General features: G+C 44.5%; 1 long non-coding RNA gene across 2 annotated transcripts; it reads left to right on the top strand.

The window, feature by feature from the left end:
• The first annotated feature begins 15516 nt into the window (after nt 1-15516).
• Nucleotides 15517-31518, top strand: LOC117086306. Of its 2 annotated transcripts, none has more exons than XR_004438271.1 (3): nt 15517-15720; nt 29044-29133; nt 31427-31518. It is a non-coding gene; the product is annotated as an uncharacterized LOC117086306 (long non-coding RNA). The 2 variants fall into 2 exon arrangements; XR_004438272.1 differs by lacking the exon at nt 15517-15720 and adding an exon at nt 24223-24843.
• The last annotated feature ends 40571 nt before the right edge of the window (nt 31519-72089 follow it).

Below are 72089 nucleotides of genomic sequence, written 5' to 3'. Positions count from 1 at the left end.
GCCCAGGTGGGCAGATCACCTGAGGTCAGGAGTTCAAGACCAGCTTGGCCAACATGGTGAAACCCCATCTCTACTAATAATACAAAAATGAGCTGGGCATGGTGGCAGGTGCCTGTAATCCCAGTCACTCAGGAGGCTGAGGCAGGAGAATTGCTTGAACCCGGGAGGCGGAGGTTGCAGTGAGCTAAGATCATACCACTGCACTCCAGCCTGGGCAACAGAGCGAGACTCTGTCTCAAAAAAAAAAAAAAAAAAGAAAAAAAAATGAAAAGAAAAAATAGAGAAGGAGCCCCACTATCTAAATGTAGCGAGCACCCAGGAGATTCTGGTCTTCCAAGGGTAGAGATCCCTGGGTTCATGCCCTGTGTGGGCTGTGTGAGGGATGGACTTGTTCATCTGACCTTCTCCCTGCCTCTAGGCTCAGGGTTGAGCCCCCTGCCTAGAACCCTGGCTCCAGAGTAGTGAGGCTTTTTCTGTCTGAGGCCCAAACCCACTTCACATCGCAAAACCCTGCCTGGCACGAGTGGATACTCAAGCCCCAGGAAGCTGTCCTGAACTGAGCTGCATTTGCCTATCCCGGGTGTGGCTCTTGCCTACTCACCTCCTGTGTGTAATTTTGCCTCTTTCTTCTATTCCCTTTTGCCATGACTTCTTCTCCAACCCTTTCTGTCCTTAGTTGCCCTTTTCCCACCTGAAAAATGCAGGTGCTGCTCTTGTACTTCTCCTAGATCCTTTCTTACAAAATATTTAAGGAGCTGAGTAACCAGTAACTGCTGTCCCCTTTTGGAGATGCAGCAACCTCTCCCTGCCACACGCACAGTTTCGAAGTGATTTATGGAGGGGGCTGCAGGTGGCTACTGGAAGGAGTTGTGTGCACCAAGGAGGGTTTCTATGTCTGAGCAAGAACAGCCAGAAATTGCCTTGCCATGGACTAGACTGTGGCTCTCTTTCCTACCAGAGGCTGCCAAAAAAGGAATGCTAAGGTGGGCCAGTTGAGAAGATAATTCCTAAGAAAGTGAGAGGAATATAAAATCTAAGAGGAGGGCCAAGTAGTGTGCTCCTGTAGTCCGAGTTACTCAGGATCTGAGGCAGGAGGATCACTTGAGCCCAGGAGTTCGAGTCCAGCCAGGGCAACATAGCAAGACCCCATCTTAAGAAAAAAAGATCTGAGAGGAATTTGTTGAGAGATGTTTTGTAAAAAGAAAACATGCAGAAGTGAGCTTCGTCTGTTAATTTGTTGTAAATGTTCTGATGTAAGATGAAGGTGGAATGGGATCTAATGATACAGGTCCGATTTAGTGCAGGTATAAGCCTGTTAGATCTCATTCCTCAAGAAGTGCCCCCTTAATACAGGCATAAAGGGTTATACCTCTCCCAGAACCCTGGCTCCAGAGTAGTGAGACCTTTTCTGGCTGAGGCCCAAACCTACTTCACGTTGCAAAACCCGGCCTGGCAAGAGTAGATTATACCTATATTAAGGGCGTGGGTTTTTTGTTTTTTGTTTTTTGGGTTTTTTTTGAGACTCGGTCAGCTCACTGCAACCCCCGCCTCCCAGGTTCAAGTGATTCTCCTGCCTCAGCCTCCCAAGTAGCTGGGATTACAGGGGTGTACCACCACACCCAGCTAATTTTTGTATGTTTAATAGAGATGGGGTTTTCCATGTTGTCCAGGCTGGTCTCGAACTCTTGACCTCAGGTGATAAGGGGTATTTTTTGAGGAATGAGCAGGAAGCAGTGGAATGGAGTGAGGGCCTGGGCTTTGCTGTTGGATTCACCTGGAGATCAGTATAGGCCCATCACAAGCTGCGTGGCCTTAGGAAAGTTACTTCATCTCTCTGTGCCTCCATGTCCCTATTAATAAAACGGTGACAATCACAAAACCACATGGGTTTGTGGTGAAGACCTAATGAAGTTATAATGTAGTATGCCCGGCATAGTTGAGTGTCCCACAGTCCATGATTCCTTGTCTTTCTGGACAGCTCAAAACTGGTGGTACAAGGAGGTACAGGACTTCTAGGCAAAGTCATTGATCAAAAGACAAATGCAGGTTCCAGTCTTCAGGTATGAAGAAGGAAAAGAAGACGGGTGATTATGCACAATGATGAGGCACTAAATACCTTATAAAAATACATAATAATAAACAGCTCCAGTCTGGGCCTAGACATTTTTCCAACCAGCAGCAGCTTTGAGTCTGTTCAAATGTTCAAATTCATCCTCAACAGCGGCCTATTTAGGAGGCTATCTTTCTCTCTACCTGCTAATTTTTTTTATTTTTATTTCTTCTTCTTTTTTGAGATGGAGTCTTGCTCTGTCGCCCAGGCTGGAGTGCAGTGGTGCAATCTTAGCTCACTGCAACCTCCGCCTCCTGGGTTCAAGTGATTCTCCTGCCTCAGCCTCCTGAGTAGCTGGGATTACAGGTGCTTGCCACCACGCCTGGCTAACTTTTGTATTTTTAGTAGAGTCGAGGTTTCACCATGTTGGTCGGGCTGGTCTGAAACTCCTGACCTTGTAATCCGCCTGCCTTGGCCTCCCAAAGTGCTGGGATAATTACAGGCGTTGAGCCACTGTACCTGGCTTTTTTTTTTTTTTTTAAATAGAGATGGGGGGTCTTGCTGTGTTGACAAGGCTGGTCTTGAACTCCTGGCCTCAAGTGATCCTCCCATCTTGGCCTCCCAAAGTGCTGTGATAACAGGCATGAGCGACTATGCCCAGTTCCTTTTTTTTTTTTTTTTTTGAGACAGGGTCTTGCTCTCTTGCCCAGGCTGGAGGGTAGTGACGAGATCACTGCAGCCTCAACCTCCCACACTCAAGTGCTCCTCCCACTGCAGACTCCTGAGGACTACAGGTGCATGCCACCATGCCCTGCTAATTTTTGTTTTTTGTAGAGATAGTCTCACTATGTTATTCAACCTGTTTCAAACTCCTGGGCTCAAATAATCCTCCTGCCCTGGCCTCCCAAAGTGCTGGGATTACAGGAGTGAGCCACTGCACCTAGCCTCTACTTGCTAATTTTCTGCAGGAAAGTTCAGTAATTTCAACAACAACAGTATCAACCACATGGACAGCAATGATGAAGGTGCCATGACCTGGGCTGTGTGATGGGTGACCATGGTCTCACTGAATCCTCTAGACCTTCTGAAGCGGTGGTGTGACTGCCAGTCACCATCTTCAGATGCCGGTGCTTGGAGGTCACCTCGCCCAAAGTCATGCAGCAGCAATGTGGCACCGCCAGGACTCGGATCCAGGCCTGACTGGGGGTGGGGAGGGCTGCAGAGCACTCTATCATGCAAATATATCAATTTCAGAGAAAACGCCTGCAGGATAAACCTGAAGGGAAAGGGGGAGCAAGAGAGGAAGAAAGAGTCTGAAAAACTCTAAAAAACATCCGCCTCTGAATCATCCACTCTGTCTCCAAAATTAAGAAAGGAACAACCAGCAGCAAGAAAGCAGATGAGGAAGCTCTGCATCAGAGGCTGGATGGTGGTTTAATCTCTCGCTGACATCCTACTTTTTCACATGATCCTTGTGATCTCTGTGACTCTCCAAAGAAGCCAAACACTTTACAATCGGATTAAAAGCAAAACCAAACCTTGCAGGCTGGGAGAATGTGGAGCTGGCAAGGTCAGAGGATTAAACCCAAATGCCCAGAGCAAAGTTTCACCGTGACAGCCTGTTTGTGCAGGGTGGCTGGGGTGTGCCCGCTTGGCGGCGGTGCCAGGGCTGAAAGGGCAACATGCCTTCGCAGGCAGCATCATCAGGTGTTAGACCCACTGCCACAGGCCCCCAGAGTGGGAAGACGTGAGGGACAGACAGGCTGACATCAAACCTGACCACCAGGGGTGACAGCATTGACCCTGCAGCAAGCACAAGACTCAAGTCGTCTGGAAGGAAGGGGAAGGAGTTTCCCGGATGAGAGTGTGGGGATTAAAGAAGCCCACTGAGCTTTCTGCACAGGCACTCACTGCAGGGATCAGCAGTGGAGACGGGAGGCCAGAACAGAGCCGCTCCTGATGGCTGTAGCCCAGCTGCTTGGTGCCTACACAAGCAGCCCCTCTCACCTCTCAGGTATCACAATGCCTCTTCCTCTCAGGCCACACTAAAGAGGATTTATCTGCAGGGTGTCGTGGCCAACGTCCTATAATCCCAATGCTTTGGGTGGCCTAGGTGAGAGGATCTCTTGAGCCCAGGAGTTTGAGACTAGCCTGGGCAACATGGTGACACCTCGTCTCTATGAAAAAAAATAAGTAGAATGTTAGCTGGGCGTGGTGGTGTACGTCTGAGGTGGGAGGCTCACTTGTGCCCAGGAGGCTGAGGCTGCAGTGAGCCATGTTTGTGCCACTATACTCTAGCCTGGGCAACAGAGCAAGAGCCTGTTTCAAAAATAAAATAAAAATAAGGTACAAATAAAGAGGCTTTTTCTTTTGTTCTTTTTCTTTGAGATGAAGTCTCACTCTGTTGCCAGGCTAGAGTGCAGTGGCGCCATCTCAGCTCACTACAACCTCCACCTCCCGGGTTCAAGCGATTCTCCTGCCTCAGCCTCCCGAGTAGCTGCCTCCCAAGTAGCTGGGACTACAGACGTGCACCACCACGCCCAGCTTTATTTTATTTTATTTATTTTATTTTATTTTTTGTATTTTTAGTAGAGACGGGGTTTCACCATGTTGACCAGGATGGTCTCCATCTCTTGACCTCATGATCCACCTGTCTTGGCTCCCAAAGTGCTGAGATTACAGCTGTGAGCCACTGCGCCTGAACTTTAAAGAGGCTTTTTCTACTATCATGTAGAAACTGGGGGAAAAAAAGCTACAAAACAAGATCTCCTGCAGTTCTGGAAGCCAGAGTAGGAAGGAAGAAAGAAAAGAAAGAAGGAAGGAGGAAGGCCTTAAATTTAGAAAGAAAATCAATTAGCAATTGTTTTCTACAAAGAAATGGTTCAGGCCAGGCACAGTGGCTCAAGCCTATAATCCCAGAAGTTTGGGAGGCCAAGGCGGGTCAATCATGAGGTCAGGAGTTCGAGACCAGCCTGGCCAGCATGGTGAAACCCCACCTCTACTAAAAATACAAAAAATTAACTGGGCATGGTGGCAGGCGCCTGTAATACCAGTTACTCAGGAAGCTAAGGCAGGAGAATTGCTTGAACCCGGAAGGCAGAGGTTGTAGTGAACTGGGATGGCGCCACTGCACTCCCAGGCCACAGTGCAAGACTCTGCCTTAAAAAAGAAAAAAAAAAGTTCAAATTTACCACAGCTTTTTTTAACTAGAAACTACAACCGCCCTCCATATCCGTAGGTTCATTCTCAGATTCAACCAACAATGTCTGGAAAATATTTGGGAGAAAAATATATATGACAATTTAAAATAATACAAATTAAAAATGCAGTATAACAACTATTTACATTAGGCCGAGTGAGGTGGCTCACGCCTGTAATCCCAGCACTCTGGGAGGCCGAGGCGGGTGGATCGCTTGAGGTCAGGAGTTGGAGATCAGCCTGGGTAACATGACGAAACCCTGTCTCGACTAAAATTACAAAAAGTTAGCCAGGCGTGGTGGCATGTGCCTATAGTCCAGCTACTCAGGAGGCTGATGGCTGAGGCATGAGAACTGCTTGAATGCTGGGGTGTGGAGGTTGCAGTGCCACTGCACTCCAGCCTGGGCGATAGAACGATGCTCGGTCTCAAAAAAAAAAAAAAAAAAAACTATTTACATAGTATTTACATTGTATTAGGTATTATAGGTAATCTAGTGATGATTTAAAGTATATCAGAGTAGCGGGGCATGGTGGCTCATGCCTGTAATCCCAGCATCTCAGGAAACAGGAGGATGGCTTGGACCTAGGAGTTGAAAGCTGCGGTGAGCTGTAATTGTGCCACTGTACTCACTCAGCCTGGGCGACAGAACAAGACCCTATCTCTAAAAGAAACAAAATATGCAGGAGAAAGTACATGGGTTACATGCAAATACTATGCCATTTTATACCAGAGAACAGAGCAGGATTTTGGTATCTTCAGGGAGTCCTGGAACCAATTCCGCTCCATTTAAGCATTTGTTTGGAGATCCTTAGCTAGCAGTGCAAAGGGGCACAGAAACTTAAAATTCAAGACATTTGGTCATCCACAAAAGACTGCTGAATTCCCAGACCAGCATAACAATAGTGTAGGTCACTGGGGAGGGAAAACAGTTCATGAGTATGTAAATCAATGGAAATTTTGTTTCAGGAAAAATCAAAGAGAGTTCTACTCAATATACGGGAAGACAAACTTAGAGAACGCACACATACACACGTATTCCAAACCCCCAGCGTGGATGGTGCAAGAATATAAAGGTGACAGAAAAACAGAGATCTACAATGAGTTGTCTATGCATCCTAAAAATCCTTTTCCCCCTAGGAACAACTGCCTTTCTGCAGAACAACCCTCAGAGCCACTGACAGAGGCTGAGAGCAACACAAAATTGCAGAATGAGCACTGAATTTGGAGGACAGCCCTCAGCTATATACTCCAAATTCCAAGTCAGCCTCACTCCCACCCTAATTTGACCTCATGCAAGTGCCCTAACCTAAGTTGTTGTTGTTTTTATTTTGGTTTTTTTGTGTTTTTGGAGACAGATTCTCCTCCATCTGTCACCTAAGCTAAGTGTGGTGGCGCCATCTCAGCTTACTGTAACCTCTGCCTCCTGGGTCCAAGCGATTCTCCTGCCTCAGTCTCCTGAGTAGCTGAGACTGCAGGTGTGCACCACCACCCTAGCTAATTTTTGTACTTTTTGTAGAGATAGGGTTTCGTCATGTTTGCCAGGCTGGTCTCGAACTCCTGGCCTCATGTGATCCACCCACCTCAGCCTCCTAAAGTGTTGTTATTACAGGAGTGAGCCACTATGCCTGGCCACAGATTCATGTTCTTAACTTAAAACAAGGTTCATAGAATTGTAAGGTGGGAAAGATATTTAAATATTTACTGAGAGCACAATGTTGCACACCTGTAGTCCCAACTACTTAGGATTTGAAGCTGGAGGATCACTTGAACCCAGCAGTTCGAGGCCAGCTTGGGCAGGCAACATAGTGAGACCCTGTCTCTAAAAAACAAAACAAAATATTTCCTGAGCATCAAGCCCTGTTTTAGGCAATGGGGACATACAGTAAACAAAACAAAGGTCTGCCTTCATGGAGCTTATAACTGAGATGGCAAAATGAACACTAAACACACACAGAAGTCAATGCAGAGTGTATCAGATGGCGTTAAGAAGGGAGTGGGGAGAGTCGGGGAGGCTGCTGTTTTATTTAGGGCGATCTGGGGAGGCTCATGTTAAGAAGACTTGAGGCAGGGCTGGGCGCAGTGGCTCACACCTGTAATTCCAGCAGTTTGGGAGGTGGATCACGAGGTCAAGAAATCAAAACCATCCTGGCCAACATGGTGAAACCCCATCTCTACTAAAAATACAAAAATTAGCTGGGCATGGAGGCGCGGGCCTGTAGTCCCAGCTACTCAGGAGATTGAGGCAGGAGAATCGCTTGAACCCAGGAGGTGGAGGTTGCCGTGAGCCAAGATCGCACCACTCCACTCCAGCCTGGCAACACGGTGAGACTCCGTCTCAAAAAAGAAAAAAAAAGGCCGAACGTGGTGGCTCATGCCTGTAGTCCCAGCACTTTGGGAGGCCAAGGCAGACAGAACTCCTGAGATCAGGAGTTCGAGCCCAGCCTGGCCTGCATGGTAAAACCCTGTCTGTAGTAAAAAATACAAAAAATAAAAAATATAAAAGACATGAGGCGGTCATGTAAATATCTGGGGAAAAAGGATTCCTGGCAGAAGGAACAGCAAAGGCAGAGACCCTGAGGCAGGGACTTTTTATGGAGTTCATGTAACGAGGAGACCAGTGTGGCAAGCAGGGGTGAAGAGGTGTTCAAATAGGAGGATGCAGGAAATATCTGGTTTTCACCCGGAGTGAGCTGGAAAGCCACGGAAAGTTGGCTACTATTTGAAAGGTTTGCTTAGTCTGCTGTGAGAAAGAGAGGTTGGAAGGATCAAGGACCTGAAAAGAGAGACCAATTAGAGGCTACTGAAATAGTCCAGGCAGGAGATGATGGCTGTTTCAAAGTGACAATGGGGGTAGGAGGACTGAGATGTGAGTGGGAGCGGGGTACGTTTTGAAGGTAGGTCTAGCAGGATTTGTTGGAGTCTTAGCTGTGGGTATGAGAGAAAAGAGTCATTGATAACTCTAGTGTATTTGGCCTGAGCACCTAGAAGAATGGAGCTGCCACTGACTGAAATGAGCAAAACCACAGGAAGACTAGGTTGGCAGAGAAGAAAACAAGAGTTCAGTTTGGGCTAAGTTTGAGAAGTCTATTGGATATATTGGTCTATTGGTTTGGATGTGCTCACCCAGGGACTAGGTACAGAGGGAGAAGAGAAGAGTTCAAGGACTCTGGGTTTAGACATCAAGGAGATGAGGAGAAGCAAAGAAGACCAGAAGGAGTGGTCAGTGGGGTAGGAGAAAACACCAGGTCCCCAATGAGTCTGTGCCACGGGTTGGCAAGTTGGCCCATAAAGGGCCACATAGTAAATATTTTTGGCTTTGTGGACCATGTGGTCTCTGTTGCCACCTCTCAACGCTGCCGTTATAGTGCAAAAGCAGTCATAGACAATATGGAAGTGAATGGATATGGTTGTTCCAGTAAAGCTTTACTGGATTTGGGCTGCAGGCTGTAGTTTGTCAAACCTTGGTGAACCCACGTAGCGCCCATGAGTTGTGCAAGGAGGAGAAAGAACGGTAGCCATGGTGCTCTGGAAGCCAGTAGGACAAAGTGTCGCAAAGGGGAGCGATCAGTGGTATCAAAAGTGGCTGACAGTTTGAGTCAGATGAAGAAAGAGAAGCAGCCATTGACTATGGGAACACAGAGATCACGATGGCCTCAGCAGGAGCTCTTTGCCTGGAGTGGTAAGAGCAAAAGCCTGGTGAGAGTGAGCTCTAAATTGCAAGCATGGGCATGAGCAGACACAACTCTTTCGAAGGGTTTTTTTAGGACTCATTCACTGGTGGAAACTGAGCATTTTTCCATTGTTTCAAGTAACTTGTGCTCTTTGGAATTGCAAGAAAAACAGCCTTAAGATCTAGAGTTAAGTCAGAAGCCATCAAAATATGGTTAAGAGGCTAGGCGCGGTGGTTCACGCCTGTAATCCCAGCACTTTGGGAGGCCAAGGCAGGCGGATCTCACTTGAGGTCAGCAGCTCAAGACCAGCCTGGTCAACATGGTGAAATCCCTGTCTCTACCAAAATTACAAAAATTAGCTGGGCATTGTGGCGGGTGCCTATAATCTCAGCTACTTGGGAGGCTGAGACAGGAGAATCTTTTGAACCTGGGAGGCGGAGGTTGCAGTGAGCCGAGATCGTACCACTGCACTCCAGCCTGGGTGACAGAGTGAGATTCCTTCTCTTTTTGTTTTTTAACTTTTTTTTTTTTTCCAGACAGAGTCTTGCTCTGTTGCGTAGGCTGGTGTGCAGTGGCACGATCTTGGCTTACTGCAGCCTCGAGATTCCTTCTCTAAAATAATAAAATAAAATAAATATAAGGTTAAGATTTGATGGTGTGGTCCCAGGCATTATTTATTTTATTGCACACTTTATTGCAAATCCCAAACACCCAGTGCCTATTTATCTGTATGTTGCCTTGTGATAAAAAGTCTTTGTTTTTTTTTTTTTTTGAGACAAGATCTCAGTCTGTCACCCAGGTTGGAGTACAGTGGCACGATCTTGACTTACTGCAACCTCTGCCTCCCAGGTTCAAATGATCCTGCTGCCTCAGCCTCCCAAATAGCTGGGATTTGCAGGCACGCACCACGCCTGGCTAATTTTTGTATTTTTAATAATTTTTTGTAATTTTGTAATTTTGTATTTTAAAGATGGGGTTTCACCATGTTGTCCAGGCTGGTCTCGAACTCCTGACCTCAAGGTGATCTGCCTGCCTTGGCCTCCCCAGTTGCTGGGATTACAGGCGTGAACCACTGCACCCGGCCCGAGAAAGTCTTGAGACAACTGTCCACATCTTGGTTAGAGGAAGTCCATGCCTGACCAAAATATTCCATTCTGAACTCAGACAGCAGCCTACACATTCCTGCTGTCTATACAGCCAAGCAAGTTTTTCATCAACTGGGGTGAGTTGTTGGCATGAGGATCCATCCAGTGAAAAAGCCAAAATTTATGCCATACTTTGTTTCCCAGAGAGCCCAAACTATTTCATATAAATTACCTCATTGATCTCCAAAGCCCTTGTGTGAGATTTAGAATTATTCCTTTTTTTTCATCTTGACACCCAGTCTGTAGGGGGGCAATAAATATTACATTCTGCTGTCCATGATGCAGGACTGAGGACCATGCCAGTGAACTTCGAATTGTGGCTTTCACCTCTGAGCAGAGCCCTGGTGCGGGGAGCTGAGTAGCAGAGGACTGGTCTCACAGACTGCCCTGGGCATGTGTCCTGGGCACACTCAACCTCAGATCTTGCCTGCTTGCGGGACCACATGTGGCATCCTATGATCTTGCTTTCCTCTGTACACCCCTTGCCAACCACAAATGGATTGGTAATGGAGCCCATCCCCAGTAGCCCGTGTCTACGTCTGGCATAGCATGATGAGCTGGGGCCAATCCTCTGCTTCTCTCGGGAAAGGGTTCCCCATCAGACACAAGGAGATGAGAGGAGCAGACACCCAGAGAGCCCCCATCATATTGATGGTGCAACTCTAAGGTGAAAATCCATGAATTTCTGGATACAAGAGGTCCCTGGTGCTAGCTTGGATGCAGACGGCCTACAGCTATACTTTCAGGAAGTCTGCGTCCTCTTGTACTTCCTGCTGCTAGCTTTCCATTAGATTCTGTCCTTATGATCGCCACACACACAGTTCTGGGACGAGCATTCTTTCTTTTTGAGGGAATTCCAGGAGAACTTTATTACTTGTAACCAAGCACTTAGCTCCAACTCTGATGAAGCTGACCCACATCCACCAAGGTTTGAGAGTACCAAATAGCAAACTATTCAAGCAGCCTCTTGCTCCTGAAGTTCTGTCTGCTTAAAAACTGACAGTAGTTGGAAGGGGTGAAAGAGTGCCACAGCAAGGTGGGTATTTTGGTGAGCAGGCACACAGGGGCCTTCCTCTCTGGTTTTCCCCTTCTTTCTTTCCTTCCTTCTTTCTTTCTTTCTTTCTTTCTTTCTTTCTTTCTTTCTTTCTTTCTTTCTTTCTTTCTTTCTTTCTTTGAGACAGGGCTGGCAGGTGCTGTGGCTCACACCAATAATCCCAATACTTTGGGAGGCCAACGTAGGAGGATTGCTTGAGCTCAGGAGTTCTAGGCCGAGCATGGGTGGCTTATGCCTGGATTCCCAGCACTTTGGGAGTTTGAGGTGGGAGGATCACTTGAGGTCAGGAGTTTGAGACCAGCCTGGCCAACAACGTGGTGAAACCCCATCTCTACTAAAAAAAATATATACACACACACACACACACAAATTAGCTGATTGTGGTATTGGGCACCTGTAATCCCAGCTATTTGTGAGGCTGAGGCAGGAGAATCACTTGAACGTGGGAGGCGGAAGTTGCAGTAAGCCAAGATCCCACCACCACACTCCAACCTGGGCAACAGAAGGAGATTCCATCTTAAAAACAAACAAACAAGGGCCGAATGTAGTGGCTCACGCCTGTGATCCCAGCACTTCGGGAGGATGAAGCAGGTGGATCACCTGAGGTCAGGAGTTTGAGACTAGCCTGGCCAACATGGCAAAAACCTGTCTCTACTAAAAACACACAAAAAATTAGCCAGGCATGGTGGAGGGCACCTGTAATCTCAGCTCCTTGGGAGTCTGAGGCAAGAAAATCTCTTGAACCTGGGAGGCAGAGGTTGCAGGGAGCCGAGATTGTGACATTGCACTCCAGCCTGGGCGACAAGAACAAAACTCCGTCTCAGAAAAACAAAAACAAACAAACCAAAAAAACCTGTGATTAAAGGAGTTTGAGGCCAGCCTGGGCAACATAGTGAGACCCCACCTCTACAAAAAAATAAAATTAGCTGGATGTAGTGGTGCATGCCTGTAGGCCCAGTTACTCCAGAGGCTGAGGTGGGAGGATCATTTGAGCCCAGGAGGTTGAGGCTGCAGTGAGAAATGGTGGTGCCACTATGCTCCAGCCTGCATGGCAAAGCGCAATGTTGTCGAGGCTGGAGTGCAGTGGTACCGTCATGGCTCACTGTAGCCTCAAACTCCTGGGCTTAAGCAATCCTCACACCTCTGCCTCTCAAGTAACTGGGACCACAGGCACATGCCACCACGCCTTGCTCCTGGCTTGTTTTCCTTCTTCCAAAAGTTCTGTATTATTCTAGATCATCTCTATTGTGTAGACTCAAAGACCCACCCTGCCCTAGATCTCAATTTGTTAATTTATTCGACATTCACTGGACACCTTCTATCAGCCCCAACACCCTAGGCACTGAGGCTACAGGAGTGAATAAGTCAGACCCAATCTCTGCCCTTCAGGGCTACAGTCTAAAGAGAAACAGACAATTAAACAAGCAAGTGCATTATGATGTCCTGTGGCCTAAGAGAGGAAACTGGGGGTAGAGGAAACCCCAGAGCAGGCAAAGCAACTTCTTGTCATAAGGAAGTCATGGGGGCTTCCCGGAGAAAGTGGCCCCTAAGTCGAGGCTTGACAGGGAGTTGGGATTACTCAAGGAGGAGGCAGAAAGGTGTTGGAGGCAATGGAAGCCACACAATTGAGCAAAGGCCAGACCAGGTCAAGGTCCCTGGAGCAATCGCATTAAAATGAGACACAATTCAGAGTCCAAAAATGCCCCAGTGGGAGACGGGACAGCACACGTTCCCAAGTCCCTGTCTTACTCATAAAATGTTTTATTCTAAATGAAGCTTAGAATCCAGTCAGTACACCTCAGAGCAGACCTACATTTCCATCCTGAGCCCAGAGGATCTTCTGGCTGGAAACCAAAGCAAATTGAGAGCGGCCCATTCATGGGACCCCAGTCGACCACATCCACAGCAGAGAAAAGGGGCTTGTGGCCCATAGACTCGGGGCTATGCCTGCTGGCAGCACAGGAGAAAACACACCAGGGGCTGGAGACCCCAGGGGTCCCCCAGAAGAGGGGTGACAGTATATTTCCCGAAGAGTTCTTTCTCCACCGAGTTTCCTGGATGTATCTCTGGGGTTGATTCCACACATCTCGCCAGTCCAAAATGGGGAGACGCAAGATCTAGCCTTTATGTGTCAAAGGATCTATGTAGCAATGGGGTTCAGCTTCTGCTATGCATGGCTTTAGGGATTGCCAGCACATGCTCCCCCTTTTCCTCCCATCACGGTCAGCTACGATTATGTTTGGTGCAAGCCAAAAAAATTGTATTGCAGCCTGGGCAACAGAGTGAGACCCTGTCTTCAAAACAAACAACCAACCAAAAAATAGAGGGAGAGAGGGTCTTACTATGTTGGCCAGGCTGGTCTGGAAGTCTTAAGCTCATGCCTTGGCCTCCCGAAGTGTTGGGATTACAGGCATGAGCCACTATGCCTGGCCCCGTCTCTGTTAAAACAACAAAAAAAGAAGAGTGAAGCAGGCTGGGTCTGCATCAGAAACGTCTGAAGTTCATACTATAGGTTAGTGAGGGGAAGACAGACCAGGTTCCATCCTAGGCTATAGGCCACAGAACTCAACTTATGTCCGATAAATGATCACTGTGTGCCAGGTAGTTACTATCATTATTATCCCCTTTTACAGATGAGGAAACAAAGGCCCAGAAAGGTCTAGTGACTTGCCCAAAGTCTCACAGCTAGGAAATATACAAGCTGAGATACGGATTCTGGTAATCTGCTACTAGAAGTCAAGGGTTAGAGGTCAGAACTGCAGCTGTTTAAGTCCAGCTGGGAAATCTGATACACACACCTGGTAAATGGGTTTTAAGGATGACATGCATCTTAAATAGCTCTTCATGGCTGAGCTGAGGCAGCTGAGGCTCTGAAGAAAACTTAACAGCTGGAATTGTAAATGTTTGTTGAATGAATTAATGACTGAACCAGGGTTATTTGGGGCCTCATCTTCCTTTCCACATTCTTCCCTTGGCTTCTCTCTTCAAGGATTTTGTCCTCCAATACACTTCTTACATCACTTGTCCACTTCGATAGCCAGGTCTTTCCCTCTCTGACTTCTCTTGTAATTCCCAGCCTCACTGGGAGTCTGGGTTAAAAAGTGTGGCTCTGCCACTCACTAGTTCTGTGACTTGGTGCAGTTTCTTTCTTTTTTTTTTTTTTTTTTTTTGAGATGGAGTTTTGGTTTTGTTGACCAGGCTAGAGTGCAATGGCGCGATCTCGGCTCACTGCAACCTCTGTCCCCCAGGTACAAGCAATTCTCCTGGCTCAGGCTCCCAAGTAGCTGGTATTACAGGTGTGTGCCACAATGCCTGGCTACTTTTTTTTTTTTTTGAGACGGAGTCTTGCTCTGTTGCCCTGTTGCCCAGGCTGGAGTACAATGGTGCGACCTCGGCTCACTGCAACCTCTGCCTCCTGGGTTCAAGTGATTCTCCTGCCACGGCCTCCTGAGCAGCTGGGATTACAGGTGCCCACCACCATGCCCAGCTACTTTTTGTATTTGTAGTAGAGACAGCGTTTCACCATGTTTATCAGGATGGTCTCGAACTCTTGACCTCAGGTGATCCAACTGCCTTGACCTCCCAAAATGCTGGGATTACAGGCATGAGCGACCATGCCCAGCCAGAGTTGGTGAAGTTTCTTAACTCCTCTGAGTCTCTACTTTCTGAACTGCTAAAAAGAAATCGATGACCCTACCCTCTTAGACCAGTGGATCAAATAGAATAACGCAGAGCATCACTTGACAGCATGCCTGTGCCCAGCTCATAGGAGGTATTTGCTCCCCTCCTCTTTAGCTTTCAAGCATAATAAACCTTTGGACTTTCCCTCTATCACTCCACCCATTCAAAGATAATTTCTTGTTTCAATATATCCTGAAGGCACATGTTTCTTTGGTCTCAGCTGAGAACCAATTTTTTTTCCTTTTTTTGAGACAGAGTCTCACTCTGTCGCCCAGGCTGGAGTGTAGTGGCATGATCTTGGCTCACTGCAACCTCTGCCTCCTGGGTTCAAGCAATTCTCCTGCCTCAGCCTCCTCAGTAGCTGGGATTACAGGCAAATGCCACCACATCCAGCTAATTTTTGTATTTTTAGTAGAGACGGGGTTTCATCATATTGGTCAGGCTGGTCTTGAACTCCTGACCTCATGATCCACCCGCCTCGGCCTCCCAAAGTGCTGGGATTACAGGCATGAGCCACCACTCCCGGCCTGGCTGAGAACCAATTGTAAGCCACCACACAAAGTTGCAAAACCATAAAACAATTAGCAATAACTCTGCTATCAAACAATTAATTACCAGGGTGTGTAAATATGTCCCCAAGGCTCCAACTTACAGATTAGTAAGAGTTTTGAAGCTTGCCATTTTTCAAAGGCTTATACAGAATAGTCTCCTGCAAACTCAAGTGGCTGGGAAGCCCAACGGAAGGTTACTTCTACCCGAAGGCCATGTCAGCAGAAAGTGGCCAACAGGTCTTAGGCCTGAAAAAGCTCAGACTGAATTTCAGGAATGACATCTGAAACTGCTGGTTTCTCACAAGGAATAAAAGCTATCTGGGAAGCTGGAGAAGCAGCTTACTGTCTGGGGCAGGGACTTGCAAATGGGTAAGTAGATATCTGGGGAGATTAAGAGCCCAGTGCCGGCCGGGCACGGTGGCTCACTCCTGTAATGCCAGCACTTTGGGAGGCAGAGGTAGCAGATCACTTGAGGTCAGGAGTTTGAGACCAGCCTGGCTAACCTGGTGAAACCCTGTCCCTAGTAAAAACACAAAAAGATTAGCTGGGCATGGTGGCATGTGACTATAATCCCAGCTTTACGAGAGGCTGAGGCAGGAGAATTGCTTGAACCCAGGAGGGGGATGCAATGAGCCGAGCCTGTGTCACTACACTCTAGCCTGGACAACAGAGTGATACTCTGTCTCAAAAAAAAAAAAAAAAAAAAAAAGAATGAGTATAATATTGATTGGGATGGTCTTCAGGCATGGAGCTCAGGTGTTCTGTTTTTCAGACTTTGGCCCAACACATGACCACAGTAGAAGTCAACAAGTCTGAGTTCTTGGAACTGTCTGAAGTTGCTTACTGGTTGGATTGCAGGGCCTTCAGTTCTTTCTTCATTTCTCTGCCAGCTAAGATTTTCCAGATCAGCAGTAGGAATATCAGAAGGTCCCTCTTTCCTGCTTTGACTGAGATAACTCACCAAGGAATCTTTGGATTTCCCCAACATGAAACATTTCAGTCAAACCTGAAGAGAAATTGAGATGTTTGAGAGATTAAAAGAGGACTTAAGATGTCTTGGTTCCGTTCAATTTCTCTTAAGGGTCAACTCTTAATCATAAAGCAAATATGTTAGTATTTTGTAATATATTAGTATTATGTCATTTCTCCACACTTACAACCTTTAAGAAGAAGGACTGAAGATAAGTTAAATGGTTTCTATTTACTCTAACTCAATAACACAGAGTCTGACTAGAAAGTAATCAAAGTGACTTTTAGAATAAACATTCCAGGCAGGTCGCAGTGGCTCACGCCTATAATCCCAGCACTTTGGGAGGCTGAGGCAGGCAGATCACCTGAGGTCAGGAGTTTGAGACCAGCCTGGCCAACATGGTGAAACCCTGTCTCTACTAAAAATACAAAAATTAGCCAAGTGTGGTGGCACACGCCTGTAATCCCAGCTACTCGGGAGGCTGAGGCAGGAGAATCACTTGAACCCAGGAGGCGGAGGTTGCAGTGAGCCGAGATGGTGCCGTTGCACTCCAACCTGGGTGACAGAGTGAGACTCCACCTCCAAAAAAAAAAAAAAGAGAATAAACACTCCCAAACTCTCATAATAGAGCAAGTAATGGCTTTGGAGTGGATGCCTTCAGAGCACATGTACCAATCTGGAAAGTTGTTTTAGCTCAAAACACATTCTGCAGCCCCCTCCGTCAAGATCGCCTTCAAGGCTAATTTACAACACACAAGTGAAAATCTACTTTTGACTCCACATAGAGTTATATGGCTTGTCTACTCCATACTAATCCCTAGATTTGGCCACAGATGGTTTGTGTCTGTTTCTGAAAATCAAATCTACTTCCAAAGGACGAAAATTTATCATTCCCCCAAAGACATATGGAAATTTAAAAATGCAATGCAGGCTCTGAAGGTAATTCTCAAGCACCGCTGCTAAAGTGTGAACAATAGAAGCATTGTTTGAAAGTCAGGGTTTCCCAGGTGGTGACTTTGAAGACCACACACTTCATGTGTATGCACTGGGTCACAAAATGCCAGACCTAGAAGAGGCCTTGAAGACAGGAGCAGGGACTAGGTGGACAGCATCCTTAGACTTTGTGTCCCAGGTCCCTCACCCTCCTCATCCTCATCCCAGCCTTGCATCAACATTTTCTAGCGCACATTTAAGCCGCCTCCCTCCACCCCATCCCATTCATGGCTTTGTTAAGAGCATCAATCATGTTATTTTATATCACATCTCATGAATGTGGTTCTAAACAATGATAATAGGAGTTGAAAGAGAAAACCAGCTTGCAGGTTTATGTTGGATTTAGTGCCTTCCACAGCCTAGTAAGATACTCAATAATGTTGACAAAATGAACTTGAGATGTGATACTAAGAAATATCTTTTAGCTATGGAATATATCATCACTGTTATCAGTGCCAGTGCTCACCACTGCATTGCAGACTGTGGTGGGAATTACAAATGCCATGCTATTAAACCACCTCAGATAGATGTCTGGTGAATTTTTGTAAAGCTTCAACTATTTCTGGTATTGATTTTCCCGAATAAGGGGCTATTACCAAGAACTGTAAAGTACTCTGCTCAGTAGATAACCATTAAAATCTAATCCCTGCCAAGTCACAGAGAGAAGAGATGGGAAAATGTGCTTTGTCAGAGGCTGGTGGAAGTCAGCTGCAGGAAGAATTTGGGGCCAAACCTTAGGAAGAGCTCAAGTTATCAAAAGCAAAATCATCAGCCGCATGCAACAGTGAATTGGCCATCCTAGAAGTATTCCAATAGAGGTCAGATGACCCCTTTTTGGGAGATAGTGTCTATAGAGGAGCTTCTACAATAAGCTACAGAGCTCCTTGGTCCCCCTCAGAGGCTGAGTTTTTAGGATTCTATAACATGGATTACAAGATAAGGATCTATATGATACAGACATCAACACATTCCTTGACTAAATCATTATCCTCTTTTATTCTGTTTTGATAGAACAATTTTTCTTTAGCTTCTTTCTTTCCTTCCTTCCTTCCTTTTTTTTTGAGACAGGGTCTTGCTCTGTTGTCCAGGCTAGCGTGCAGTGGTACAATCTTGGTTCACTGCAACCTCTGCCTCCCAGGTTCAAGCAATTCTCATGCCTCAGTCTCCCAAGTAGCTAAGACTGCAGACACGCACCACCATGCCTGGCTAATTTTTGAATATTTTGTAGAGATTGGGTTTCACTAATTGGCCAGGCTGGTCTTGAACTCCTGACCTCAGGTAATCTGCCTGCCTTGGCCTCCCAGAGTGTTGGAGTTACAGGTGTGAGCCACTGCACCCAGCAGCTTTTTTTTTTTTTCAATCAAAGCTCTAATCCCGTTCACTAAAAGAGTCCTTCTGATTAACCAAGTAAGGTATTGACTTCATACCCACTTCCCAACTCAATCAGAACAGTCTTTGCCTTTTCTTCAGGATTTCTAAACAGCAATAGACATTCACAGGGAAGGAAATGAGCATCTTGTTAAATCTTCACAAATACTCCGATAAGCAAAAATTCAAGTCCATGTTATGCAAACAAGGAAACTGTGGATGAAGGAGGTCTCAAGATCTCACAGCTAGCAAAAGCTAGAGTGGGCACTCCTATGCAGGCCAGCATGGTTTCCAAGTACATGCTCTTTCCATTATACCAGGATGTCCCCTGTGTCCACTGTGTGTATAAACACTGCACTGAGTCATCCAATCCACATATTGTTATTTCAGTTTTTGTCGATGCATAGACACTCTTCACAATATGATTCTTTTGTATTTTTTATTTTTCTGAGACAGAATTTCGCCCCTGTTGCCCAGGCTGGAGTGCAATGGTGTGATCTCAGCTCACTGCAACCTTCTCTTCTCAGGTTCAAGCGATTCTCCTGCCTCAGCCTCCTGAGTAGCTGGGATTACAGGCATGCGCCACCACGCCCAGTTAATTTTTGTACTTTTAGTAGAGACGGGGTTTCACCTTGTTGGTCAGGCTGGTCTGAAACTGCTGACCTCATGTGACCCACCCGTCTCAGTCTCCCAAAGTGGTGGGATTACAGGCATGAGCCACTGCGCCCGGCACACAATACAATTCTATGCTAGCCGTGAAAGGTCATCTAGTGGTAGCATTATGCCGAGCAAGGCCCTGGGAGCTTACTGTAACACACTCATGGTTCACTAGCAGGAAATACTGTTGTCATCTCCATTTCTAAAATACGAAAAATTAGCCAGGCGTGCCAGCATGCACCTGTAATCCCAGCTGCGTGGAGGCTGAGACAGGAGAATCGCTTAAACCTGGGAGGCAGACATTGCTGTGAGCCGAGATCGTGCCACTGCACTCCAGCCTGGGCGACAGAGCAAGATTCCATCTAAAAAAACAAAAACAACAACAACAAAAAACTGAGGCGTAGGGAGTTTAGGTGACTTGCACAAGTCACATGGCTAGTAAGTAGTAAAAAGAGGGTTTGAGCCAGGTGTAATGGCTCACACCTGTAATCCCAACACCTTGGGAGACCAAGGCGGGAGACTGCTTGAGCCCAGGCTGTGTTAGTGCCACTGCACTCCAGGCTGGGTGACAGAGCAAGAGCCTGTCTCAAACAAAACAAAACAAAACAAAACAAAAACAAAAAGAGGGTTTGAACCCAGACATTCTGTCATCCGTATCCTTCTCTGCCTTAACCACTAAACGATACTGCCTCTACCCTACTTGAGGAGGAAGAGTCACTTTGCATTTTAATAAAGCATCCACATTATTAACATAGTGTCATATTCATAACAGGAAATTAATAAATATGCTACGAATTGGTAACGGGGGGAGACGATCATGGAAAGGAGGAAATAACTAATTACTAGGTGGGCAGGTAGTCAGAATGGTCTGGTGGACTGTCAGAGATCAAAGATGTTTGGCTGGGCAAAGTGGCTCACACCTGTAATCCCAGCACTTTGGGAGGCTGAGGCAGGCGGATCACCTGAGGTCAGGAGTTCAAGACCAGCCTGGCCAACATAGTGAAACCCTGTACTACTAAAAACACAAAAATTAACCGGGTGTGGTGGCACACACCTGTAATCCAAGCTACTGGGGAGGCTGAAGCAAAAGAATTGCTTGAACCTGGGAAGCCAAGGTTGCAGTGAGCTGATATCACGCCCTTGTACTCCAGCCTGGGTGATAAGAGCCAAATGCCGTTTCAAAACAAACAAACAAACAGACAAACAAAAAACCAACCGCAGAGTCAAAAGCCTTTGAGAGAAAGCTGTGGTTATCCAAATGCAGTGTTGCCTTCTTGTTCCAGAAAACTGAACTGAGGGGCTGGAAAGAGGGAAGAACTCCTGGGCACCCTCTCAGATCTGAAAAACTGGCCCTGCCTGTTTGATCTAACGCCTTTGAAAGGTTAAATCAGCTCCTTTGGCTCTCCAAGCATTCATTCAACAACAATAAAAAAAAATTTTTTTTGAGACAAATTCCTGCTCTGACTCTCAGGCTGGAGTTTAGTGGCACCGTCATGGCTCACTGCAGCCTCAACCGACTGGGCTCAAATGATCCTCCCACCTCAGCCTCCCAAAGTGCTAGAATTACAGGCATGCGCCACCACGTCCGGACATTCAACAAATATTTGCTGAGAGATAACTCCATGCCAGGCACTGGGAACAAGCAAAGGCCCAAATACAGCCCCTGCCTCATGGAGCTTACATCAGAGGAGTCATGAGTAGACTATGATACCTCAGGTGAGGCTAATTGCTATGAAGGTAAACAAAGCCATACTGAGAGTAACAGGAGAGGAGTGCGTTTTAAATAGAGTACTCAGGCCAGGTGCAGTGGCTCATGCTTGTAATCCCAGCACCTTGGGAGGCCGAGGCGTGCAGATCACTTGAGGTCACAAGGTCGAGACCAGCCTGGACAACATGGCAAAATCACGGTGGCACGTGCCTGTAGTTCCAGCTACTAAAGAGGCTGAGGCAAGACAATCGCTTGAGGCCAGGCGCAGTGGCTAACGCCTGCAATCCCAGCACTTTCGGAGGCTGAGGCAGGCAAATCACGAGGTCAGGAGTTTGAGACCAGCCTGGCCAACATGGTGAAACCCCGTCTCTACTAAAAATACAAAAATTAGCCGGGTGTGATGGTGCGTGCCTGTAATCCCAGCTATTCAGGACACTGAGGCAGGAGAATCACTTGAACCCGGGAGGTGGAGGTTACAGTGAGCCAAGATCGCACCATTGCACTCCAGCCCAGCTGACAGAGTGAGACTCTGTCTCAAAAAAAAAAAAAAAAAAAGAGAGAGAGAGAGAGAGAAACACATCATTAGGCAATTTCGTCATTGTGTGATCATCCTAGAGTGTACTTTCACAAACCTAGATGGCGTAGCCTGCTACACACCTAGGATATATGGTACAGCTACAAACCCATACAGCATGTGACTGTACTGAATACTGTAGGCAACTGTAACACAATCAGAAGTATTTATGTATCTAAACAAAGGCAGTAGTAACACAATGGGAAGTATTTGTGTATCTAAACATAGAAAAGGTACTGTGAAAATACAGTATTATAATCTTATGGGACCACAATCATATATGCAGTCCATTGTTGACATGACTGTATATATTTCACTTACTTAGAAAATTGTAATATATATATATTTTCACTTAACTTAAAAAATATATATTTTATTAAAATACATATTTTATATATACTTTTATATGAAAAAATGTGTATATTTCACTTACTTGAAAAGACATCAAACGAAGCAATTAAGAATTTTTTTTAATTTTTATTTTTATTTTATTTATTTATTTAATTTTTTTTTTTTTTGAGACGGAGTCTCGCTCTGTCGCCCGGACTGGAGTGCAGTGGCGCGATCTCAGCTCACTGCAAGCTCCGCCTCCCAGGTTCCCACCATTCTCCTGCCTCAGCCTCCCGAGTAGCTGGGATTACAGGCGCCCGCCACCTCGCCCGGCTAGTTTTTTACATTTTTAGTAGAGACGGGGTTTCACTGTGTTAGCCAGGATGGTCTCGATCTCCTGACCTCGTGATCCACCCGTCTCGGCCTCCCAAAGTGCTGGGATTACAGGCTTGAGCCACCGCGCCCGGCCAGCAATTAATAATTTAAGGCCAGGTATGGTGGCTCATACCTGTAATCCCAGCACTTGGGAGGCCGAGGCAGGTGGATCACCTGAGGTCAGAAGTTCAAGACCAGTCTAGCCAACATAGTGAAATCCTGTTACTACTAAAAATACAAAATTAGCCTGGCATGGTGGCACACGCCTGTAGTCCCAGCTACTTAGGAGGCTGAGGCAAGAGAATCGCTTGAACCTGGAAGGTGGAGGTTGCAGTGAGCTGAGATCACACCACTGCACTCCAGCCTGGGCAACAGAGCAAGACTCTGTCTCAAAAAATAAATTAAAAAAGAAAAAGAATTTAAGAACTGGGTTCTTGAGTCAGGCAGCCAACCTTTCGCCTGAATCCTTCCTACTCTCTCTCTGTGTGGCTTAGGTAGAAATATATTCCTTTATTTTTATTTTATCTTTTTTTTTCCTGCCACCCATTCTTTGCAGAAACATATTCCTTTAACACTCCATTTTCGAGTTTGTAAAATAGAACTAACAAGAGTGCTAGCCAGGCACGGTGCCTCCACCTGTAATCCCAGCACTTTGGGAGGCCAAGGCAGGAGGATCACTTGAGGTCAGGAGTGTCAGACCAGCCCGGCCAACATGGTGAGACCCCGTCTCTACTAAAAATACAAAATTTAGCCAGGTGTGGTGGCAGGCACCTGTAATCCCAGCTACTCGGGAGGCTGAGGCAGGAGAATCACTTGAACCTGGGAGGCAGAGGCTACAGTGAGCTGAAATCATGCCACTGCACTCTAGCCTGGGTGATAGAGCCAGACTGTCTTAAAAAAAAAAAAAAGAAAGAAAAGAAAAGTGCCTATGGAATGAGGTTATCAGGTTGCTGTAAGTATGCACAGAACAGCTGCTCAATAAATGGTAGCTACTATATTATTATCACTATTATTAATATTAAATACCTACTCTCTGTCCAACATTTTGCATATATTACCTCTATTCATTACCAAGAACCATGAAAGATAAATATTATTATCCTGAAACACAGATGGAAAAAAATCCCTCAGCTGGAGAGGTTGAGGAATTTGCCCAAGGAGAAGGGACAGCTCTCAGGAAAATCCTTCAATGGCCCTAGGTTCCCATGACCACACCCACCGAGACTGCCTTCTCCAGGGAGCATATGTGAGTAACAGCCTGTGGCTTCCGTTGTCTTTTCTTGCCGGCACACGCTGCATTACGACTCTCTCTTTGTTTAGAAATCAGTCTCCTTAATTTGTACTTGGTGTCAGGGTTCTTTCTTTGTTTAGAAATCACTGTGCTTTGATTAGTTTGTTTCTATTAAAGAACAAGAAATCCTTTGTCCTCGAGGTCCAAATGACATAAGAGTTGTGACTGCATGGCCCCAGGCACGTTCTGCCCCATGATGGTAATAAAAGGAGTTGGGACCTCTGCCCTGTCAGAGCAGTAACCCATTGGGTCTTGGCAGGAGGGCCAGGCCGCACTCTGTCTTCATCCCAGACATTGAGAGTAGTGGCAGGTGGAAGGTGCCTCAATAGGAAGGATGAAAGCAGCAAAACTGCTATTTGCATATGAGAAGGAATAAAAGACAAGGGAAATCCCTTTTCTTTTCTTTTTGTTTTTTTTTTTTTTTTTTTGAGATAGCGTCTTGCTCTGTCGCCTAGGCTGGAGTGAAGTGGCATGATCTCGGCTTACTGCAGCCTCCACCTCCTGGGTTCAAGTGATTCTCCTGGCTCAGCCTCCCGAGTAGCTTGGATTACAGGTGCAGCCACCACTCCTGGCTAATTTTTGTATTTTTGTAGAGTTTCACCATGTTGGCCAGGCTGGTCTCGAACTCCTCACCTCAACTGATCCGCCCACCTCAGGTTCCCAAAGTGCTGGGATTACAGGGGCGAGCCACCACACCTGGTGGGAAACCCTTTCTCTATCCTTTGGGGCCATCTCCTTGAAATGAAACGAATTAAAGGAGGGTGTGGCCCCAAGGGGAGAGAACCCCAGTTTGACAGAGCCTGGAGTGTCAAGGTTCCACCATTATGACACATGGAGTCAGGACACCAGGCCAGGGTTCTTGGGCCTCTTAGTACCATACTTCACTGCCACCTAATCCTGAGATTCTGGAATAGTGTCCTGTAAAAGATGAGCCACATTCAAACAACAATTTGAACCCAGCCCAAGCTCTTGTATACTCTTAACTACTACGAGATCAATAACTTCCACAATTCTCTCATTCTAAACATGAAATAATTTGCTCACTGGACAAAGAGCCATTCACCTGTTCCTTTGTTCACTCAGTAAATATGCATAGGATCGTATGATGTGTCAGGCATGGTTCTCAGTGCGGGGACTATAGCAGTGGACACCACAGACAGAAATCCCTGCCCCATGGGGCCCATGTGCCGTCAGGAACAGACCAACGATAATAAATACACAAATAAGTAAGTTATATTGGATATTGGAGATAACAAGACATAAAAATTGAAAAGGAGAGAGAGAAAAAAAAGGTGGAATGAATCCAGGCTTGGTGGCGCATGCCTGTCGTCCCAGCAACTACTAGAAAGGCTGACGTGGGAGAATTGCTGGAGGCCAAGAGTTCAAGACAAGCCTGGGCAAGTAGCAAGATCCCATCTCTACTTTTTTTTTTTTTTTTTGAGAAAGAGTCTCACTCTATAGCCCAGGCTGGAGTAAAGTGTTGTGATCATGGCTCACTGCAACCTCCGCCCCCCGAGTTCAAGCGATTCTCCTGCCTCAGCCTCCTGAGTAGCTGGGATTACAGGCATGCACCACCACGCCCGGCTAATTTTTGTACTTTTAGTAGAGATAGGGTTTCAGCATGTTGGCAAGGCTGGTCTTGAACTCCTGACCTCAAGTGATCCACCCACCTCGGCCTCCCAAAGTGCTAGGATTATAGGTGTAAGCCACCATGCCCAGTCCCCTGTCTCTATTTTTTAGGATATGGGGGATGAAAGGGATTGAGGATACAGTGGTAGCTGATGTTTTCAGGAGGGAAGTTGGGATTGGCCACTTGGAGAGGGCACATTTAGATCTGGAGACTGTAAGGGAGTCAGCCATGTGCACACCAGGGAAAAGACTCAAGTAGACTTACAAAAACTGGGCGTGTGACTCACATTTTGTAAGTCTGATCCTACTTTTCCACTGTGTTACATAATAACTGAAGAGATATATTCCCAAAGAGGGAGAAATGATTCAAAGAGTAATAAAATAGAAATCATCATTGATGCAGGGAATATGGGAACATATGTTTTAAAGCTAAGTGACAGCATTTAACTAAAATCTAAACCATAATTCTTAATCAGTCCCTCCTGAAAATGCCTTGCTAAAGAGATGTGCACATAGTAGTAACTGAGGAGACATTCAAAGCTAAATGCTCTTCTTTCAGGAAGAACTTGGGGCTTGCTTTTCTTTTGCAAAAGGAACTTTTCAGAAATGTCTTGCAGGTGTCTCTCCCAAACACTGAAAAGGACACAACCTCTCACCCGTGGTTCCCTTGGCTGAGTCTAAACCATGGGCACACAGTTAGGCAAATCCAAACTAAGGAACACTGTGAAAAACAACTGGCCTGAACTCTTCAAAAATGTTAATGTCATAAAAGATATAGATAGCTAGATAGCTAGATAGATAGCTAGCTAGCTAGCTAGATAGATAGATAGGCTGGGAGAACTGTTCAAGAATAAAGGAAGCTAAAATGACATAAATCACACAACAAAATACAATGCCTGATCCTTCATTGGATATGCTGAATTAACGTTTTTCTTGAAAAACCTAAACAGCTATAAAAGACATCATTGAAACAACTGGAGAAAAGTGATTATGGACTATATGTTATTTTTATTTATTTATTTATTTATTTTTGAGACAGAGTCTCGCTCTGTCTCCAGGCTGGAGTGCAGAGGCATGATCTCAGCTCACTGCAGCCACCACCTCCCAGGTTTAAGTGATCTCAAGCCTCAGCCTCCCAAGTAGCTGGAATTACAGGTGTTCACCACCATGCCCAGCTAAATTTTGTATTTTTAATACAGACAGCATTTCACCATGTTGGCCAGGCCGGTCTTCAACTCCTGGCCTCAAGTGCTCTGCCCACCTCGGCTTCCCAAAGTGCCACTATATGTTAAATAATAGCATCTAACGATTACCAAATTTACTGAGTAACAATTTATCGTGTTTCTGAGGGAGAATGCCTCTGTTGTTAGGAGATGCATGCTGAAGTGTTTAGGGAGATAGTCTTATGATTTCTGCAGGCTATTCTCAAAAGGCTCAGCAAAACCAAACAAACATAAATAAACAAGAGTGTATACATGTACAAAGAGAGAGAGAGAAGAAACCTGGCAAAAATGTTAACAGTTGGTAAATTTAGGAGAAGAGTATAGAGGCATTCATCATCCTATTCTTGCAATTTATTTGAAGATGTAAACTTCTCATTAAAATTTTTTGAGACAGGATCTGTCTTTGTTGCCTGTGGCTGAAGTGCAGCGGCACTATTTGTAACTCACTGCAGCCTCAAACTCCTGAGCTCAAGCCATCCTCCTGCCTCAGCTTCCTGAGTAGCTGGGACCAAAGGCACGTGCCATTTTTCTTTTAAAGTTGGGGAGAAGGAATCCTTCAACCAGTCTTCGCTCTGTCTAGACTTCCTTGCAGTGTTTTTTCTCACTGTATGACTTTATTGTTGCCTTATATCCATTTTTTTTTTTTTTCCTTTTTGAGATGGAGTTTCACTCTGTCACCCAGGCTGGAGTGCAATGGCATAATCTCTGCTCACTACAACTTCTGCCTCCCAGGTTCTAGCGATTCTCTCACCTCAGCCTCCTGCGTAGCTGGGATCACAGGCACACACCACCATACCTGGCTAATTTTTGAATTTTTTTTGTTAGAGATGGGGTTTCACCATGTTGGCCAGGCTGGTCTTGAACTCCTGGCCACTCATCTCGGCCTTCCAAAGTGCTGGGATTATAGGTGTGAGTCATAGCACCTGGCCTGCCTTACATCCTTTTTGCAGTAAGGATTGTGGGACATAAATAATTTAAAAATAGCAGCTTCTTTCCAGACTTTTTTAATTTATTTTATTTTATTTGGTCTTTCCAGACATTTTTAGTAGCGAACATGTGATTTAAAAAAAAAAAAAATTAGCCGCCTTGCCATTTAAAGTAAAAATACCTACTATAAAAAAGACACAGCTATAGGATAGGCACAGTGGCTAACGCCTGTAATCCCAGCACTTTGAGAGGCTGTGGCGAGTGGATCCCTTGAAGTCAGGAGTTCAAGACCAGCCTGGCCAACATGGCGAAACCTCGTCTCTACTAAAAATACAAAATTAGCTGGGCGTGGTGGCGCATGCCTGTAATCCCAGCTACTTAGGAGGTTGAGGCAGGAGAATCACTTGAACCCGGGAGGTGGAGGCTGCAGTGAGCCAAGATCATGCCATTTCATCCAGCCTGGGTGACAGATTGAGACTCTGCCAAAAAAAAAAAAGGATACAGCTACAGAGGCAAACACCAGGAGAGTGGCTGCCAAGGATTGGGATGGGAGAGAGATTGACTACAAAGGGGCGTGAGGGAACTTTAGGGGGAATGATGAAATATTATCTATCTATTATCTATCACAATTGTGGTGATAGTGGTACAGCTTACATTTGTTAAAACTTTAGATGTGTAGACCTAAGAAATGCAAATTTTACTGTGGCAAATTATGCCTCAGTAAACCCGACTTAAACATACACACACACACACACAACAACAACAACAACAACAACTGTTTCTCAACAGATTGAGATGAGTCTGTATTAGAAACTTGTTCTAGGCCGGGTATAGTGGCTCACATCTGTAATCTCAGAACTTTGGGAGATCAAGTTGGGAGCACTACTTGAGGCTAGGAGTTGGAGACCAGACCGGGAAACATAGTGATACCCCGTCTCTAAAAAAATTAAGAAATTAGCCAGGCATGGTTCTAGCTACTCAAGAGGCTGGGATCACTTCAGCCCAAGAAGTCTAAGGCTTCAGTGAGCTGTGATTGTGCCACTACACTCCATCCTGGGTAACAGAGTGAGATTCCGTTGCTTAAGGAAAAAACAGAAACAAAAACAAACAAAAAAGTTGTTCTAAACGAAGCCTTACAATTGGTACTCTCCTTAAAAGGCAGAGGAAAGAAGATAGAAGTTTTTAACAGCAAAAGCATTTTCTGAATGTTTGAAAAATGCACACAGCATAAGCTCTTCATTGTCTGGGGCTGTTTGGAAGTCTAAATTAGTAGAGTAAATCTCAACTCTCTGAAGCAGACAGGAGGCACTTTCAGGTCCCTATCGTAAGCTCAACTGGACTCCATTGATCAGGTTAAGACCCTTTAGGGATCTGCTGTATGGAAGAAATGGAACAGTTTTATTTACCAAATCAATATGTTGGTATGCAAATGAGGGTCTCTGGGGTGGTGAAAAACAGATTACTCTCAGAAAGATCAAAAACTTCATCTGCAACATCTTTTGGACCATTAGGCATTGCACACTTATAGAACAGGCTGGATTCAAGTCCACCGCCTCTCCCCCAGGGCTAGGCATGTAGAATACTCAAGCCAGTAACTTATAGTCAATGCCTTTGTTCAAAGCCGGAACGCTTGGTTCTGCATTGCAGGAACGGTGAAGACAGCATCTCCTTCCTCTGAAGATTCTGTTCGGAATGGATAAAGTTTCAGCATTCTCCCTGGATGGGGCAGCTTAGCAGGTGAGTTCCTGACATTTCTGAGTAGACATGGGACTCCTCCTTCCTCCAGTCCTAAACTGCACACCAACTTCACTGGTCAGAGAAGCAGGCACCACACCCCACACCTTTGCATCCAGGTGACAAACAGCCAGCACTTCTTCTAGGTGAGTTGAAGTGTTTCCAAGAGTGTGGAAGGTGAACAGCACCAGGGATTAGTGTCTAGGCTCCGGACTCAGTGTCTGAATTTGATTCCACCATCTTGGGCCCTTAAGCAAGTCAATATCCCTACACTTGCCTGCATTTTGCCATCTGTAAAATGGCAATGATAATACTAACAGCAAATGCTTGCATGTATCTTCTTCCAATCAGACACGGTTCTGAGCACTTTACATATACCAGCCAGAGAATCCTCACATAGCAATAGTTGAAGTCAGTAGTATTATTCTCCTCCCGCTCCCCTCCTCTCAGTGAGGAATAAATAAATTCTTACCATGAAGGGCTTGGAAATAGTTCAGGGCCCAAAACACTGAATAAGTTTCAGCTATTATTACTTGAGATGGTTTCAAAGGTCACATGGATAAGCATTTTTAGGTCCAGAGATGTGCATTTATAAAAATAAATGCAGGCCAGGCATGGTGGCTCATGCCTGTAACCACAGCATTTTGGGAGGCCGAGGTGGGCGGATCATCTGAGGTTGGTCGGGAGTTCAAGACCAGCCTGGCCAACGTGGCAAAACCCCGTCTCTGCTAAAAATACAACAAATTAGCCAGGTGTGGTGGGCACACCTGTAATTCCAGCTACTTGGGAGGCCGAGGCATGAGAATCGCTTGAACCTGGGAGACCAAGGTTGCGGTGAGCCGAGTTCATGCAACTGTGCTCCAGCCTGGGTGACAGAGCAAGACTCTGTCTCAAAAAAGAAAAAATTAAAATAAAATAAAGAGATTCTGCAAAAATTACAAAGGTGGAATGCAAATGCCCAAACACTGGAAAATACTGCTCTAGATCCAAAACAGCCAAAATGGTGCCTGCTTTTATTTACGTATTTATTATTTATTTATTTATTTTAGAGATAGGGTCTCTCTCTGTTACCCAGGCTGGGGTGCAGTGGTGCCATGATAGTTCACTGCAGCCTCAATTCCTGGGCTCAAGTGATCCTCCCACCTTGGCCTCCCAAAATACTGGGATTACAGGTGTGAGTAGCCACCCTGCCCAGCCAGTGCCTGCTTTTAGTGGCTGTCTTCCCTTCTCTCCTCCCTTACAAATGTCCACCTCCCTGTGGTCCAGCAGGCAAGAAAGAAGTCAACTGAATTTCTTCTAGAGAAATTATAGAAAGAAAGAAAGAGAGAGAGAGAGAGGCTGGGCGTGGTGACTCACACCTATAATCCCAGCACTTTGGGAGGCCGAGATGGGTGAACAGGTGGATGACTTGAGGCCAGGAGTTCAAGAGACCAGCCTGGCCAATATGGTGAAACCCTGTCTCTAAAAAAAAATACAAAAATTAGCACAGCATGGTGGCACACGCCTATAGTCCCCACTACTCGGGAGGCTGAGACAGGAGAATCAATTCAACCTGGGAAGCAGAGGTTGCAGTGAGCTGAGATCACACCATGGCACTTCAACCTGAACAACGGAGCAAGATACTGTCTCAAATGAATAAATAAATGATAATAAGAGAAAGGAAGGAAGGAAGGAAGGAAGGAGGGGAGGGAAAGAAGAAAGAAAGAGAAAGAAAGAAAGAAAGAAAGAAAAAAGAAAGAAAGAAAGAAAGAAAGAAAGAAAGAAAGAAAGAAAAAGGACAGGACAGGAAAGGAAAGGAAAGGAAAGGAAAGGAAAGGAAAGGAAAGGAAAGAAAGGAAAGGAAGGAAAGGAAAGACAGAGAAAGAAAGAAAGAAGTTGACTGAGACATGGCCCATTCCCTCCCTGGAACCAGCCTCTTCTTTCCAGCTCAAGGGTCAAGACTGTGTCCCCAGGAAGAAGCAAGGCTGTGTTTTCCACACCCTTATCTAGAGGTGAGCCAGCAGAAGCTCCTCCCAGACCGCATCTATCAGACAGACTGCTTGGGTGAGGAACCAAGGGAGGAGACACCACCTGTCCCCACTAATGACAGAAGACCTGGCAGCCTGAAGCCCTAATATTGGCTCTGGCCCTTTAAGATCCCACCCCACTTAACTGTAACACCCCCCTTCTCCAGGAAATTGGCAAGGACCCTTGGGCTGTTGGCCTTAGCTCTTGGAGACAGCGGGACAGAGTTGGCAGGACTGCCTCCGCTGCTTTGAAAATATTTAACAATAGGTAACTTTGGCATTTCGAGCAGGTCTTGGATCACAGGAGTTGTGGAGGCCCTGGGAGATGTAGAAAAGGCATGGTGAAAGGTTTTGTTTTGCCCAGAAGGAAAGCATGTGGATGTCTGAGGAGGAAATCAGGAAGAGCTTCTGAGTGTTCACAGAACGCCGCCTCTACCTTGTAGCTGCCCACGCGGAATCGTTCAATCTCTCATCTGACATCACCTTCACAGAGTCAGTTTCATTCGCAAGGAAAACACTGACCAAAAAAAAAAAAAAAAAAAAAAACCACACACAACAACAACAACCGGAAGTAACTTTCTTTTAAAGGGCTCCAAACCTCCTGCTACCAAAAACTAGAATTCCCTGTCTCTCTGGTTTCCTGTCCTCCCGACCCAAGCTTTAGTTGTGGTTTTCACTTTTCCAACGACACTGAAGGCAGCCCCAGGAGTAACTTTCTTGCCTTAACCTCTGCAGACACAAGCTTCAGGCTCATATTTTGGCTCTGTGAAGTGCTTTTCACGCATCCTCTCATGCAAACCTCACGACAAGCTTGTGAGTTTGGGTCTCTAGTTTTTACCCTGTGTTACAAATGAGGAAACGGAAGTGCAAAGGGCTTGAACAACTCGCCACAAATCGTGATGCCATTTAAAAGAAGGAGTGGGATTTGAACTCAAGACTGTGCCCCAAAAACTGTTCCTGCCGTGCCAGATGGCATCTCTAGGGGTGGGATAAGTGGATAAGGATGACAGAAATACGACAGCTCAGCCTTCAGGACATGGGCAGTATCCTCAGCCTGCTGAGTCACACTTAGAGCCCAGATGCAGGGAGGGCTTGGACTGGGAACTAGGGGCCAGTTAAGGGCTCCTAGTTATTTTTGTTTTTATTTTTTTAATTTTTTTTAACTTTTTTTTTGAGATAAGGTCTCACTGTGTCACCCACGTTGGCGCAATCACCGCTCACTGCAGCCTTGATCTCCCAGGCTCGAGTGATCCTCCCACCTCAGCCTCCTGGGTAGCTGGGACTACAGGCGGTGCCACCATGCCTGGCTAATTTTTTAAAGTTTTTTTGTAGAGATGAGGTTTCATCATATAGCCCAGGCTGGTCTTGAACTCCTGAGCTCAAGTGACCTGCCTGCCTCTGCCTGGGATTACAGCAGTGAGCCACTGCACCCGGCCTAGTTTTATTATTTAGTTTAATATTTTTTTTAAGAATAGGGATTTGCTGTGTTGCCCAACCTGGTCTCTATAACTCCTGGCTTCAAGTGATTTTTCTGACTTGGCCTTCCAAAGTGCTGAGATTATAGGCATGAGCCACCACACCTGGCCCCAGTTAAATTTGAATTTCACATACGCAGGAAATGATATTTTATTTTATTTTATTTTTAATTTGTTTTATTTTGAGACAGTCTCACTCTGTCGCCCAAGCTGGAGTGCAGTGGCGCAGTCTCGGCTCACTGACTACAGTCTCCACCTCCTGGGTTTAAGCAATTCACCTGCCTCAGTCTCCAGAGTACCTGAGACTACAGGCATGCTCCACCAGCCCCGGCTAATTTTTGTATTTTTTGTAGAGACAGGGTTTTACCACGTTGGTCAGGCTGGTCTTGAATTCCTGACCTCAAGTGATCCACCCACCTCAGTCTGCCAAAGTGCTGGGAGTACAGGTGTGAGCCACCGCTCCCAGCCAAGGAATGATATTTTAGTATAAATGTGTACATCCATTCAAGGGAATAACAGGCAGGTTAGCAAAGGTGAGTCATAAAATAATATTATTAGAGTTTTGTGACCTCTCAGGAAACAAATGATATAAGCATATAATATTATGACTTTACTATTATTATTTTATTTTTATTGATATTAATTGAATCTTAGTAGACTAAAATGACATAGGTATTAACCAAAGACATGAATAAACATAGAGTGTGAGATGTTAGAGACTGCAACACAGATAGGTTATGTTGCAGTGCAGCACTAAGAATGAATGTCTGTGTATAGTATATATTAATTCTTTTCCCCATATGATTTTCTAGAGCTGGAGGGATTAAAAATAGATCTATGAGGCTGGGCGTGGTGGCTCATACCTGTAATCGCAGCATTTTGGGAGCCCAAGGCAGGCAGATCACTTGAGGTCAGGAGTTCAAGACCAGCCTGGCCAACATGGTGAAACCCTGTCTCTATTAACAATACAAAAAATTAGCCAGACGTGGTGGCACCAGCCTGTAGTCCCAGCTACTCAGGAGGCTGAGGCAGGAGAACCATTTAAACCTGGGAAGCGGAGGTTGCAATAAGCTGAGATTGCACCACTGCACTCCAGCCTGGGCAACAGAGTGAGACTCCATCTCAAAAAGAAAAAAAAGAAATTTGCCTTTTCTGTCTGAACACTTTCAGAATTTTCTTTTTCAACATCAACAACAAAAATAGCATACCAAGGATATGAATAATTGAAGCAATGTGCAAGCTGCATGCAAAGAACATTGTAAAATCTTACTGAAGGTCACCAAAGACTTGAACTTGTATTTTCTCTCAATCCTCATCACAGTGCTTTGAGGTGGATATCATTTTATCTTTCTGCACCCCGAAAGATTTGATAAATTGCTCAAGTCCACAGAGTGGCAGAGCTGCAGTTTAAACCAGATTCTCACATTTGTGCTCTGTATGGTAACTAATGCTAGCCCCAAGGAACTGATACAAATTAATGAAGTAACCAAATGTGACTTCAGTTATTACTTTAGGTCAAGATTATTCCTACATGCACCATGCACATGCTGGCTCACAAATTATAGATTTCTCCTTGGTTGTAAACATAGCATGAGTCATATTTGTGGCAAGAACCATGTAACAGTGAAAGGAAATTTTGAGATTTTTGGAGTAGATATTCCTCAGATTCTGAAATGCTCAGGTGAGATAAAGCTGTGCCTCCAGGCCCTCGCACTTGCTGCTCCCTCTATCTGGAAAGCACTTCCCCAGATACTGGCACAACTACCTTCCTCATTCCTTAAAATCTTTGCTTAGATATTGCCCTCACAAGGAGTTCTTTCCTGGCCACCCTACTTATAATTACAGTCTCTCCTGGCTTTATTTTTTCCCACAGTACTTATCACAATCTACTGTATATATAATTTACATTTTTATTTTGTTTACTATCTCCCCCTCATCCTCTACCCACCCCTCTGCCCCCCAAAAAATGTTAGCTCCAGGATAGAAGCAGAATTTTGTCTTTTTGTTTTGCCATCAGCACTAAGAACAGTGCCGTATGCAGAGATGGTTCTCAGTACTTGTTGAATGAATGTATGAGCAAACGAAACCAGAGGAACAAAGTGTATACACCCCTCAAAGGAAGACCTGCACTAGCAAATTACGAGTTTGACTCCAAGGTCATCTCAAGATGGCAGGAGAGAGGGACAGAAACAGAGAGGAACATAGAACTGACTGGCTGTGACTATAGGTTCATTCTACTGTATCTGTTTTTGCATTTTCTGTAGAGAATTCATGATTTAGATGTCCTTTTGTGACTTGCTTCTGTTATTTATATTCTGACTGTAGGATTTATCCATGTTTTCGTGTGCAGCTGTAAAATTTTGTTATTACTCTAGCTGTATGGGATACCATTGCAGGAATAATATGCAATTTATTTGTCCATTCTACTATTTTGGGCATTTGGGTTGATTCTTCTTTGGGGCTATTTTGATTCCTGCTCGTGTGACCACTTTGTCAAGCTTCAGGTGCACATGAGTAAGAATTTCTCTAGAAGGACAGGAATTTCTTCTACTTTTGCCAAATAATAGCAAACTGTTGCCTAAAATGGTTGGGCTAATTAACATGCCCAACAGCAATGTGTGGGAATCACCATTGCTCCACATCTTAGCCAACACTTGTTATTATCTGACTTTTTTTTTTTTTTTTGGAGATAGAGTCTTGCTCTGTGGCCCAGGCTGAAGTGCAGTGATATAATCTTGGCTCACTGAAACCTCCACCTCCCGGGTTCAAGCGATTCTCCTTCAGTCTCCCAAGTAGCTTGGATTACAGGTGCCCACCACCATGTCCAGCTAATTTCAGTATTTTCTTTTTTTTTTTTTTTTTTTTTGAGTCACATTTTCGCTCTTGTTGCCCAGGCTGGAGTACAATGTGTGATCTTGCCTCCTCACTGTAACTGCCACCACCCAGGTTCAAGTGATTCTCCTGCTTCAACCCTCCCAAGTAACTTGGATTACAAGTATGCACCATCATGCCTGGCTAATTTTTGTATTTTTAGTAGAGATGGGGTTTCATCATGTTGGCCAGGCTGGTCTCGAACTCCTGACCTCAAGTGATCTGCCTTCCTCAGCCTCCCAAAGTGCTGAGATTACAGGTGTGAGCCACTGTACCTGGCCTATCAGATTCTTTAATTTTGCCCTTCTGGTGAGAATAAAATGGTGTCTCCCGGTGGTTTTATTTTTATTTTCCCTGATTATAAATGAGATTGACAGCCTTTTTATAAGATCAATTTGTGCTTTTTACATTTATGTATTTATTTATTTTGAGACGGAGTTTCACTCTTGTCGCTCAAGGCTGGAGTGCAGTGGCGCGATCTTGGCTCACTGCAACCTCCACCTCCCGGTTCAAGTGATTCTCCTACCTCAGCCTCCTGAGTAACTGGGATTACAGGTGCCCACAGCCATGTGTGACTAATTTTTGTATTTTTAATAGAGAAGGGGTTTCACCATGTTGGCCAGGCTGGTCTCAAACTCCAGATCTCAGGTGATCACCTCGGCCTCCTGAAGTGCTGGGATTACAGGCAAGAGCCACAGCACCCAGACTGCTTTCTTTTTTTTTGAGATAGAGCCTCACTCCATTGCCCAGGCTGGAGTGCAGTGGCGTGATCTCAGCTCACTGCAACCTCCTTCTCCCAGATTCAAGTGATTCTCCTGCCTCAGCTTCCCAAGTAGCTGGGCATGCGCCACCATGCTTGACTAATTTTTGTATTTTCAGTAGAGACGGGGTTTCACCATGCTGGCCAGGCTGGTCTCGAACTCCCGACCTCAGACAGTCTGCCCGCCTCGGCCTCCCAAAGTGCTGGGATTATAGGCATGAGCCACCATGCCCAGCCTTCTTTCTTTTTTTAAATTTAATATTATCATACACTGTTTGCATGCAGCCATCTGTATTTTCTTTATTCATATGCATTAGTAAAGGAATAAGAATGTAAGTAAATACAAAATAATTTTAATTCTAGTCGGGCACCGTGGTCTATATTAATAATACAAAAAGTTAGCCGGCCGTGGTGGCACATGTTTGTAATCCCAGCTACTCAGGAGGCTGAGGCAGGAAAATCGTTTGAACCCGGGAGGCAGAGGTTGCAGTGAGCTGAGATCGCACCACTGCACTCCAGCCTGGGTAGCAGAATGAGACTCTATCTCAAAAAATAATAATAATAATTTTAATTCAACTTTGGAATGATCGCTGTTTTGCCTCCATACTTCCCTTTTGAAATCAATTCAGCTTAATCAGTCATTAAATCTAATTTAGAATCAAAGACTTGGCCAAGCATGGTGGCTCATGCCTGTAATTCCAGCACTTTGAGAGGCCGAGGTGGGCGGATCGCTTGAGCCCAGGAGTTCGAGACCGGCCTGGGCAACATGGCGAAACCCCATCTCTACAAAAATTACAAAACATAGCTGGGCATGGTGACACATGCCTATGGTCCCAGGTACTCGAGAGGCTGAGGTAGGAGGATGACTTGGACCCGGCAGGCAGAGGTTAGTTACAGTGAGCAAAAGTCATGCCACTGCACTCCAGCCCAGGTGACAGAGCAAGACTTTGTCTGAAAAAATATATAAATGAGAGAAAGAGAGAAAGAAGGAAGGAAGGAAGGAAGAAAGGAAGGAAGGAAGGAAGGAAGGAAGGAAGGAAGGAAGGAAGGAGGAAAGAAAGGAAAGAAAAAGAGAAAGAAAGAATCACAGACTTTAGAAGTGGAAATCATGATATTGTTATAGCTTAACATTTGTTGAGTGTTTATTTTGTGCTAGTTATTGTGCTTTACATACAAAGGAATGAAAGACTTGCTATTTAAAATAGCAACTTCCTTCTAAGGACAGGGAGTCTCTTATCTGGAAAGTTCACTGAGCACCTTGGCTCAATTACACAAAGTGAGTGCAGAAGGAAATTTGGTGCTCAAAGCTAGAGAAAGCCAAACTACTCTGCCTCATGAAATGAGAAGAATGTGAAGTTCTAGGGTAAACACAGAGAGAAGGAATGAGGAGGATAGACGAGAGGAAACATGGGAGGTGGGGGTAGGGCGTTTCAGTCAATATGTGGTAGATGGATCTCAAGGTGCTAAAATGATCAAGGGATCCTTCAATTTTCGGTATAAACGTCTTGCATTGTATCTGTAACAATGCACAGAGAGGGTGGCTTATGTTTTGGTGATTTTTTTTTTGTAACATTTTTCCACATGGGCTGGACGCAGTGGCTCGTGCGTGTAATCATAGCACTTTGAGAGGCCGAGGCAGGCGGATCACCTGAGGTCAAGAGTTTGAGATTAGTCTGGCCAACATGGTGAAACCCCGTCTCTACTAAAAATACAAAAATTAGTCGGGTGTGGTGGTTCATGCCTATAATCTCAGCTACTCAACCGAGATCGCACCACTGAACTCCAGCCTGGGCGAGCGACAGAGTGAGACTCCGTCTCAAAAAAGAAAAAAGAAATTCCCACATCGGGAAACACGTTATGGAAGAGAACCAGCATGTTGTTTTGTGTGTTTTGTTTTTGTTTTTTGGTTTTCGTTATTTGTTTTTGAGACAGAGTTTCGCTCTTGTCTCCCTGGGCCGATCTCGGCCCACTGCAACCTCCGCCTCCTGGGTTCAAGCGATTCTCCTGCCTCAGGCTCCAGAGTAGCTGGGATTACAAGCGGGCGCCACCATACCCAGCTAAATTTTTTTTGGTATTTTTAGTAGAGATGGGGTTTCACCATGTTGGCCAGGCTGGTCTCCAACTCCTGATTTCAGGTGATCTGCTGACCTCGGTCTCCCTAAGTGCTGGGATTACAGGCGTGAGCCATTGTGCCCGGCCCAGCATGTTTAAGACATAGAGGCAATATTTAAACAGAATTAATTCACCACATGCAGAAACTCAAAAGCCAAGATGAGCAGAAGAAGGTAAGCCCCACCACCTCCCCATTCACTGCATGAGGGCTGGGGTTTAAGAACATTTTATCTAAAAATAAGGGAGTAGCAAGACCCTAGCTGATCTCTAGGTAACACTTCCATTATCTGCTTTCTTTAATCTTCACAACAATCCTATTAGGTAGATATTAACATTATTCCCAAACACAGTTAAAGATCTCAAGGCTCAAAAGGGGCAAGTAATATCCTATACACAAAAATGGAATCACTGATTACTGAACTTCTCATTAATTTTGCAGATGGGGAGACTCTTCCATTCTCATCACATAGAAATGCTGGGTAAAATTTAACCCCTTTGTCCCAGTTTTTAAATACCTGGCCAATTCTGAAAATAAGAAAAGAATATCCCCCAGACTTCAGAGCAGGGAGCAGGAGCTAAAAAGAAATAGTCCATGAGGGTATTTGGAGCCAGATGAACACTGCAGAGACTGGTGATTAAACACATCCTCAGAACCTCTCCCCCTATGAGAGGTGGGGAGCTGGAACTGACCACCCCCTCACCCCAGCGTAAAGCTGAGAGCACCAAGAAACAGGCAACAGAAGTCCTTTTATTAGCCAGAAACACAGAAAGAAAGTTGACCATCTTCCAAGGCCATAGAAAGTAAGAGAATCAAGCTGGGCATGGTGACTCATGCCTGTAATCCCAACACTTCGGGAGGCTGAGGCAGGAGGATTACTGAAGTCCAGTTGTTCGAGACCAGCCTGGGCAAAATAGTAAGACCATATCTCTACTAAAACTTTAAGAAATGAGCCCAGCATGGTAGTTCATGCTGGTAGTCCCAGCTACTCAGGAGGCTGAGGTGGGAGGATCACTTGAGTCTGGGAGGTTGAGACTGCAGTGAGCTATGATCACACCACTGCACTCCAGCCTGGGTGACACAGTCACCTGTGAAACCCTGTCTTAAGGAAAAAAAAAGAATCACTTGAAAGAGAGCAGAACATCCACCTGCATCATATACAAACCTGTGGTCTTAATCCATGCTACTAATCAGTCAAAAGAACCCATTCTAAGAAACAAACATAAAGCTGGTCGGGCAGGAGCTCCCACTTGTGACCCCAGCACTTTGGGAGACAGAGGCAGGAGGATCACTTGAGCCCAGGAGGTCCAGGCTGCAGTGAGCCGTGACAGCACCACTGCATTCCAACTTGGGCAAAAAAAGCAAGACTGTCTCAAAAACAAAAAACAAAACAAAACAAAAACCCAACAAAACAAAACAAAAAACTGGTCCGGAATCGATAAGGTCTGGAACAAGCACATGCATTTCACAGAAAACCACTCCCCGCAAAGATAAGCTCATGGTAAAATAAATAAATAAATAAACAAATAAACAAATAAATAAATAAATAAGTTCACGAAGTAAATAACTGCTGTAAGAGAAAATTAGTAGGTGCAACAAATGCAACAGAATTTAGGACCAAGAACTGTACATATAAAGCAATCTCAAAGAGATCTTAAAATCATATATTCAAACAGGCAATAATATACAGGAATAAAATACATGAAAGAAAGAAACAAAAGAAAATGAAAGAATACAACACAAAGCTAGGAGTGGGGGGGAACTGTGAAATTAAAAAAAAAATTCAACTGAACTAGAAATAAAATGAGAGTCATTAAAAATAAAACTTCAACGAACACGTTATACCATATACTAAAGAGAGAACTAATAAACTAAAAGGTAGATTTGAGGAAACCACCCAAAATGCAGCTCATAAAGAGGTGAAAAGCATGAAAGAAGTCAGGGAACAGTTCATACAGAAGGAACAGATTCAGCATATATTTACTAGGAGTCCTAGAGGGCTGACAGAGACAAGAGGAGGGAGGTAGTATCAGGCATACATGCCAAATCACCATGCAAGAGTGAGCAGAAAAAGATATTTCAGACACAAAAGTTTAGGGAATCTTACTGCAAACAGTTCCTTATTAAGAGAAATAACAAATGTGATATCTCAGCAAGTAAGAAACCAAACCTATAAGGAAGGTATATAACGCAAAAAGCCAATGATGAGTCAGGAATTGATTTAAAAGTTGATAAATCTAAATAATATTCGCTGTAAAATTATGGTAACTAACAATAATGAAGAACAACTGGGAGGATTTATTTTTATTTTGTAAGTGAAACTAAAATATTGCCCAACAATATTACAGAAGATGGGAGAAGGTTTTAGGAGTAAAAGCATGCAAAGTTCCTTGTATTGTTTGAGGAAATAATAGAGGTTTTCGTTAGCTCTACACCTGCAATCATGCATGCTAATAATTAACCACCAATGAAAATAAATCAAATGTTTAACTTCTAAACAAGGAAAGGGCAAAGAGTGGATGAAGAAGCAAAGAAAAAGCATGGTACACATTACAGGCAGTGACTCACGCCTGTAATCCCAACACTTCGGGAGGACGAGGCAGGCGGATCACATGAGGCTAGGAGTTTGAGACCAGCCTGGCCAACATAGTAAAACCCTGTCTCTACTGAAAATACAAAAATTAGCCCAGTGTGGTGGCAGGCGCCTGTAATCCCAGCTACTCGGGAGGCTGAGGCAGGAGAATTGCTTGAACCCAAAGGGGAGTTTGCAGTGAGCCGAGATCATACCATTGCACTCTAGCCTGGGCAACAGAGTGAGACTCCGTTTCAAAAAAAAAAAAAAAAACTATAAAAAAAAGCTAAATAAGTAAAAACAAGCCCAAACATATCAGGAATCATAAGAAATATGAATGACTATAGAGAAATTCTCACACATATTCCCCCCAAAAAATATGCCAAGATGTGCATTACAGCTTTATTTTTAAAGGGAAAAAATTGGAAACAATCCAAACTTACCAGCCTTAGGGCACTAGATAAATACATTGTGGCATATTTATAATTTGAAACTCTCTAGAGGGGTTAAAAGTGAATAAAACTTATTTAGATACAAAATTTGGGGGTTTTGTTTGTTTAAGACAGGGTGTCACTCTGTCATCCAGGATGGAGAATATGCAATCATGGCTCACTGCTGCCTGGACCTCCTGGGCTCAAGGGATGCTCCTGCCTCAGCCTCCTGAGTAACTGGAACCGCAGGTGTGCACCACCACAGCCAGCTAATGTTTTATTTACCGTAGAGACAGGGTCTCACTACGTTGCCCAGGCTGGTATTGAACTCCTGGGCTCAAGCAATCCTCCTGCCTCAGCCTCTCAAAGTGCTGAGATTATAGGTGCCAGCCACTGTGTCCAGTCTGACATTTGTTTTTATATATCGAACCTGGGAGGTTTGATAAATATATGTACATATATAGATAGGGCCCAAAATTATAACAACTGAAAAAAACAAGTTGTGTAGTATATGTAGTATTATATATATAACATATACTATATATTATATATTAAGAATATAGTATATATTATGTTATATAGTTGTATTACATATAATGTAGTATAATATAATATAGTATATATTCTATATTTATATTATATAATATAAAATTGTATGTTATAGTATATATTATATTTTACATATTATATTATATTATATATTCATGTTTTTATAGTTTATGAGCAATATATAGCTTTTTTGAATATGTAAACAAATGGCATATTATATAATATAGTATATATTTATATTAATAGTATATTAGTATAATATATTAATAATATCTATAGTATACAGCATTATACTATATGTAATATAGTATTCTATTAGTAATTATATTACTAATATGTTAAATTAGTATAATAATATATTTAATTATTATACTGTAATCCCTGACACCTGTAATCCCAGCACTTTGGGAGGTCGAGGCAGGCAGATTACCCGAAGTCAGCAGTTTGAGACCAGCCTGGCCAACATGGCTAAACCCCATCTCTACTAACAATACAAAAAAATTAGCCAGGCATGGTGGTGTGCTCCTGTAATCCCAGCTACTCGGGAGGTTGCAGCAGGAGAATCGCTTGAACCCAGGAGAGGGAGGTTGCGGTCAGCTGAGATAGCACCACTGCACTCCAGCCTGGGGGACAGGGTGAAACTCCACCTAAAAAAAAAAAAAAATTATATATTATAATATAATTATATTAGTACTATTATATTCCTAATATATTCTAATACATTAATACTATATTATATATAGTATAATGCCGTATACTATACATAATATAAATATTAATATGTTAATAATTATATATAGTATAATGCAATTTGTTTAAATATTCAAAGAATGCTACATATTGTTCATAAATAAACTATAAAGACATGGATGAGAAGGGTACAGAAGCTTCTGGAATGGGGAAAGAGAGGTTTTCAGTTGTATCTTTTTTTTCTTTTTTGAGACAGAGTCTCGTTCTTTCACCCAGACTGGAGTACAGTGGTACCATCTTGGCTCACTGCAACCTCTGACTCCCAGGTTCAAACAATTCCCCTGCCTCAGGCTCCTGAGTAGCTGGGATTACAGGCACTTACCACCACGCCCAGCTAATTTTTATATTTTTAGTAGAGACGGGGTTTCACCATGTTGCACCAGGCTGGTCTCGAACTTCTGACCCCAGCTGATCCCCCTGCCTTGGCCTCCCAAGGTGCTGGGATTACAGATGTGATCCACTGCACCCGGCCATTCAATTTTGTCTTTAATGTATTACTTCTTTAAAAATATCTGAAACAAAGACATCAAAAAATTACCAATGTGTTCATTTCCGTTGGTGGTTTATCATACTCTGTACTTTTCTGGATGTTTATAATATGTCATAATAAAAATGCATTCATGACTCAAAATATTATTGAGCTGGAATGTTTAATAAATTTACATTAACATTTCCATTAAATTAAAATTTTAGTTTCAAAGTGGCTCTAGCCACTTTTCTTTGCTTTTCTTCCTTTCTTTCTCTCTTCCTTTCTTTTTCTTCTTCTTTTTTTTAAGTAGATACAGGGTCTCGCCATGAGCCACAGCACCTGGCCACTTCTCATTTTTAATACTGTAGGTAGATGTTAGTGAGAGCAATAGGCAAAATATAGACCAAATGAGTCCTGAGCATACAGCATGGATATAGACCCCTACGGGAACTTGGTTAAATGATGTCATTCTGTCGTGTTATGTTTTATCAAATTACTTGCAATTCCTGGAAGGCTCATGTCCAATTAATTGAGATTTTCCTATAGCATTTCAGCTGATAACAGCCACAGTAATTTAAAACTGGTAATAATGATAGGGTTGTTCCAGTTACTATATATTTGATTCCCAAACTGTTCCAATTCCACCCAGTGACTTGCCAAGGTATAGATCTGGTAAAATTAACACAAAGGAAGACATTTCTCAGATTTTCTCATTTACTAAAGTAAGGGCTATAAACAGTTGTCTGAATGGCCAGTATTTCACTAGGAATTTCAACATTAACAACAACAACAAAAAAAATGCATTACAAAAGCATTGAGAAGGTTGGAAAACCCAGCACTGGCTTTAGGGAGGGAGAGATTTGAGACTTTGCCCTCAGACCACAGAATTACTGCAGGCCATTAATTTCTTTCCATTCGGGCTTTAATTGGCTTTCTCCCTGGCACAAATTCTCCTGAATCTCCTCTAACTGTCTAATCAAGGCTGAGCTGTGAAGTACAGCAAAGCAAAGTGAACTTTGTTCTGTACTTAGATAGCTCCCAAAATATAGCTGTTTTATCAGTCATCATCAGGTTAGCAAATGGAAAATTCCGTGGGCTACAGAAAGCTTTGGGGGATATTAAACTATTGATCATATCCTCCTAAGTAGCAAGTCAATTTCAATACTATGATTCCATGAATGGGTGAGATATATTCATTCGTTTGGCAGTTATATTTTTGAACACCTACTAGGTATCAGGCACTGTCCTAAGAGATACAGTGATGTAGACAGACTCGGCCCCTGGCCTTATGTTGCTGACAATCCACATGGAAGAGCTGTCATTCTGGCCTGGGGAACAAGGTATTATATAAGTGAATCCTGGACAACCAAAAATGCTAAGTGCTTTGCAGCTTGATGAATGGTGGAGTCCGGTTCTCTTTGTAAATAGAATTGGGGTCTTTGTAAAAGGTAAAGCTGAATTTTTTCCAAAATTCCAGTCACTAGAAGTCTTAATGAAGAAAATCTCACTCTTTGAGCCATACCTATATTTTTCTTTTTTTAATTCTTAAATTCTTCTTCTTTTTTTTTTTTTTGAGACAGAGTCTCCTCTGTCACCCAGGTTGGAGTACCATGGTGCCATCACAGTTCACTGCAGCCTCATCCTCTCTGGCACAAGAAATCCTCCTACCTTAGCCTCTTGAGTAGTTAAGACTACAGGGGCACACCACCACACCTGGCTAATTCTTTTATTTTTTTGTAGAGACAGGAGTCTCTGCTATGTTGCCCAGGGTGGTCTCAAACTCCTGGGTGCAAGCGATCCTCCCAGCTCAGCCTCCCAAAGTGCTAGGGTTACAGGTATGAGCAACCATACCCGGCCATCCATGGTTTTTATTAAACACCCAAATCTCCCTAACTCTACTGGAATAAATATGCAGTCACCACCTTACAGACTTTCTGAGGAAGACCCAAATTCTAACAGAGAGATTGAATTAAAAGAGGAAATGAGATGTTCCAGTGTGGTTTAAGGCCAAAGATAATGTGTAAGGAGTAGAAGAGAGGAAACCACAGTGATTGTGCGTCCCTTTGGAGAAGAAGCTAACCTTCATTGAGCATTTCCTTGGTTTCACGGGCCATTTATCCATCGTTCATTCAATTCTCCCAACAACCCTGCAAAGTAGACACTCTCACCCCTATTTTACCATTGAAGTAAACAAAGTTCAGGTTGGGAGCGGTTACTCACACCTGTAATCCCAACACTTTGGGAGACTGAAGCCAGAGAATCCCCCCAGCCCAGGAGTTTAAGACCAGGGCAACATAGGGAGACCCTGCTTCTGTTAAATTTAAAAAAAAGAAAGAAAGAAAAGGAAGTTCTGACAGGGGGTGCCTCTCCAAGGCCTCAAACTAAGGAGTCAAGAGCAGAATCCACTCGTGCAGCTTCACCTTGGTAACTTTGAATCCACCTGGTCTGACTTACAGGTACGGATGACCTCTAAGACTCCTGCCAGTGTCTCTGGGTCAATGAGTGCACAGTGTCGCTCAGGCTGAAGTCAGATAGAAATCAGGAGAGGCAGTTAAGCTGCTGATAATTAAGGGGTTAGAAGTATAAATCAAAATGAGCATTGTTTTATGAGTCTCTTTTTATTACTTTCAAGTTTTATTCACCTGATAAAGTAAAAAGAGAATAAAAACAATCAAGAAGGCGAGTCCTTCAATACCCAGATTGCTGCAGCATCTTTTTTCTCATTGTGTTTTATGGACAGATTAAGTATTAAATTATAAAATTAATCTGTTCAGATACCAGGAATAATGTCAACTTTGATAAAGGTTCACTCGCTCTGAAGATGACTTTCAAAATGACCTGATCTGGCTCAATGAATAATTTAACAATTGATTTTTCTGGCAGAAACACTAAAGAATGAAAGACAAGGCCTCCTAAGATCATCTTGGAAGGAAAAATTTCCTTTTACCCAAGACCTTTATCTCACCTTAGTTTGCCTGTGATTGGCTTTGATGGGAAGATTCCACCATTAGTTCCTGATGGACCAGAGTTATAGTTTTTCAAATAGATGTTATCTCTCTTAATGTGAAGATATATATCGAGGGAAGCACTGCTTATCATGTGCCTCACCCTGGGTCAGGCACTAGGGATGCAGAAGCCAGCAGTGTGCATGGGTCCTTACCCTGGCAGAACTCAAGGTCTGGTGGCAGAGGCAGCAGACAGACAGAGACTCAGATGCAGTGTGAGCAATACTCTGGAATCCTAGAGGAGGGACTCTTCCTTCATACTCAGGGGTACTCCTCAGAGAAATGCAGGAAGCACAGGAAGTGCAAAGGCCAGGGGGAAAGAGAACGATGGCGCCTGCAGGGAGTTGCATGCATCTGAGCAGTATTTGGGTGGAAGTTTACTGGAAGCCACAAAGGGGGAGTCAGATGTTCTCACTGTAAGTGCAACAGCCACAGATACCAACCAATACAGGAATGTGTTATTGCATTAATGGTGAAAATACTACAGCAGCCATTGTCATCAGAAAATTTCATAATTTTCTAAATTATTGAACAACCCTCAGGTAAGTTCTCAATCTGTGAAAGTATAATCAACATTCAATTTGTGTAGTATTTGCTTTTCTAGGAAATGCAGTATATAGTGTGTATAAAAACTGTAAAAGGCAGGGCACGGTCGCTCATGTCTGTAATCCCAGCACCATGGGAGGCTGAGGCAGGTGGATCGCTTGAAGTCAGGAGTTTGAGACCAGCCTGGCCAACATGGCGAAACCCCATCTCTACTAAAAATACAAAAATTAGCCAGATGTGGTGGCTTGCACCTGTGATCCCAGCTGCTCAGGAGGCTGAGGTGCCGGAATCGCTTGAACTCGAGAGGCAGAGGTTGCAGTGTGAGCTGAGATTGCGCCACTGCATTCCAGCCTGGGCAACAGAGTAACACTCTATCTCAAAAAGAAAAAAGAGAAAAGAAAAGAAAAGAAAACTGTGCAAAAGTTATTTCAGTATATAAAATGGAGTAATGTTCTAGAAACAGATAAATTTTTTTTTTTTTTTTTTGGATGGAGTCTCACTCTGTCGCCTAGGCTGGAGTGCAGTGGCACGATTTCAGCTCATTGCAACCTCTGCCTCCCAGGCTCAAGTGATTCTCCTGCCTCAGACTCCTGAGTAGCTGAGACTGCAGTCGTGCACCACCACACCCAGATACAGATAACTTTATCCTCATTCACCTTTGTATGGAATGTCCGATGGGATGTTCAAAGGTCATGCAAGATTCAGGAGAATTCTTTTCTTTTTTTTTTTTAGATGGAGTCTCACTCTAGCCTAGGCTGCAGTGTCATGGTACGATCTTGGCTCAAACCTCTGCCTCCCAGGTTCAAGTGATTCTCCTGCCTCAGCCTCCTGAGTAGCTGGGATTACAGACACCTGCCATCCTGCCTGGCTAATTTTCATAGTTTTGTAGAGATGGGGTTTCACCATGTTGGCCAGGCTGGTCTTGAACTCCTGACCTCAGGTGATCCACCTGCCTTGGCCTCCCAAAGTGCTGGGATTACAGGTGTGAGCCACCGCACCCGGCTGATTCTTTCATGTGTTGAGTTGTTCTATGTGTTTGAGGATGCCTGGTATCACGGTTCCCTGTACACTAAATGCCTCAGTGCCTCACAAACCACAAGACACCCCCAGGGAGTGAGCCATCTTTGTTGGCTGAGGTTAGTGTTCCTGGTCTCTGTGCCCACTCTTCCCCAAGGGAGAAGGAGTGACTTTTGATTGGTGAGTTTGGGAGAAATTCATACCTTCTCTTCTGTATAAATGCCTGGGAATTCCCGTTCTGCCCAGGACTGATGGGAGAGTTAACTCTAGGAAAGATAGCAAACCCATTAGGCTAATGATTTAAAGACATTCTCTGTGCAGCTTTGTCAGTAATAAAGCTGACATTTTTCACTCTCCGTCTGCCTCCTGAGTCTCGTTTTTCAAATGCTTGAAAGAAGCATTGAAGAAAGAAAAGAGCATTTGTGTGCTCCACACACAGCCCATTTGGAGGAAAGGATAGTCATTGTTATGCCAGGAGGGTTGGGGCCATCCAGGACGCATGAGTGGAGTGAGGCGTGAAGATCCCCACAGAACCTCATCACATAGGCTGTGGCTTCTCAGAGGCCCAGGATTCTGGAGGGGAGCTCTTGGGGATTCTGCGAGAGGAGATAAGAGGAGGGAAAGTGCCACCCACTATTTCAACCATAGCAACTGTGGTTTTCTGTGTTTTATATTGGGTTCAAATATACGTAAAATCTCATTTTTTTTAAAAAAAAAAAAAAAAGGTTCCACTGCAAAAAGAAAAAAAGGAAGTGTTTGGCAACATCTGAGCTGAAGAGTTGGCAGAGAAAAGAACAGCCCAGGAAGAGTGATAAGGAGGTGCCAAAAATGCAAGAGGAAGGAGGAATATTTGCAGACCAGGAAGTTGAGGAATGGAACTTTTCAAGAGGCAGAAAGTGGCTGAAGGTTGGGTAACACCATAGGGAGGTCAGAGAAGAGGAGAACAGAAGAGTGACCGCAGCGTTTATTGACATTGTGATCTTGGCAGGAACAGGCTCAGGGCAGTGTCAAGGGCCAATCCTAAATGGTAGGGGATTAAGAGGTAAGTAAAGAAGTGAGGAAGTTGAGACCATTTGGACTTCACTGTAAAGAACATGATGGAGACCTGGCACAGTGGCTCATGCCTGTAATCCCAGCACTTTAGGAGGCCGAGGCACGTGGATCATCTGAGGTCAGGAGTTGGAGACCAGACTGGCCAACATGGAGAAACCCTGTCTCTACTAAAAATACGAAAATTAGCTGGGCATGGTGGTGGGCACCTGTAATCCCAGCTACTCAGGAGGCTGAGGCAGGAGAATTGCTAAACTGGGGCAGGTAGGGGTGACAGAGTTTTCAGGGAGCTGAGATTGCACCACTTCACTCCAGCCTGGGTGAAAGAGCAAAACTCCATCTTGGAAAAAAAAAAAAAAAGAAGAAGATTATGGACCCTAGATAGTATCAGTTTCTCCAGTGCCTACTGGTTGTCAAAAACGTTCATGCACAAAAGAAATTAAGTCACTGCAATGTGCTGGACAATAGAGTACTATTTGTGGTAGAAACAGAGAAATCCTTTTTCAGATGTGGTCAAAATAGGAGAAGCAGGGGGTCTGGAAGGAGTACAACAGCAAATCCTTGCCGCCTTTTCTGAAAGGACTGGTTGTAACCATTTTGTTGTTGTTTCATATTGAAGAGAGCATTAATCTTTCTAGGAAGTCCGTAGCTCAGATGGGAGCTGCAGTTAATAATGCCTCCTCTGTTGCTAACACGTTAATGAATGTTGAATCAGCAGGAGAGGAATGACTTCTCCTCCGCCATATTCCATACCCTGCTGATAGCAAGGACATAAATGCTGCTGACTGGCTGCCTAATAGTCCGTGGAAGTCACTGAGGTGACATGGTTAGTGCTGCAGACCTCAAAAGGGCTTCTTCCTTCATTCTTAGACCCAGAGAAAAGCACTGGGAGGAATAAGAAAGTAGCAACTAGACAAAAATGAAAACTCTTTAAGAAGCATTGCTGAAGTTACAGGGGAAAAAGAGAGTCTTAATGATCATTTTCCTAAGTGCAGCTCTGAAACTGAAATGATGTTTGACCACTCCCACATAAAGACATGGTGAAGAATGAGATATGCTTGCATGGCCTTCTGAACTCCACTGGGCAGAAGACCTACATGAGACATGTTAGACCACTGGAAGGAACAAAGACCCATGTTCTTCTTCTGGCTCTAGTTCTGAGCCCATAAGCCACTCTGTTTTCTACCAGTTGCATTCTCCGTGTCTTCATCTACTCATCAACAAAACCAAATTACAGGCCACTATGTGGATAATTCATCCAAGCCTGCCGTGTTGCTCAACCAACAGAAGAGAGGAGATTCAAAGGTCAGATGGGAAAGGTGCTTCATGCACTTAAGTTTAATCTCTTAACAACCTGGACAGGCATTATTATCCATTTTACAGATGGTAAAACAGGCCAAGAGAAACAAGTCACTGGCATAAAGTCCCTCAGCTGGTAAGTGAGAGTTGAGTCAAAAGCCCAGATATGTCTAGCTGTAAATAATATAAAATGAATGAGTGATAATTGAGTGAATGATAAGAATAAGAAATTAAACTTGTAATATGTTTTAGACATTTTAAGTCTAATTAGGGACTTTTTTGTGTGTTTTCTTTTTTGAGATGGAATCTCACGCTGCCGCCAGGCTGGAATGCAGTGGTGCAGTATCTCCACTCACTGCAATCTCCACTTCCTGGGTTTAAGCAATTCTCCTGCCTCAGCCTCTGGAGTAGCTGGGATTACAGGCTCATGCAACCATTCCCAGCTAATTTTTTTTTTTTTTTTAAACAGAATCTTGCTCTGTTGCCCAGGCTGGAGTGCAGTGGTGCGATCTTGGCTCACTGCAACCTCTGCCTCCCTGCTTCAGCCTCCCAACTAGCTGGGACTACAGGCGTGTGGCCATCACGCCCGGCTAATTTTTTGTATTTTTAGTAGAGATGGGGTTTCGCCATGTTGGCCAGGATGGTCTTGAACCCCTGGCCTCAAGTGATCCGCTCGCCTCAGCCTCCCAAAGTGCTAGGATTATAGGCATAAGCCACTGCGCCTGGCCTAATTAGGGACTTTTGTTTCTTTCCCTGTTTACTTTCAGAATCACTTCTTTGCCCATAAACAGCTAGGAGCCAGACAGTACTATCAGTGGTCAGAGATTCAGTGCTCAACAAATGATAAGTAGGCAAGTTCTGGCATCTCCTTCCTGCGGCACAAAAATCTGTGCAAGAGATTTATGAATCTTAAATGTCCACAAACCATGGGAAATATTAAGTGGAAAGCAGATAAAGAACACTGTTTTGTTGTTAAATACATTTTGATATATCCACAAAATGGAATGCAACCATTAAAAAACATGATGTTAAAGAGCTATGAATGGTTTATTATAATGTAAAGTGGGAAAAATGTGTGTGGACATTATTAATAATAATTGACATCGGGAGATGAGATCATGAACAATGATTTTCTTCTTTTCTGTACTTTCTTGTGTTTCCAAAATTTTCTTTAATTAGTATTCACGGTTTTTATAATTGAAAAATATGGGCTGGGCATGGCGGCTCATGCCTATAATCCAAGCACTTTGAGAGGCCAAGAGGGGCGGATCACTTAGTCCAAACCTAATGACAACTCAACTTTTCAGGGAAATGCAAAATAAAATTGTTCTGAGATCATCACTACACATTCACCAGAATGGCTAAAATTTTAGAGCCCGACAGTAGCAAGTAGGAGCAAGGAAGTGGAGCCAGGGAACATTCAAGCACTGCAGATGGCAAGGGTCCAGTGGGTGATTGGTAAAACCATTTAGCATTATCTTCTGAAAACAAATGCCTGTCCAACACCTGGCAAATCCACTCCTAGGTATAAACTCAAGAGAAATAAACACATATATCTACAAAAATACGTGTACATGAATGATTATAAGCAGCTTAAAATTGAAAGTAATTAGTAGCCAAAACCAGGAAGCAGCCCAATGGCCATCAACAGGAGAATGAATATTGTGGTCTGTCCATACAATAGAACACCACACACCAACAACAAAAGAACAAATGACTGTTACACAGAATGACAGGAATGGGCTGGCATGGTGGCTCATGCCTGTAATTTTAGCACCTTGGGAGGCCAAGGTCAGAGGATTGCTTAAGGCCGGGAGTTCAATACCAGCCTGGGCAACATGGTGAAACCCCATCTCTACAAAAAATACAAAAATTAGCCCAATATGACTGCAGGCACCTGTGGTCCCTGCTAGTTGGGAGGCTGAGGTGGGAGGTTCACCTGAGCCCAGGAAGTTGAGGCTGTAGTGAGCCTTGATTATACTACTGCTCTCCAGCCTGGGCAACCGAGCAAGATTCTGACTCAAAAAAAGAATGACAATAATGAATCACACAGAGTGTTGAGTGAACTAAGCCCACACAAGAGAATAATACAGTGTGCATGATTTGGGAGTATGATAAAGATAGCTCATACTAGCTCATGAGAACAAATTATTCCATACATTTTTAGGAATTTTGCAATCCAATCATTAAATACATGCTTTATTTAAAATTAAATTATATAAACTTACAACTAAATAAATTGCATAAAAAATAAATGTAGTAAATACTCAAAACTCTTCACTTCCTAATTATTTTACCACATTTTTACTCTTCTCTATGCAATTGAGATTATTTGCATCTATTGTATCCATTTGGTGGAAATAATGTACATAATTGTGTTCTACTGTACCTTGATAGCTTCAAATCAGCAGTGGCGATTGCTAGAAAAATTGACAAAGCTACAGATCAGGGCTCCTCCTCTTCCTCCTCCTCCTCTTCCTTCCCCTCCCCTCCTCCTCCTCTTCCTCTTCCTCCTCTTCCTCCTCCTCCTCCACCTCTTCTTCTTTCTTCTCATTCTTCTTCTGCTGCTGCTTCTGCTGCTTCTTTTTGTTTTGAGAGCTGGTTGTCAGACATTTATCAGTACACCACTGCTATGATTACATTTGTATGAAACTCACGTATGGGGGTTAGAAGGCAGAAAGGAGATTACCTGGGGTGGTGCTGGGGAGCTCCTTCCCAGGATAAGGCAGGCAGGAACCTTACAGAGTGATGGTAATATTATTCTACATTTTGATAATGGTGGCGATTCCATGGGTATAAACATCTGTATGCAATTTATCCAGGTGATACCTCAATTTTTAAAATAATCTTTTTAAAACATGGGGTCTTGCTATATTGTCCAGGCTGGTCCCTCAACTCCTGAGCTCAAGTGATCCTCCTGCCTTGGCCTCCCAAAGTGCTGAGATTACAAGCATGAGCCACTGTGGCAGGATAAAACAAATTTTAAAAAATTTTCAAAACAGTTACCCTGAAAAGAACTTCCTCTGTAGGAAGGTGGGAAGTCTGGCATCCCCACAAAATTTCATATTCCATCTTCATGGAGCAGCTGATTTACAAGGGACCCTGGAAGGAGGAATAGTCCTTTGTAACTATTTCCTGTGACTAGACCATAAGCTTGGAGGACAGGACCCGCATTGGCTTAAACTTTATAATCGGCCAATAGTCCCCCTCAGTGCAGATAATAATGATGGCTAATGCGTTTTATAGAGCACTGTTCTGAGTACTTTGCGTGAGTTAACTCAAACTCCACAAACTGTGAGAGGATTTTATGATTCTATTTTTCAGATAAGATAACTGAAGTTAAGGGCCTGACTCCATATCACACAGCAAGGGAGGTGGCAGAATCAAGATTTCAACCCAGGAAACCTGCCTCGCATGCCTATGTTAATCACTACACCCTTCCCACAATAAATAAACAAATAAGCTCTTAAGTTGTTAATTAATTTGCACTGGATAACATGGGGTGGCCCCCACTTCTGGGTCTTCTGGCTTACATCTGTGAAAGATAGATAAAGGTTCAAACACATGGACTCAGTCACCTGCATTCCACCCTTTCCCACGTGGCAGGTGTATTGCAGGACTTACTGATCTGAAGTTAAACAAAGGGGCAGTAGACATAAGTGACTGTAAAAGACTCAAAGGAGGAGACTCAAATGGCAGTTCTGGGTGCAATTTGGTTGACTGTGCCAAGGGAGACCCTCCGTTCCATCAGGGAAGTGGAAGTCCAAAGAGAACACATCACAGCGCATTATCGCTGAACTCACCAATTGAGTCCAGCCCCAGCAAGGAAAATATCAAAGTCTAAATGTGTAGCCCCGTTGACCCTGGAAATTAATTAGCCTAAGCTCACCCTGTCTGCGCATGTGACTCTCCTCACACACAAATAAATCTGCAGCAGGACCTGGGCACCATGAAATCCACTCTGAAATCACCTCCTAATTAGTTTGGGATGATTGATGGAATCAGCCAGACCTTGGATTTGCTTTAGGATCACAGAGCCCTAGCTTTTATGAGTGAGAAGACTGACATGCAGAGAGGAATTGTCTAAAGGGGGGTTCTCATGAAATAGATCAGAGACCCACCCACACTGTCCAATGAGCATGGTGCCAAAAAGTGCTGCTCCAGTGCCTAAGATCATGCCCTTGGAGTTATGACCATGGCCTCCACCAAAGCCCCGCGCCACCGTGACTGCTCCGTCTCAGCAATGGTATTTGTTGAGTGCCAACAAAATCTGGGAAAGCAAACCAGAGCCAGTCTCAGGGTGCAGGTGGTGGCAGGGCTATGCAGTGTGCTGAGGGAAGGTTGCAGCGGTCCACTCCTGGAGCTGGGGCCAGGGCTCAAGGGAGGATAAGGCAGAGCCCATTTGGATCCTGACAGGGTGAAAGTTCCATATCCCTTTAGCCTTCCTCCAAACCTGCATGCCACTTCTTCTCTTTTGGAGGCTGTCTCCTCTCTCCTCCCCTCCCTTCTCCTTCCCTCTCCTTTCCTCCCCTCCCTTCCCCTCCCTTCTTCTCTCCTCTCTTTCTTTTCTTCTTGCTGTTATTTTCCCTGTTTCCTCATGAGACAGCAGAAATAAATCAGAATGCTACAGTGCAAACAGGTTCTGGAGTTACATATATCTGCCTGAGTCCCTGACCAACCTACTCAGAGGTCCTAAGTGTTCCTTATCTATCAAATGGGGAGGCTCATGGGATTATTAAAGGGCTTGAAAGAGACAAACGTATATATATACCCATGCTTTGCTTTTTTAAAAATGTGATGGACTCACCAAGAAAAATAATAACAAAGTCTCCCTTATCATCTCCATCCTCGTCCTTCTCCCACCCCCAGAAAAAGAGGTTATGCTTTCAATTCAGAAATGTTGCCCCTGGACCCAATTCAAGGACTCTGGATTTTCAGGGCCCTTGATCTCTCAGTCTTTACATAAGACGGTCCCTCGGCCTGGAACTATTTTCTCCTTCCCCTTCTTTATCTGGCTAATTCCTACTGCCACATTAAGACTCAAGTGTCTTTTCTTCCTGGAAGCCATCCATTCTCAGGAAATCCTCCCCATTCCAGAGTCCCTGAGCTGACCTCTTTCTAATCACACCTGTAAGCCTGGGGACACAGACACATCATTGAGAGTTTCTGTATGGTGGTCCCTTTCTCAACTGTCATTTGATGGAGGACACGAGACCTTCATTAACCACAGTAGCCACAGGTTTAGGAGGGCACTGGTGCAGAGTGGGTGCTGTGGATGAATATCCTAGAGCTCAAAACAGGCCTATGAAATGTTAGAATTCACCCTGAAGTGTTAGTGCTTGAGATTGCCTTTTCCTAGTGACCGTGATTACAGCAGGATGAAGGAAAGGCAATACCGAAAGATAATCTGCTAGTGGTAAAATTTGTGGTACTAGTGGAAGATAGATAAGCACAAGGATGGGGTCTTTGCTAAGGCCCCTGAGATAAGAGACACAACTTCTCCACCTAGAAGGAAACTAAGCAGCCATCAGATTTATTTATTTATTTATTTATTGAATCTCAATAAATAAATTCAATAAATATATTTTGTTTATTCATTTATTTATTGAGGCGGAGCCTTGCTCTGTCACCCAGGCTGGAGTACAGTGCAGCAATCTTGGTTCACTGAAACCTCTGCCTCCGGGGTTCAATCGATTCTCCAGCCTCAGCCTCCCGAGCAGCTGGAATTACAGGCACACATCACCACACCTGGCTAATTTTTGTATTTTTAGTAGAGACGGGGTTTCGCCATGTTGGCCAGGCTGGTCTCCATCTCCTGACTTCAGGTGAACCTCCCGCCTCGCCCTCCCTAAGTGCTGGGGTTACAGGTGTGAGCCACCACGCCCGGCCAGATTTCAGTTATTTTTCAGCTGTGCTCTGTGGATTTCTTAGATTTCTGGAAAGCATGGGGAGTGGGAAGGGCAGTTTGAGATTCCCCTCCCCCAAGTCTAGAAAGGAAACTCTGCTACTGTCTGAGCTTGTGTGCAAGATTTTGTTTGAAGAAAGAGTTCTGTTAATGGAAAAACCAAACTCTGTAAAATATTTTAAAGAGGTTTGTTCTGAGCCAATAGGAATGACCAAAGCCTGGGAAAAACACAAACCCAAGAAGGCTTGAAAGAGTGGTCCCGAGGCAGTTAGGACACAGTTCTGTTTTACACATTTTAGGGAAATATAAGTTATAGAAAAAGTCATAAAAAATCAATACATAGAAATTAGGTTGGGCACAGTGGCTCATGCCTGTAATCCCAACACTTCAGGAGGCCAAGGCAGGAGGACGACTCGAGCCCAGGAGTCTGAGACCGGCCTGGGCAACATAGTAAGACTTGTCTCTACAAAAAATTTAAAAACAATCAGGTGTGCTGACATGCATCTATAGTTCCACCTGCTCAAGAGGCTGAGGCAGGAGGATTGCTTGAGCCCAGAAGGTAGAGGCTGCAGTGAGCCATGATCACACCACTGCACTCCATCCTGGGCAACAGAGCAAGACCCTATCTCAAAAAAGAAAAAAAGAAAAAAAAAACCACATGGGGGTTATACACTGGTTTGGCCCAAAAAGTCAGAATATATCGGGACTTACAGGTTATATAGTTTTTTGTGTGTGTGTGTGTTTTTAATAGAGGCAAGGTCTCACTGTTGCCCAGGCTGGTCTCAAACTCCTGAAATTAAATGATCCTCCTGCCTTGGCCTCCCAAAGTGCTGGGATTACAGACATGAACCACTGCACCCAGCCTAGAAATTCCTTTTTTTTTTTTTTTTTTTTTTTGAGATGGAGTCTTGCTCTGTCGCCCAGGCTGGAGTGCAGTGGTGCGATCTTGACTCACTGCAAGCTCCGCCTCCCAGGATCACGCCGTTCTTCTGCCTCAGCCTCTGGAGTAGCTGGGACTACAGGTGCCCGCCACCATGCCTGGCTAATTTTTTTTATTTTTAGTAGAGATGGGGTTTCACCATGTTAGCCAGGATGGTCTCCAACTCCTGACCTCGTGATCTACCTGCCTCAGCCTCTCAAAGCACTGGGATTACAGATGTGAACCACTGCGCCGGGCTGAGAAATTCTTTAATGTGCAATTGGTTAAAGCTTTGTCTAAAACTTTGGTGTCTGTAGAAAGGAATGTTTGAAGTTAAGATAAAGAAGTCTCCCACCTAATACACTGTGTCAGAATGACCTGTAGGCATGGTCAGAGTGTATGACTTCACTCTTGCCTGGCATGGCCTTAGGTCCTGTTTATAATTTGGTATTTTATCATCATAGCCTGTTTTGTTAATCATATGATCTCTATTTTAACATAATGTTGATTAATTGCCTACACTACAAAAGGGAGGGGATGTAACAAAGGCTTGTTTGACCTGCCTTCCTTTCATGACTGGGAATTAAGTTTTTAAGATTTCTAAATTTTTTTCTTTTCTTTTTTTTTGAGACAGAGTCTTGCTCTTTTGCCCAGGCTGGAGTGCACGTGATGTCACCTCGGCTCACTGCAACCTCCACCTCCCAGGTTCAAGCAATCCTCCCACCTCAGCCTCCCGAGTAGCTGGGACTATAGGGTGTATGCCACCATGCCCAGCTAAATTTTGTATTTTTAGTAGAGACAGGGTTTCACCGTGTTGGTCAGGCTGGCCTAGAACTCCTGACCTCAGGTGATCTGCTCACCTTGGCCTCCTAAAGTGCTGGGATTACAGACGTAAGCCACTGAGCCTGGCTGGGTTTTTAAGATTTTCTAAACATTTTTAGAAATATTTTAGTAGAGGCCAGGCGCGGTGGCTCATGCCTGTAATCCCAGCACTTTGGGAGGCCAAGGTGGGTGGATCACGAGGTCAGGAGATCGAGACCATCCTGGCTAACACGGTGAAACCCCATCTCTACTAAAAACACAAAAAATTAGCCGGGGGTAGTGGCACGCGCCTGTAATCCCAGCTACTTGGGAGACCAAGGCAGAAGATTCGCTTGAACCCAGGAGGTGGAGGTTGCGGTGAGCCGAGATCGCACCACTGCACTCCAGCCTGGGCAACAGAGTGAGACTCTGTCTCAAAAAAAAAAAAAGAATAGAAAAGAAAAAAAAGATTTTTCTAGAGTCCTCTTGGCTAAGAGGGGGTCCATTCAGTTGGTGAGGGCTTAGGATTTTATTTAGAGTTTACAGTTCTATTGCAAAAACAAAACATCAACCTTGTCCAACACACCCATTTTATAGATGAGTATGCCAATAGCCCAAAATGACACAGTAGATGCCCGGATCTTTCCATTTTCCCACCAGTGCTTATTTCACTACCTGCATTGGTCTCTAAAGCACGCTGCACTCAGCAGGCCGCCCATGGGCAGGATGGACTCCTAGCATACTCCACACCTCCAGAGCAGTCTTCCGGCCATAGGCCTCCCCACTCCCTTTCCAAAGTCATCCTCCCTTAAAGAGGAGGGGCAAGTTGATAGGGCAAAACCATCTGATCTTACTATTCTCTTATTTATTTATGTATCTGTTGCCCAGGCTGGCGTGCAGCTCACCGAGTAGCTGGGATTATAGGCGCCTGCCATCACACTCAGCTAATTTTTGTAATTTTTAGTAGAGATGGGATTTCACCATGTCGGCCAGGCTGGTCTCCAACTCCTGACCTCAAGTCATCTGCCCTCCGTGGCCTCCCAAAGTGCTGGGATTACAGGCAAGAGCCCATCACGCCTGGCACTGTTCTCTTTTTTAGATGACGAAACTGGGGCACAGGTTCTGTAGCTCATCCTTAGTGAAACCCAGGTCTTCCTGACTCCACTGTCACACAGGCTGAGTGTTCACCAGATAATGTGGACACTGTGTGTTGAAGGAGCTCAGAGAAGGCTGTCTGGGCTGGAGCTGAGGAGGAGAGAGGGAGGGCCAGATGAGGGTTGGGGAGCAGATTCCCAGGCCCATTAAAAGTGAGAGAAAACACTATGGCCTGCCGGGCGCAGTGGCTCACGCCTGTAATCCCAGCACTTTGGGAGGCCGAGGCCGGCGGATCATCTGGGGTCAGGAATTCGAGACCAGCTCTCTGACCCACATGGTGAAACCTCGACTCTACCGAAAATACAAAAAATTAGCTGGGCGTGGTGGCGGGCACCTATAATCCCAGCCACTCAGAGGCTGAGGCACGAGAATTGCTTGAACCCGGGAGGCAGAGGTTGCAGTGAGCTGAGATCATGCCCCTGCACTCCAGCCTGGGCGACAAAGCGAGACTCCATCTCAAAACAAACAAACAAAAAAACACCATGGTCAAGGGTGAGCTTCAGCATTACAGCTGCTGCTTCCTGAGCCTCTGGGGGAAAAAAAAAAGTTTCAGTCATCACTGTTTCACTGTTCCTCCTGCTAAGACCATTTGGAATAATTCTCTCTGTAAATGTTAAGGTCCTTCCGGGTGCTGCTATCAAATTAAATATTGCCTACTGACTCAGGCCTGCCTGCAACAGAGCCAAAGAAGCAACGCAAATAAAAGGCACACAGGGCTCTATCATCCTGGGGGATGTTTTCTTTATTTGTGTCTTCTGGAAACCAGCTGACCGAAGACAATAGTCCTTTAAGGATTTACCAGCAACTGGGGCTGTAAATTACCATAGGTGCCTCCTGAAAGCCCAAGACAAAACCGTCCCCAGGGAGAAAATAAACAAGAGCTATTTCTTTTTATGTGAATCCTGACTCTTAAAGTGCCCTTTCCGTCTAATCAGGTTTTTTTTTTGCATTTTTCTCCAGGCCTCCAGTTTGTCTGCATTATTGTTAAATGTGGAAAATACAGTCCTGTGAACTGAGCTCAAGTCAGGAGCCAACAGAGGTGTGTGAGATGCGCTCAAAAGAAATAATAGTAACAGCTAGAGCTCCTCTAAATACTTTACCTGAGAGAATGTATTTAATGCACAGGAGAACTCCGTGGGGTGGATGCTGTCCTCATAATCCTCATTTTAGGGTGAAGGAGACGGAGGCACAGAGAGGTTGAGCCACTTTGTTCAAAGGCAGAAAGTGTGTGAGAGGCAGAGCAAGCTTCAAACTCAGGCAGTCAGGATCTCAAGCCACAACCTAAACTACCGTGCTCCACAGTCTTTTTTATTATTATTATTATTTTGAGACACGGTCTCACTCTGTCACCCAGGCTAGAGTGCAGTGGTGCGATCATGGCTCACTGCAGCCTCGACCTCCTGGGCTCAAGCCATCCTCCCACCTCATTTTTGTTGTTGCTGTTGTTGTTGTTGTTGTTGTTGTTTCTTGAGGTCTCACTATGTCACCCAGGCTGGTCTCAAACTCCTGGGCTCAAGTAATCCGCCTACCTTGACCTCCCAAAGTGCTGGGATTACAGGCATGAGCCACCGTGCCCGGTCCGCCCCAGGCTTTTTTTTTTTTTCTTTTGAGACAGAGCCTTGCTGTGTCACCCACGCTGAAGTACAGTGGTGCGATCTCAGCTCCCTGCAACCTCCGCCTCCTGGGTTCAAGGGATCCTCCCAAGTAAGTAGCTGGGGTTTCAAGAGGTGCCCCACCACACCCGGCTAATTTTTGTATTTTTAGTACAGACGGAGTTTCACCACGTTGGTGAACAGGCTGGTCTCAAACTCCTGACCTCAAGTGATCCGGCCACCTTAGCCTCCCAAAGTGCTGGGATTATAAGTGTGAGCTACTGTGCCCAGTCCACCCCACAGCGTTTAGTATAACTGCAGGTCCCGGTGCTCCTGCTGGAGCAAAACAGAATCCACAAGAAGTGAGACAACTGGGCCTCGGGACCTTGGCCAATTTCATTGAGAAGGGTGAGTAATCATTCCTTTGGACTGGGACCAGTATCGACTGGAAGGCTGACTCTGACATTTACTAAAGGTGTGACCTTGAGCAAGCGGCTTTCTCTCTGAGACTTCCTTTCCTAATGAGTGAAATGGAGGTGTTAGTATCCCCATCTGTGGGACCCTTGCTGAGGATGAAAGCATGAGCACACTGTAAGCAGTCAGCTGCTGTGGATTCCTCCCCTGTCCTCTTGTGCCCACCCCACTCCTAGCCTTTATTAAAAGCTGCTTCCTTGAAATCTTCACCTTTTGACACTGCTTAGATCCTATATTCGTTTGCTAGGACTGCTGTGACAAAGGACAACAAAGTGGGTGGCTTAAACAACAGAAATGCATCGTCTCAGTTCTGGAGGCTAGAAGTTCAAAATCAAAGTGGTAGCAGGGCCGGTTCCTTCTGAGGACTGTGAAGGAGAATCTGTTCCAGGCCTTTCTCCCAGTTTCCGGTAACCTCAGACACTCTTTGTAGATGACATTCCTTTTCCCTGTGGCTTTGCAGCATCTTCCCTCTATCTTGACTGCCTCATCTGTCTCAGTGTCTGAATTTCCCCCCTTTATGAGGGCACCAGTCATTAGATTAGGACCCCCTTTAGTGACCTCATCTTAATCATCTGCAAAGACCTTATTTCAAATTAGATCACATTTACAGGCAGTGGGGAGTTAGGACTTCAATATCTCTCTCTGTCTCTCTTTTTTTTTTTTTTTTCTGAGACAGGGTTTCGTTCTGTTACTCAGGCTGGAGTGCAGTGGCATGATCTTGACTCACTGCAACTACCGACCGACTTCTGGGCTCAAGCGATCCTCCACCTTGGTCTCCTGAGTAGCTGGGACCACAGGCATGTGCCACCACACCTGGCTAATTTTTTGTATTTTTGGTGGAGATGGTGTTTCACTATGTTGCTCAGGCTGGTCTCCTGACCTCAAATGATCCACCTGCCTTGGGCTTCCAAAGTGCTGGGATTATAGGCATGAGCCACCGCACCCAGCCTGGGACTTCAACATCTTGTTGGGGGACACAATTTGATCCACAGCATGCCTTAAGAATTATGCCCAAGAAGTCGCCTTCCTGCTCCAAATCTCAGTACTTGGAACACCTGGACATAGCCATTATGTCTCATGTTAGTCTCCCCATCCCGTTTCTGGAGAGATCTTTCTTATGGTTAGATCTCTATAGGATCTCTTTTTAATCGCCAGTCCCAGGGCACAACAGGTTTCCCCATAGGCAGCCCATCCACCAGGCAACACGAGGAATCTACCACTTCCCAGGAAAGAAAAACTTTTGTTCAATTAATGCAGGCAATCAAGCTGGTTTCCCCAGCCTATCCATGCAGTTGAAGTTTTGAACTTGGGTACAAGAGTTTACATTTAAGGATAGGTGCAGTGGCTCATGCCTGTAATCCCAGCACTTTGGGAGGCCAAGGCAGGCAGATCACTTGAGGCCAGCAGTTTGAGACCAGCCTGGCCAACATGGTGAAACCCCATCTCTACTAAAAACACAAAAATTAGCTGAGTGTGGTGGCTATGCCTGTAATCCCAGCCATGCAGGAGGCTGAGGCAGGAGAATCACTTGAATCTGGGAGGTGGAGGTTGCAGTGAGCCAAGATCACGCCACTGCACTCCAGCCTGGGCAGCAGAGCGAGACCTTGTCTCAAAAAGAAAGAAAGAAAGAAAGAGTTTACATTTAAAATTGGTTGGTTAGAATAGAATCTAATGATCCCAAAAAGGTTTTGCTTTGTTTTGCTTTGTTATTGTTTCTGTTTTTTAATTGAGACAGAGTCTCGCTCTGTTGCCCAGGTTGGAATGCAATGGCGCGAACTTGGCTTCCCAGATCCTCCTCTCCTGCGTTCAAGCGATTCTTGTGCCTCAGCTTCCCAAGTAGCTGAGATTACAGGAGCCTGCCACCATGCCCAGCTAATTTTTTGTATTTTCAGTAGAGACTGGGTTTTGCCATGTTGGCCAGGCTGGTCTCGAACTCTTGACCTCAGGTGATCCACCCGCCTCGGCCTCCCAAAGTGCTGGAATTATAGGCGTGAGCCACCACACCCAGCCCCAAAGAGTTTTGAATCTGCATTTCATCATCTGCTATGTCCCCCATCCCTCTCAATGTTGTTTCATCTGAGGGTGGCATCAGTATAACTTTCCTGCCCTCCTCTTGTTGTGACCAAGCGAGTTACAGAGAAATGTCACACTTTGAGACAAATTAAAGAGGCCTTTGTTAGCCGGCAACCAAGAGGCAGCTAATGCTCAAACTTCTCTCGGCCCTGAGGAAGGGGCTAGTTTTGTTTTTATACTGTGGTCTAAATAGAGGAGGGGGGATTTTAGCTGAAGTAATTTTTACAGAAGCAGAACTGGCAAAAAGTTAAAAAATTAATTGGTTACAAATGCAGTTACAAAAAAATAAACAGTTCCAGGTGCAGGGGCTTAAACTATCACAAAGAGATAAATGCAGGGGTTTTGGGTGCCATCCACCATGCGCGTCCCCAGGAGCAGATGGTGCAGCTTGCCTCAATATCTTATCAGTTGGTGCATTCCTGAATGTGCTTTGAGCCAGTTTACACTAGTTATGCCATAAGGGAGAGAGGTGAAAGGGGGCTGCAAATAAAAAAACTAAAATGGAGTCTGTTCGGCTTTCTCTCTGCTAGGAGAGAGTCACTCAGTTTAAAACAAGGTAGGGTATCACACTCTTTAAGTCATCAAGAAGAATATTGGGAGTATGCAACCCCTCAAAGAGGGTGACATCTCTCCAAGGGGACAAAAAACCTTTTATTCTTTTTATATAGAAAGCACAGATATGCATACAGTCCATAAACAGATTGATGGTATATCATCTGTGGTGTTAAAATTTCATAAGGGAGGTGGGTATTCAGGAAAAACAATAAGGGTCCTCAGGGGAATGATAATTGTTTAAAGTTTGAGAAACAGTAATCTAGAGGATAAATCTCTGGACAAATATCACGTGAGTCTGCTGGACATCTCCCCAGAGCTGCCGAACCCCTCAAATGACATGGCTCTAGCTGCAGCAGGGCCTTCTGGCTCCATCAGGGCCAGCTGTCCATTTTCAGATAGGTAGGGATGCAGGAATGTTTTCTTTTGTTTTGTTTTGTTTTCTTTTGTTTTGTTTTGCTTCTTTTTGTTTTGTTTTGTTTTCTTTTTTTGAGATGGAGTCTTACTCTGTCGCCCAGGCTGGAATGTGGTGGCACAATCTTGGTTCACTGCAACCTGTGCTTCCTGGGTTTAAGCAATTATTGTGCCTCAGCCTCCCAGGTAGCTGGGACTACAGGTGCACACCACCCACACCTGGCTAATTTTTGTATTTTTAGTAGAAACGAGGTTTCACCATGTTGGCCAGGCTGGCAGAAATATTTTCATATACACTAAGACATTGTGTAACAATGCCTTCAACAACCAAGAGGGCACAGAGATCAATGATCAATTCACTCGAGCTCTAAATGGGCATTACATCATTATCAATTCATTCATGCATTCGTTGATTCAACAAATTTGATTGTTCTAGGAGCTGGGGGTACAACAATGAACAAAATAGATCTTTTTTAAAAGGTCTCCACTTTCCTGGAGCTTACAGTCTAGAAAAGGTTGAGATTTGGGGAAGACAGACAATAAACAAAAACTAAATTGTATTGTCAGATGGAGATGAAGTGCCAGTAAGGAAAAAAAGCCTTTTAATAGCTGTGGTCTGAGGGGTTTTTAGGGAGGTAAAACCATTCTGTATGACACAGTAGTGACGGATACATGTCATATTGCATTTGTCAAGACCCACAGAGCCAAGCAACATAAAAAGTGAAACCTCATGTAAACTATGAGCTGTAGTTAACAATGTATCAGTATTGGTTCATTAAGTGTAACAAATGTTCCACATTAATGGAAGATGTTAATAATGGAAGAAACTGTTAGGAGCTGCAGGGGAGATGGGGAGGGTATGTTGAACTCTGTACTATCTGCTCAATTATTCTGTAAATCTAATACTGTACTACATAAATAAAGCCTAGTAATTTTTTTAATGCTATAATCTGAGCCCATGCAAAAAAAAAAAAAAAAAAACAGAAAAGAAAGGGCACTACTGGTATGTTTGGAATCAGAAAATTTGGCAAGAAGAGAGTTGAAAGGGGTATGTGTATGAGTGAAACTGACTTTGGCCAGGTGAAATGAATCCGTGTGCCAATAGCAGTCAGGTAAAATAGTGCAACTAGGAAGAAACAAGAGGAAATTGATTCCAAGAGATCCTGTGGAACAATGAGAGCAGAAGAGCTCACAGAAGCAGCGCATAGCAGTTTTGAAAAGAGCTTTAATGATAAAATATAGAAGCCACAACTACACAAGGAGGATAAAAGAAAGAAGTCAAGCTGTGATCAATTTTAAAGGGAAGTTCTGTGCTAGAAACAGAGGCGATGGTAATCAATCCACATAGCAGAATTTAGGAATTAGGAGTGGAGAGGAAATTACATGCAATTTTTACCCTTCTCCCAGACACGATTTCCAGCTTATAATTAATTAGAATTAGTTTTCTGAGTCTTCCCAGCTATATCAAACTGTGAGAAATAATAATGAAGAAAAGGAACATTTCATTATACCTAGATTAATTCATCACAGGAGTCTAAACAGCTGACAAATTTTTCATTGCAGGGACTTGAAAGGCCACACGCTTGCAATAACAGAAGACTTGTGAGGAAAGGAATCAGACCTATGGGTAAGCTAAAGGCGGGAGTGACTTCATCAATCCACAAGCAGCACAAGTGAATATTAAGTCTCTATGCCCTATGTATCCCAGAAAAGCCCTAAGGACTGTCAGTTACACAAGAGGGGCACAACCCTGCCCCTGCCCTCAGGGGGATTATAGTCTTATTGGAAAGACTAGACTTGCTCACCTGAAATACAAAGAATAAAGGTGAATAAAATAGTGTTTCACTGAACAGATAGAAGAGAGTGAGCACTATGGACTGCAGGTGTGTGTCCCCTGAAAATTCGTATGTTAAAGCCCTAGTCCCCACTGTGTTCTGTATTTGGAGCTGAGGCCTTTGGGAGGTAATTAATGTCAGGTGAGGGAAGAGGGTGAGTGCCCTCATGATGGGATTAGTGCCTTTGTAAGGAGATGAAGGGACTAGTGTATGCTCTTTCTCTCTCTGTCTCTCTGTTTCTCTGTCTCTCTCTCTCTCTCGCTCTGCCATGTTAGGATACAGCAAGATGTCTTTCTGCAAACTAAGAAGAGAAACCTCTCCAGGAACCCCAACAGTTGGCACCTTGATCTTGGACTTTTCCGTCTTCAGAACTGTGAGGAAATGTCTGTTGCTAAAACCACCCAGTCCATGGTGTTTTGCTGCAGCAGCCCAAACTATAGCTCAAAATAAAAAGGGAGGTCAGACTATGTGGGCTAAACTATGCTTCTACTTTCTCTCCAACAAGAGAAAGTGAACAAAGAATGGAGACTTCAGGAGGTGAGAACTACTGCAGCGACTATGATCCTTTGGTCGAGGAACCCAAGGACAACATTGAGATAGAGACACCAACCAGATCAGCAGTTCTCAAATGAGAGAGGCAACCTCACATCACCCCCCAACCCCAATATACTTCTCCTCTCCCTGCCGTTAGCCAAGTCTTCCCTTCTGCCCAGAGAGCCCTCAGCCTTCTCTGTGCTCTACACAACCTTTGAAACCAAGTTCAAGTTCCAACTCTTTGGCAAAGCCTAACATTGATCTTATCTTTCTCAGAATTCCATCAATACACATGATGTATACCATTTGCTTGCTATCCTCATATGAAACATGGTGTGACAGGCAGCAATGAATTTGCAGTAATATCTGGATTCCACTGGAGAGTCACTTCTCACTAGCTATGTTAACCTGAGTGGATTATTTAGCATCCCCAAGCCTCAGTTTCCTGATTTACAAAATGGGAAAAATGAGAGGATTCAAAGCCTCTGTCCTGAGGACACAGAACAATGGGAGCTCACATATATTAATGGTTGGGTGTAAATTGATCCAAGCCCTTTGAAAACCATTTGCTAGTGTCTCCTAAAGTTAAATCTATGCCTACTCTATGAGCTAGCAATTCCACTCCTAGATGTATAACCAATAGTAATAAGTGCTTAAGGCTGGGCGCGGTGGCTCACACCTGTAATCCCAGCACTTTGGGAGGCCGAGGCAGGCGGATCATCTGAGGTCAGGAGTTCGAGACCAGCCTGGCCAACATGGAGAAACCCAATCTCGACTAAAAATACAAAATTAGCCAGGCATGGTGGCACATACCTGTAATCCCAGTTACTCAGGAGGCTGAAGCAGGAGAATCGCTTGAACTTGGGAGGTGGAGGTTGTGGTGAGCCGAAATTGCGCCACTGAACTTCAGCCTGGGCAACAAGAGCAAGACTACATCTCAAGAAAAAAAAGAAAAAAGAAAGAAATGAATGCTTAACAAAGGTGCCAAGAGCATACACTGGGGAAAGGACAGTCTCTTCAAGATATGGTGCTGGGAAAACTGGATATTCATATACAGAAGAATGAAACTAGACCCCTATCTCTCACCATACGCAAAAATCAAATCAAAATAGATTAAAATGGATCAAAGACTTAAACCTAAGACCTCAAACTGTGAAACTACTACAAGAAAACATTGGGCACATCAAGTTAAAAGCTTATGCCCAGTAAAGGAAACAATCAACAAAGTGAAGAGACAACCCACAAAATGGGAGAAAATATTTGCAAACTACCCATCTGACAAGGAACCAGAATATATAAGAAGCAATGCTATAGGAAAAAATCTAATTTAAAAAAATTAAAAAATTAAAAAATTTTTTAAAAATCTAATTTAAAAAATCTAATCTAAAAATGGGCAAAAGATCTGAATAGACATTTCTGAAAAGAAGTCATACAAATGGCAAACAGGCATATGCAAAAATGCTCAACATCATTGATCATCAGATAAATGCAAATCAAAACTACAGTGAGATACCGTCTCCAGTTAAAATGGCTTTTATGCAAAAGACAGGCAGTAACAAATATTGGCGAGGATGTGGAGAAAGGGGAGCCCTTGTACACTATTGGTGGGAATGTCAATTAGTACAACCACTATGGAGAACAGTTTGCAGGTTCCTCAAAAAACTAAAACTAGAACTACCTTATGATCCAGCAATCTCACTGCTAGGTATGTACCAAAGAGTAAGAAAATCAGTATATCGAAGAGATACCTGCACTCCCATGTTTATTGCAGCACTGTTCACAACAGGCAAGATTTGGAAGCGATCTAAGTGTCCATCAATAAACAGGTGGATAAAGAAAGTGTGGTATGTATACACAAATGAGTACTATTCAACCATATGAAAGAATGACGTCCTGTCATTTGCAACAACGTGGATGGAACTGGAGGTCATTATGTTAAGTGAAATAAACCAGACAAAAAAGGGCAAATTTCACCTGTTCTCACTTATTTGTGGGAGCCAAAAATGAAAACAAGTGAGATAGAGAATAGAAGGATGGGTGCCAGAGGCTGGGAAGGGTAATGGGGGGTGAGGAGTGGGGATGGTTAATGGGTACAAAAATATAATTAGATAGAACGAATGAGGTCAAGTAGTTGATAGCACAACAGGGTGACAGAGTCAACAACAATTTACTGCATATTTTAAAATAACTACTTGGGTGCAGTGGCTTATGCCTGTAATCCCAGCACTTTGGGAGGTGGAGGTGGGCGGATCACTTGAGCTCAGGAGTTTGAGACCAGCCTGGGCAACATAGTGAGATCTCATCTCAGCTAATTTTTAAGTTTTTCTGTAGAGCTGAGGTCTCACCATGTTGTCCCGGCTGGTCTTGAGCTCCTGGGCTCAAGTGATCCTCCTACCTTGGCCTCCCAAAGTGCTAGGATTACAGGTGTAAGTCACTGGGCCTGGCCTATTTCAACTTCAGAAAGTAAATTAAAAGGGAAAAGAGCATCTGGCCTTAGCTGGAATGTGCATCCTCAAAATATGTACCCATGATGGCCAAAGGGGAGGGGTGGCCAGTGGCCAGGGGTGGGAGAGGAGTGGGGAGCTGCCTGCCTGGCTTCTTCAAGTCCCAGCAGCATGGAGTCGGAAGCCACCCTCCCACCTCCACCCCTAACCTTGATATGGTGCTGGATCTCAGGAATGCAAAGATCCATATGACATGTTTCCTTCCCATGAGGAGCTCACAGTCGTCCACTGTGGCTGATTCAACCTTAGAAGGTCCATAGAATCCCAATACTCCCCACTGCCTGACACCCATCGTCATTCTCCAGGTTTGTTCAGCAGCTTCCTACCTAACCTGCCACTCTTGGGGAGCCGCTGCACTGCCGCCACTGACTTGCTGCGAAATGCGTGTAACCACACTACCTCCTGCTTCAAGCCTCCTTTGCCTCCTCCCACTAAGTTCGAACTGCTCAGGATGGCACAGGATGGCTCCCAGCCACTGTGCCTGCCCCGTTTCCCTCTGCTCTCCTCCCAGCCCCAAGTAGCCCCTCTTTATCTCCACGCCTCTCTCCACAACGTTCAGCCCTTGCATCCCCCTCTTATCTTCCTGGGCCTTTGGCCTCTTTTTCAACCTCCCAAACACCCTGGGAGACATCTCCCTGACAAAGGGGTCTATCACTTGAGGTCTGGAATCACTGGAGGGAAGCCAGACACCATGGGAGGCTCCTCTCAAGTTATTTAATAAACTTTCAGGCCAGGAGTGGTGGCTCAGGTCTGTAATCCCAGCACTTTGGGAGGCCAAGGCAGGTGGATCACGAGGTCAGGAGTTCGAGACCAGCCTGACCAACATGATGAAACCCCATCTCCACCAAAAATACAAAAATTAGCCGGGCGTGGTGGCATATGCCTATAATCTCTGCTACTCAAGAGGTTGAGGCAGGAGAATTGCTTGAACCCGGAGGCGGAGGTTGCAGTGAGCCGAGATCATGCCACTGCACTCTAGCCTGGGTGATAGAGCAAGACTATTCTCAGGAAAAAAAAGAAAAGAAAAACAAAACACAAACTTTCATTGTTTTTCTTCTGCTTTTTCTAAAATACACACACATATTTTAGATTATTCAGAGGCCAAAAGAAGAAATCAGAAGTCACATTTCATCATCCAGATATCACAACTGTTCACGTTTAGGTACCAGAATGGCAATGACAATGGCCCAGGGTCACTGTCTCTTGGCTGTAGTTTCTTATGGCCACCTTAAGATGACAGTTGTCCACTCTTTTCTCTGTCTATGCTCTTTCAAAAAAGGGGATTATACTGAGCATTGTTTTTGGTAAACTGCTTTCTCTCCCAAAGTATACATAGTAGTTGTTTGGTTCAAGGGCAGAAGAGTGTGTAGCAGATGTTCAATCCAGTCAGATCTAGAAACTCAAGCCATTTAAAAAATACAGCTAACAGCAAATTATGCAAGAAAATATGTTTCAAGGGCATTTCAAGAACAATGAGTACTTTCTCAAGACAGACAGACAGAGAGAGGAGGTCAAATTCATTTAGGTTTTCGGCTCAGGCTTGGTGGCACATGCCTGTAGTCCCAGCAACTTGGGAGGCTAAGGCAAGAGAATCATTTGAACCTGGGAGGTGGAGGTTGCAATGAGCCGAGATCCTGCCACTGCACTCCAGCCTGGTTGACAGAGCAAGACTCTGTCTCAAAAAAAAAAAAAAGAAAGAAAAAAGAAAATATGTGAATAAATATATTACACTGACACATAAGTATATTTAAAATTTTTGAACTGAAGTGATTCATTGACGTGTTAATGTGTAACATTAGGAATAATGTTTATGGCCGGGCGTGGTACCTCACACCTATATTCCCAGCACTCTGGGAGACCGAGATGGGCAGATCATTTGAGGCCAGGAGTTCAAGACCAGCCTGGCCAACTGGTGAAACCCCGCCCCTACTAAAAGTACAAAAATTAGACAGGTGTGGTGGCAGGTGCCTGTAATCCCAGCTACTCAGGCAGCTGAGGCAGCAGAACCGCCTGACCTGGGAGGCAGAGGTTGCAGTGGGCAGAGATCACGCCACTGCACACTGCACTGCAGCCTGAGCCACAGAGTGAGACTCTGTCTCCATAGAAAAAAAACAAGAAAAAAAGAAATTATGTTTTCGCCCTACATGTAAGCTACAATAATGATATCTTATGTAATGCAAAGATTAATGTGAAATGTAGTTTAGCAAAACAGTAAACTGTGTTCATAGAAAAATATTATAAATGCTTCATTTTTTAATTTAAAATTAAAAATTCAGGCCAGGTGTGGTGGCTTACGCCTGTAATCCCAGCACTTTGGGAGGCTGAGGTGGGCGGCTCACAAGGTCAGGAGTTCGAGACCAGCCTCGCCAATATGGTGAAACCCCATCTCTACTAAAAATACAAAAATTAGCAGGGGATGGTGGCATGCACCTGTAATCCCAGCTACTCAGGAGGCTGAGGCAGGAGAATTGCTGGGAGAACCTGGGAGATGGAGGTTGCAGTGACCTGAGATCATGCCACTGCACTCCAGCCTGGGGGACAAAGCAAGACCCCATCTCAGAAAAAAAAAAAAAAAAAAAAAAATTCAGTTCTGCAGTCTCACTAGCCTCATTTCTTTTCTTTTCTTTTCTTTTTTTTTTTGAGACAGACTCTCACTTTGCCCACACTAGCCTCATTCCAAGTGTTCAGTACCCATCTGTGCCTCTAGTTCCTCTGCTGACCAATTATAAATCTGGGTTATGCAGTGCTGTGAACATCAAGCTAAGAAATTTTTAAAAATTTTTAAATTTTTATTTTATAGAGACGGTGTTTTGCCATGTTGCCAGGCTAGTTGAGACAGGCTAAAGAATTTGACCTGCATCTTTGGCAAAGGAGGCAGTCACGCAGGTCAGCAGAGGGTGCCAGAAGGAATTCCTGTTTGGGAAGGTTGAGTGGCATTAACTTAGCTGTCCACAGGGTCAGGGAGAGCCCAGAGACCAATCAGGAACAGGGGCAGAAACCTGGACTTGGGTTTACAAGGGTTATACAGAAATGCAGGGAGCACAGAGGAGAAGATGCATTTAGAAGGCCAGAGAGGGAAGAATCAGCTGGTCTCAGGAGATTCGGTGGTAAAGGACAGAAAGAAAAGGGAGAGTCAGTTTTGCAGTGCGAGTCACTGGAGAAGAGCGAGGGTCCTGGACCTTCAGCTTGAAGTTCATTTTCATTTGGTGCTTTTCAACTCAATATTTGTTTTTCATGTCTGCTCCGTGCTGGCCCTGTGTTGGTTTGTGGGGTACAGGGTGGTGAACCTCA

The sequence above is a fragment of the Trachypithecus francoisi genome, unplaced genomic scaffold, assembly GCF_009764315.1.
Source record: "Trachypithecus francoisi isolate TF-2019V2 unplaced genomic scaffold, Tfra_2.0 Lachesis_group1, whole genome shotgun sequence".
Taxonomy (NCBI): domain Eukaryota; kingdom Metazoa; phylum Chordata; class Mammalia; order Primates; family Cercopithecidae; genus Trachypithecus; species Trachypithecus francoisi.
The sequence above is the reverse complement of the archived record's forward strand: the minus strand, read 5'-3'. Positions and strand labels throughout refer to the sequence as shown.